Source organism: Macaca nemestrina, chromosome 16, assembly GCF_043159975.1.
Source record: "Macaca nemestrina isolate mMacNem1 chromosome 16, mMacNem.hap1, whole genome shotgun sequence".
NCBI lineage: Eukaryota > Metazoa > Chordata > Mammalia > Primates > Cercopithecidae > Macaca > Macaca nemestrina.
In genome coordinates, this window is record NC_092140.1 from 9,094,902 (window position 1) to 9,166,990 (window position 72,089).

The window sequence follows — 72,089 nt, forward strand, 5'->3', positions numbered from 1 at the left end:
AATGCTTTTGAATATAACTAGTGCTTAGTTTACTTAGCTATGCATTTAATTATCTTTTTTGTGGGCTTTAAGAAGCCGATCTATGCCTTACCTAAAACTAATTGTGATTTTGATAATCTAAAACACTACTTTTTAATTCACTGGTTTAATTCATTCACTCATGTAATTAATTAATGACTGAAAGTTTAAAGTGTAACCCTCCAAGAAAGGTGCAACATGAAGCACTAAGTGCCTGATACTACAAAGACAGCACTTGAAAAAACACACAAAATTTACATCAGTTTTCTGTTCACACCCAGGGACACAGAAATCTCTCCAGCCCTCCAAGCAATGATGGTGGTTGATTCTTTGCAGCAGACACAACATCTACAGGGGGCTCAAAGCACTTTGACCCAGAGGAGAGACTATCCACGTCTCTCATCATGATCTTCCACCCGTTTTCTGACCCCAGAAGTCCTAAACTTAATAATCTTTGTTTTTCTTTTTTAATTCATAGAGAAGGGGATCAAAATTACAGTTACCTATATCCATTAGGTTGAACATCAGTAATTAGACATTATGATAAGTTAGAAATTTTCACCTTGGTGATATTTATACATAAAACTTACGTAGTATTCTGTTCTCACACTGCTAATAAAGGCATACCTGAGACTGGGTAGTTTATAAAATAAAGAGGTTTAATTGTCACACAGATCTGCAGGGCTGGGGAGGCTTCAGAAAACTTATGATCATGGCGGAAGAGGAAGCAAACATGTCTTTCTTCACATGGCAGCAGGAAGGACAAGTGCAGAGCAAAAAGGGGAAAAAACCCTTATAAAACCATCAGATCTTGTGAGAACTCACTATCATGAGAACAGCATGGAGGTATCCACCCCCAGGATTTAATTACCTCCCACCGGCATCCTCCCAGAACACGTGGGGATTATGGGAACTACATTCAATTTGGGTGGAGACACAGTCAAATCATATCACTTGCTGAGCAAATTAATAATATGAGAAAAACTGTTGCACTGAGATTGTTTAAACTGTTCAATAGGTCCACGTGGTTTTGAATATGTTCCAGTAATTTCAGAATTTCTGGTTCCTCCAGACATAATTCATTGCTAGATGATTGCACATATACCTTCATTATGCATGCAAAATCACTAAGCCAAGAGAGGTTAACCAAAACATTGAACACTAATGTTCAACACATTGATACACTGAACACTAACTATTGTAACAGAGACAATTTAATCTACAGTGCTATGCTTTCCACTGAAGTCATTTGCTTAAAATTACATGTGAATTGCCAATATTTCTAACATTATCATTAAATTGGTAAAACAATTGTGTATGCCACAATTGAATATATTAAAATACATTTCACAATCACTTTTAATTTTGTATATTTACAATTGTATACATATTCTCCATGTCTTAGATTTACGACCTTATAAAAAGAAAAATGAATTATTTTATCAATAGTAATATTAACATTTTAAGTAAAAATTTATCTGTGAAATTATTTTATCATTGTCATATTAAATAATAACAAATAAATCTCCTTGAGAAATTAACTTGTACTTTTACCTGAGGTAAAAATAGTGGCCCTTATTATAATGAGTTTTTTATAAGATATCTAGATATCGCCCACTGTTTTCACTTTAGATGGGCATTTATTTCTTCATTAAAAATGTCTCATGCTTTGTGAATTAAACATTTACAAAGTTTCTAACATTGTTATTACAGTAGCAAAAGAGTCAGGCACAGTGGCTCACACCTGTAATCCCAGCACTGTGGAAGGCCAAGACGGGCAGATCACCTGAGGCCAGGAGTTCGAGACCAGCTTGGCCAACATGGTGAAACCGTGTCTCTAGTAAAATACAAAAAAATTAGCCAGGCATGGTGGCACGCACCTATAATCCCAGCTACTCAGGAGGTTCGCTTGAACCTGGGAAGTGGACGTTGCAATGAACCGAGATCATTGTGCCACCATTGCGCTCCAGCCTGGGTGACAGGGCAAGACTGTGTCTCAAAAAATACATAAACACATAAATAATACATTTTTAAAAAGACAGTATCAAAATAAAATCACGTGTTTTTATTCTGGAATTTCCATCTAGAATACATTACTTTCAGCCAAACAGTAACCAATTCTAGAAAAGTGACCTTTCAAATAGAAGTTTTGGCTCCTAATACTTTATTATGTACATTACTTGTTTAGTATGTACATGAATGATGTGTGTCTATTCAAAATACTTTGCTTTTATAAATGGCATTTCATTCAGATTTATGAGAACTTTTTGAGAACGTGCTATAAAAATATTTACATGTATTTCAATTAGATCTCACCATAAGCTGTACAGGCATTTCTTCCTCATAAGGCACAAAGCAACTTTGGCCCTGCACTGAATATCCCCTGAGAGCTGACTTCCCAACAGGCATTAGTTCAAAAGGCATTTGATGCTAACTACATAGTTTCCTATTATTTTTTTTTTCAAATAACACGACTAGAATAGACATAAAATAGTACTTTCTTATCATTATATTGTTACCTAATCATAGTAAATTTTCCTATTCTTTTTCTTATTAAAAAATACCAAGTAGTTTTTCCTACATTATCTTGACATATTCATTTAACAATCTTTTGGGAGGCTCGTGGTGTATGTCTTTAAGTTTTCTTTTTTTCTTTTTAGAAAATATCAAGAAAAAATTATTAAATATTTTAACATCTATTTAAGGAAGCAGATATATTCCTTACACTTCACAATTTCTTGGAGATTCTTTTTAAAATAGCTTAGAATACTACACTTTCCACTCCAGGGAAATCATTCCTTTTTCCCACTCAATCCATGAGTAATCAAAAATATGTGTTTATCATTTATTAAGCCAACCATCATTTGCAATACCCCATGGAATTCATGTTTTAGATCTTAATATATTGTTCCATAATTTTCCCCTCAGTTTTAATTTTTTTTATGTATGCAGCCTAAGTGCAGGTGAAAAATAGGATTTTTTTCTTCACCTTTTTAGGGAAAATGGTATTAGTTGAAGGCTTTGGGTATAAAAAAAATTCACATTAAATAGGCTTTGCATAGAATTTTGGTTTAAACTACCAATTTAGATAGAACTTCAATTTTAAACCATAATTCTTCCCAGACTTCCTTAAAACTCAGCCCAGGTGAAGAAAAAAGAAAGACATTTTGGCTAAGTTGCCTCATGACTGTTTTTAATGAACATTTTGCCAAGCTCTGCTCATGAATACCAAAAACACATGTGATCTAGCAAAAGATGGAACATAAAACCTTAAATATCCTGTCCATATCAAGAAGATTGGGAAATACTGATCCTTTAAAAATAATTTCTGATTTTATGTGGTATTTTTTGTCACAATGTGAGCACAATTTAAATGTCTCAATGGCCAAAGCTCCCGTATTAAAGGTCTCTGAAAGCAGAGACTCATGTCTGAGGTGTGACTCAGGGGGAATCACTTCCAGGAGAAAGACACAAATGCCAGTGCCATGCATGTAATGAAGCTAAGTGGCAGCTGAAAAAAATTCATCAAAAACGTGAACTCCCCAGGAGACGCTGACTCAATATGTCAGTTAATTGGATAAATTATGCGATCATCCAGTGAGTGACCTCTCAGCAGAGCAGGATTTAATGATGACAATTATTTGAGAAAAGAGGAAGACAGGGGAGGGTCTATGTTATAAAATAAGTTATTTAAAACATAAGATAAAACCTTAAACCTGAGTCCTTTTCAAACACTTTCTTTTTCATGGTGTTAAAGAAATAAATATTAAAATCTTACCTGTTGGAATGTCCTCTGGCATTTAAAAGAGAGAATAATGAAAAGTAAAGGACAGACTTCAAAGTAACTGGCACTTTATATGTGCATTTAATCTAAAAAATCCTAAGGCATCGCCTAGTAACATAGAAACAAAAGAGCTAATATCCCATATATCTCGAGGAGGGAAAAAATGTTGTATAAACATAACTTGAACAGATAATTCCTACAGTTAGGTTTCCAATTATATGTTGATGTGGCCCAGTTCTTGTGACACACATTATTAAAAAACCTTTTAGGATGCTTGTTGTACATACCATTCTTTATATATACATATATATAATTCAGAAATAAGAACTTTAAAAAGTCAGTGTGTAATTAAATATTTAGTGCATTTGTAAAATAAGGTCTACATGTTTTGAATAACAGAGTATGTAATATAATGATAAAATAATATTTTACTGACTTTTTAAATTATATGTAATTGTGAATTATAAGCATCTAAAACTGAGGTTATCCCAGGTTAATATGAGCCCTCTCCCAGTAGAATAATCATGCATATCATCTTTTGAAAGACTAGAAAATAAAAGCCATTGACATTGCTTCAGCTATATATGGTAATTGGAACCATGGTATAATAAACATCAGCACTTGTCTTATATAAACACAGAGGAGAAACACAATTCCAGGGGAAGTCACAGCTTTTAAAGTTATTACTTAACTTTCTTGTCCAGTTATAAAGATGTACTTTCACATTTTCTTTATTCATTTTGTTTGTTTCAGTTTTTTTTTTTTTTAATTTTTGTTACTGAGTAAGCAAAATTTATGTAGTTTTTCTTTTAACTACATAATTCTGTCTAGTGGGCAAATCACGAAACAATAACTAAATTAATTCATTTTAGGTAGGATAATCATGTATCTGTCCTGGTAATTACCATGATAGTTTTTTATCCAATCAAAAAATTTAAATTTATTTGCAACTTTTTCATCAAAGACTTTTTAAAAAATTATTTATTTTTTAGAAAGGGTCGTGCTCTGTGCAGTGGCGTGCTTCTGCCTCACTTCAACCTCTACCTCCCAGGTTCAAGGGATTCTTGTGTCTTAACCTCCAAAGTAGCTGGGATTACAGGTATGTGCCACCATGCCCAGCTAATTTTTATATTTTTAGTAGAGACAGGTTTTTGCCATGTTGCCCAGGCTGGTCTCAAACTCCCAACTTAGAGTGATCTGCCCGCCTAGGCCTCCCATAGTGCTGGGATTACAGGCTTCAGCCACCATGCACAGCTGGCTTTGTTTCTTCAAACTTAAACTATCTGTTACTAGAATTTTTAGGAAAAGATGTAGGCAGAGTATTTAAATGAATATACTATCACTATTATAATTTAGAATATCAAGTAATCTTTAAAATTAGCCTTTTAGAAAGCATGCTTACTTTGCAAAATGTTTGGTAAAACTATTTTAATAAATACATGAGCCCCATATTTTAATAAATACATGAGCTCCACATTTAATAAATACATGACACTAAACTTTGGTGCCAGGCTTGTGGAACGAGCCCTGATGCACGCCTTTCCTACCTGTGCAATCTTCAATTGAATGGGCCTTCCTCATACTGGTAACAAACATGGGGACTAAGTGGAAGTTGGGAGGACTGGCCTTCAATTTCCAGTTTCTTAGCAATATGAATGATCAACCTCAGATCCCTCAATTCTTAAAGAATGGTGACATCTATATTAAGATGCTGAATTATCGACAAGAATTTTAAATAACCAAACATAACCTAAAATGTTTGTATATAAATTCATGGGCACAAATGAATATAGTGTATATTTATATACTATTTATATATGTGTATAAATAGTATGCTGTCTTCAAATTAAGGCAGATTTATCTGGTGTTGATAATTAAAAATAAAAATATTATACTTTTTGTCAAAAATGTATCATTTTTACTTACTTTACCTTTCTTGAAAGTGATAAAATATAAAGAAGAAAATTTTTCCCTCCTTATAAATATTGATATTTTTACAAAATTAATTAAAATAACTCCATAAGTGTTATTACTGCTACTATAAAAATGCTATAAAGTATGCTTTTAAAATAATAAAACATGTGTTCATCTATATTTTACAAGTAATGGTTTTACATAATATATTAATGATTCTGGAACCTACTGGATAGCATAAAAAAAGCATAACCATATTTTCTTGCTAGCAATCAGCATTGAGTCTCAAGAGTTAAACTAATAGGATTGTTGATGCTTTCATTTCTTCATGAATCTTATATAATCATTTGTTATTATGAACTTTTTGCTACTATCAAAATGTCTAATATAAAAATATCAGTAATAGTCTCTGTTATGTGAGATATTTCATTTTTTAATATACATATATATACACACACACCAATGAAGGAATTCTTTGGAAATATGTATACACACACACACATAGGCACACGAATAAAGGAAATCTTTAAATTGGAAAATAAAAAGGTCAAGGGATGGATGGTAAACGGGGAAGAGAAAGAGAAATCCAACTCAGAGAGGTTGTGGCTTGTCAGAGGTTTCTTCTCCACAATTTTGTCAGCTGATAATTTCTCCCAATTTCCTGTGCCCTGTAAAATATCCCTACCATCGCTACCATTGCCCATGCCAAAAATCATCACATATTTTATCATTTATTTGTTGTTTTCCTGCATTTTCTGTGACATGTAGTCATCAGTGTGACATCAATTATTAAGTTTCTCTGAAGAAAGGCTGTAAAAACTTGCCACATTTTTTTCAAAATTAGATTTTCTTAACTCCATTTGATATGAGAACAAACTAACAGAGAAACAATTGAAGCACTTCTCCCCCTACTTAATCAATATACACTTCACATTTCAGAAAGACTCAACCTTTGTTCCCATCTATTCCTACAAATTCCTAAAATGTATTTTTATGCAAAAAAGGACTTATTTTTTTAAATGTCTCCTGGCTACACTCACCCTGCTATGACTGCAACATTTCAGGTGTCTTTAGCATTGATGCATTTTCCTAGGTCTAATATTAATCTAGAATATGTTTGTTAAACTCTACCTTTTCTACTTGATCAAGTTTCTCTAAAGCGGGGCTTTTTTCTATTCTATTTACTATTCAAAACACTTGAAGCCGTAGTAGGATAATACTGGATGACAATAATTCATAGTGGAAAAGGAATGAGTAATATTCAAAGGTTGATTTGCAATGGGTTGGTAGAGAACATATACTATTACATATATAATACTGTATATTTTTCAGATTAAAATAATAGTGTATATCTTTCATCTCCACGAGATAGAAAACAAATAATGCTATATAAGTGAATTGTGTTATATTATCACACATATATTACATTATGCTCCTTGAGTATTATATACAATTCCTCTATTATTAGTATACTTCATGAAGACTCGTTAATTAAATGAAAAGAGATCAATTAATATTGCATGTCTCAGCAAAAATATGTTCTAGGAGTTTGAACATACTCCCCATCTCCTTCGCATCATTAACCTTTCCTTTTTCACTTGTGTGACATTTTTCCTAGCGACTGTGTAGCATGAAGCCCTGTCCCAGCAAGCACAGCATCTGTTTGAAGGACATCCAGGGAGGAACAGCCAATTGTGCCGCGGCCAGATTTGTACTCCACTCCCTCCCAAGGGAATTGAGGAGGGAGACAGGCATGTGTGCGACTGCCCACGTGCCAGCCTCGCTAGGTGTCTGCCCGTGGTGTCATGCTGAAGGTTCCTTGAACCAGTGCTCAGAAGATAAATGCTGTTTCTTTTTTTTTTTTTCTCCTCTTCAAAAAGACAAATGCCTTAATAACTTTAACGCAGCTGATATTAACCAGCGTGGCTCTACTGCAATATGTTTTATTATGAAGCAAATAGATAGGTACTATCAACCTCCAGAAGAGCTCAATTCTAATAAAAAGAGAAAACTTTCCAAAGATGAATGATGATCAAAATAGCCAAGAATCCCTGGAGGTGTGAAACCACTCAATTCCATGCCACTAACTTGTTTACTAGTTCAAGCAAATGGACATTCTTATTAGCTGATGATATTTACCAAAATCAGCTTTCAGCTAGTTGAAAAATCATGGGTGAAAATAAATGAATACAAGTAAACAAAGATAAGAAAAGGAGTAGACAGAGGCTTCAGAGATTAAAAGCTTGAACATTTCTAACATCAGTGAGCACTTCTAGTCTTTGTGGGAATTAAAATGTCACAATGGAGGTAAACACAAGGAAAAGCACCGCAAATCTGTCATACTTATTGTAAGGGCAAATATCCTTGCTCTCATTAGAATTTCCTCAAGTTGCAGTGTTCGAGAGCAGCTGCAAAGTAGCTGCAAAGAAACTATATATTACTTTCTTTATGAATAGCACTTGTATAAAAGAGGGGTGATGTGCAATATATTTTGGAGATATATATATACACACACACACACACACATAAACGTAAGTATTATAAAAGTGCACCCCTAGTGCACTTGTATAAAAAAGGGGTGATGTGCCATATACTTTGAATACATATATATACACACACACACAACACAAAATAAGTATATATATATATAGTGTGTATATATAGTGTGTGTGTATATATATATACACTCTATATATAGTGTGTATATATATACTCTATGTATACTATGTATACATGTATACTATATATAGTGTATATATACTCTATATATACTCTAGATATACTATGTACTATATATAGTGTATATATACACTCTATATATACTCTCTATATACTACATACTATATATAGTGTATATATACACACTATGTATATTTTATATATACTATATATACTACATATAATATGCTATATATTTTATATATACACAACAAAATAAGTATTATAAAAGAATAGGTAGCTCACCCAACTGGGAGAGATAGCTCATGCCTGTAGTTCCAGCACTTTGGGAAGCCAAGGCAAACGGATTGCTTGAGCCCAGGAGTTTGAGGCTACAGTGAGCTGTGGTGGCACCACTGCACTCCAGTCTGGGCAACAGAAGGAGACCCTGTCTCCAAAAAGAAAATTTAAAAAGAAAAAAAAAGAAAAAGAAAATTAAAGAAAGAAAGAACAGGTATCTCAAAGTTCCAGGTTCAGCTGTATGGAGAGATGATGAATCTAGAACTACATTTTTTTGGCAGCTCTAGATGGGTAATAATAGCGTCACCATGTTTATTTAAATGATATTATTTAAATCTAGTTTCTCTTCTGTTTACTATCTACTATATTTTTCTCAAAATATATCATATCAGTTTTTAAAGCTGTTATTAGAAATTAGGAAACTAGATACCAGTGGTCGATACAATGCCAATTTTTAAAAATCACTGGATTATCATATTCACTATTATATCTACTCCTAACTATATAAACTTACTATTTTTTTGATGGCGACCAATATTTTATTATGTTTGGACATAACCAGATAACACCTGGTTTCTGGATAACTTCACCCTGGTCATCCTAGCCCCAAAAATCAGTACAACATTGGCCAGTTAGAATACAATTACTAATCTAGCCTTGCGCAGGGATCCCCAACCCTCAGGCCCGTGAAAAAGTATTGGTCCGTGGCCTGTTAGGAACAGGGTCACACAGCAGGAGGGAAGTGATGGGCCAGTGAGTGAAGCTTCATTTGTATTTACAGGCGTTCCCCATTGCTTACTCTGAGCTCTGCCTCCTGTCAGATCAGCACCGGCATTAGATTCTCATAGGAGCACAAACCTTACTGTGAACTGTGCATGTGAGTGATCTAGGTTGTGTGTTCCTTATGAGACTCTAACTAATGCCTGATGATCTGAAGTGGAACAGTTTCATCCCGAAACCATTCCCCAACTTGAGGTCGACGTCCGTGGAAAAATCAGCTTCCATGAAACTGGTGGTCCCTAATGCCAAAAAAGAATTTTAAAAAATCGAATAAAAACAGAAAATTCTCCAAATATGAATGATGATCAAAACAGCCAAGAGTCCTTGTAAGTGTGAAACCACTCAATTCCATGTCACTAACTTGTTTACTGTTCAAACAAATGGACATTCTTATTAGCTGACAGTGTCTATCAAAATCAACTTTCAGCTGATTTTGATTTTTCAGGTCAGTGGGAACCACTGCCTTACAACATTTGTTTTTAAATTCTAGGGGAAAGGTCTCAGTGTGTGTGTGTCTCTAGGGGTGTGTGTGTGTGTGTGTGTGTGTTTCATTGTAACATAATTATGAGAGCACTTTATTGGAAGGATTTTTAATACACAGCTTGACCCATTTCTTCCCTTTGACTGAATGCCTTGAAAGAATGGTATAGTCGAAGAGAGCAATACTGCATAGCCATGGCCTGCCACAGCAAAGAATTAATTAGATGTGATCACTAATTGAGCTTATTTTCTTAGAACTGTTAGAAACTGACCAGCAGAAGCACTTGCCTTAGAGCTTCTGATAGATTCCATTGAGATCAATGAAACGACAGCTAGAAAGTTAAATGGAAGCCTTAGGTCAGTTGATGGCTTTTCTTCTGCTGTTAAAGATGCATTACCGCAATCTCTGCTTGTGGATGACTTTAACACCTCGTCACACCCAACAAGTGTGGATTATGTCCTATAAGGATGATATTTACAGCATTGAGAAAGGATGTAGTTTGGAATGTTCATAAGTGACTCATAGAGAATAAAACAGGTCTGGACAACATCTTCTCAACACAGAACGGCTACAGCCTTGCTGTAGAGTGAGTCCAGCTGCTACGTGGGAAGGGAGTTGGATTCTTAATAACAAGGTCAGCATAACACAAGTATTTGGTGAGCAAGAAGGAGGTAGTAATGAGGAAGGAGAAAATGCTTCACAATTTAAACAAAAGACACCATCAAAAGGCACTTCTTTTTATTGAGTACCTTAATATTTTAATAATAATTTTAACTGTTACATGAAAGGTTCTCTAATTTTTTTTTTTTTTCGTATTTGGCATTAGTTTATGGCTTTCTACCATGCATGTAATGGAAAGCCAACTTTAAACCCGGAGTAATTGAGAGTATGGGCTTGCCAGAATAGAATATCCTAAAATGCTTTCATAATATCTAGTAAAAAGGGATTGCAGATAAGAAGAATGATATGCAAACAAGGGAAATGAGCAGGATAAGGAGAGGCTGGGAACTGCAAGCCAGCTCTGCAGTGTTCAGTTTTTTCTGGTAGGAGCTGCGCATTTACCAGCTCCATGACATGGCGATGGCTGCTTGGTCCACCAGTGGGAAGTGGGGATTACAGCAGAACCATCTTTTGTGTAGTTTGCAAGCACTATGCTCAGTTTTCTGACATTTCTGTTGACTTCGTTCTAGGATATTATTTAGAAAGTGGTTTCAGAAAACATATTAGGCAACAAAATATTCATAAGTACTTGAAGTTCAGGCATTTGTCTTTGGGTGCACAGTACTCGTTTTTCTGGAGTTCAGTATAAACCACTAGTTTTGATCTAAGGCTCCAGCTTCTGAAGAAGCAGATACAACCAATCAAGCCCTATGTGTTGAGATGGCAGTAGCATATTATTAACCAAAAAGAGTCATTGGTTATTATTCTATGGAGACCTTAATGGAATATAATTCTAAAGATTAAGTCTTAAATATTTGTTTATAAAACATAATTTATTGGGGGAACTGCCCTAAAGATGCTCTTCTTTCACTTCCATTTTACCAAATGTATTTCAACAAAATGCAAATAAATGTAAGCAACCACAATTGGGCATAGAAAATTTGCTACCCTTCTTCTGATTTATTTTTTCAGATTACATAATAATAATATAAATTGGAAGCATTTTGAAATGTCATTACCTCCATGTTATCTGCAAGTAATTTAGATAATCGTATCTGTTTTATAATTCTTTGTTTTCTTCTATTTCTCATTAGCTTTTACACTCATAATTTTTATCTTTTTATTTGATTTTAAGCATATTGAGAAGATTCTGGCATTTTCTAGAAATTTTCATAAATTGACACTACTTTTATAACCATGTTAATACTGTGTTTTGCTGGAGATGCTTGAAAGACATGTTTTGTTACATAAAATACAATGTACTATTTAGAGGCACATTTGCTTTGATTTAATAGCACTGGTTTAAAAATAGATAAAATTATATTGTGTCATAATTAATATTAGTTGAAAATTGATAATTATTAAATCTATGGAAGAAACTTTCAACATTGTAAAATTTGTTTTCACATTTTTAAAAAGCTAATATTTTATTAAAAGTCCTTGTAATATTGGTTATTTTTAATTTGTCTTAATAATAAGATTTTTTTGTCATTACTCCATCAGTGACTAAATGTCATGTACCAATCAAATAGCAAGCCAAATTTAGTGTTTAGGAAACACTACATATCTCCACACATATAACTCTTTTTGGTGAATGAAAATAAAACTTCACTGAAAAAATGAACATCAGTTTGACAAATCTCTTCAAAATATTTTATCCAGTTGCAAACCATATTATGTTAAATAATTTCCTAGCTTTGTCTTCTCCATATAAATAATCACCATCCTTTGACCCTTTCATCATCATCTATTGCCATTATCTGAACTAATACAAATTCTTTCTTTCCATTCATTGCTGATTGGGTCACTATAAGTTTGTTTCCTGTCTAACATTAAACGATGGGGCCCAAGCTTAATGAATATGACTTTTACAATATGGTGCAAGCCCCGACTGATGTCCTTGAATTGTATCATTGAAATAACAGTTATTCCTTCTTAAATGCACATATTAAAATTGCACAGTGACATTTTGGACCCCACACTAGTGTTGTTTGCTTAACTTTCCTGCTTCAATTCACACATGACAGACACATTAATCAGCTCTACCACTAAGCTGTTGTCCTGAAGTTCAGTGATGTTAAGAAAAAAAAAAAGCATAGCATATTTGCTATTTAAATAAAGTATTATTTATGTTTACTTTCATGCAATCAAAAATGGCCAATATACAGATTCTATTAAACAACATAAACTTCAAAATATCATTTTATTTGATGTTGGTATGACTTCATTTAAAGTTAGTATAAAGTGTCATTAGATACAGCAAAGTATTATATAAATGTTAAGTTTCACTTTAAGTATTTTGAAGACTACTTTCTCTTCAAGAATTCTGAAAATATTTTATATTATATGGCTTTAAGAAAAATATATCAAAATATCAGCCCATAATAGATAAAAATTAATGGCTAATGACTGATTCTTTGTATTTATAAATGAAGGGTTTTTGATGCTAATTCTTCTGAAAATGTCTCAATTCTACTTGAAAAGCATTGGCAAATCATTTAAGATGACATTATGAATACGGATTTAATAAAGAAAATCCTCTAAATTCAGAATAAGAAGCCGCCTAGTTTGAAGTTCCAAGACTGAGACTTTAAGGGTTCATATTATATCCAATGTGACATCTGCGGCAGCCGCGGTCTTTATTTTCCTTGCACAAACAGCAAGGGGAGAAAACTCCACCTAAGGTTCCTGAGTATATTCCTCCAACAGACAATGCTGCGTGACTGACAGAAAGCTAATAGGTACGATTCACAGCTTACTTACCACTTGAACTGACTAATCCAAGATCTATAACAACTTTACTATAATTAAATAAACTAATGAGAAACTAAATAGATAATACATTAGATTGTAAGTCTGAAGTTTAAATGATGCACTACAGAGATAGATTACATAGCAACTTTGTATTTAATATAGAAAAGTGATGGTAATAACACTCATTTAAGCCATAGGAAATTACTGTTTTATAGGTGAAAATCATTGAATATTGGCAATTTCCTATGACTTAATCTACAAAAGACATTTAGTGTTTCAATCAATAAACCAAATGTCAATTTGTCTAGTTGAAATCTTGCTCTCCTTCTTTACTGGCTGTGAGATCACAGGCAAATTACCAAGCTCTCTTTTCCTCAATTGCCTTGACTATTAAAGGTAGATAATAATACCACTTATTTCAGATAATTGTGAAGACTCATAAATGTACTAAATATGAAAAAATGTAGAATAGTGTCTATTATTATTATTTAAGCTTGTCACCCAGGCTATCATTATTTTTACAATAAATCAACAATAGTGCATGAATATATTTAGCAATAAGAACTGTGAGAATGTCAGGAAGATTTTCAAGAAAATTTCCAAAAATTCCTTCACTAATTAATTTGCAATCGGATCTTTTCCACATCGATCTAGGCTCTTTAATGCATATTTCCTGATATATCTGTAAGTGTAAACGTTTTTCCAGTTTCTTTTCTATTAATTAGTATTGCAATACTTTGAAAATGACTAATTACTTGGCTCAAATACATTCCTTACTCCTGACTTCACAGATAAAATCATGAGCAGTACTGTCTTTACATTTTAACTGAGATGAAACTAATAATTTAATTTTATATTTATCTTTCCATACTTTCTATATGATGGCTAGTCATTTCACTATGCTGAGTTTTAGTTTTCTAATCTGTACAGTTACAATCTGTAAAGTTTTCTAATCTGTAAAGCTATAACCGTATGCGAAAGGAATACACAAATATGACGTGGCATTCAGCACGCTCTCTGGAAATAAAAGAACAGCAAGCAACAAAAAACTGTGTAAGAATGTTGTACGAGAAAAGGGAAAAAGTTGTATAAGAATGTGTCCGTGGAAAGAAAACTTAAATTTACATTTAAAAAATCACAATTCATAGGAATAAATACAGCTCTATTGGTTAAAGCAGACAGTCTACAGTATGACAACTGCTTTTTCAATGTTTTCTAAACACAGAACACAATATAGGATTTGGGCTACAATCCTCGCCTGAGGTCCTTATTTAAACAATTTATCTGTTATCTTCATACAAGTGCTAAGGTATCTGAAAATAATCTTATCAAGACTCTAAACTTGTTTCCAAAAGGCTTGGGATGTGGAGGTTTACTTTTGAAGCTTCTCAACTGGGAAAACGCTTTCCCCTGAGAGAATTAAACAGCTCAGAATGTCAAACTTTGATCTAAGCTGCTCAAAACATTCAGAAGTAATGTCAAGACAGCAATTTACTTCTGTTTTCATCCACAGGTGTGAGCCTCAATAGCAAAACACAGAAAACCCAAAACATAAAATTGTTGCAGAAAATATTCTCTGGGGTGCTTTTCAGTAATTATCTCATTTAGTCATGAAATATATTGGAAGGATAGTGAAGGGTAAGTCAAGAATTCACAATTCAGTTGGAATATTTTATGTTTATTGGATAACACAGATAGCAATTCAAATATGTGGCTTTGTTTATTTTTAATAGCTACGTATAAGATATGCCTAATTACAAAGTAAGGAATGGGACCACAGTTTCTAAAATCCATTTCAAGCTCAACTAGCTCCAAATAGTTCAGTGCTCCCTGGTTGCATATTTCTTCTGTGTAATTTTATCTCTGTGATGCAGATGTCACTCTGAGGTTTCTAATATTGACACAATAGCCTTAGAAAACTTCTACCCTTCAAGGTAGTAGAAATAAAAATAATTTAGTCAATACATCTGAAACTTTCAAATTCATGTTTCACGTTTTTCACTTGTTTGGTTCTTTTTGTCTTTTCTCTTCTTTTCCTCTATTCCAGCCTCTCCTGACACAGGGTCCACCTCCTGTGGCTGCCACTCGCCAATGGCAATTCCTTTTTATGGGGATTTGGTGGCACTGTGACACTCACACATCCAAGATGTCTTCCCGTCCCTTCTCTCGTAGCTCGAGTCCCTTCAACTTTTGAATATGAATGCAAATACAAGGACAAATCAAGGATTTAAGTAGACCTGCAATGTATTTTCCAATCCAAACATTAGTATCAATATGTGAAAATCAAAAGCTTCCTTGACTTGCACAAAAAGATGTCCATGCTGAGTGACATTTACTTGATAAAAGGTAGGTAAGCATTGCATTAGTCTGTTTGCACACTTCTATGAAGAAGTACCTGAGACTGGGTAACTTACAAAGAAAAGAGGTTTAATTCATGGTTCCACATGCTGTGCAGGAAGCATGGCTAGGGAGGACTAAAGAAACTTACAATTACGGCAGAAGGTGAAGGGGAAGAAGGCACACCTTCCATGACTGGAGCCGGAGAAAGAGAGGAAAAGGGGAGGTGCTGCAGACTTTTAAACAACCAGATCTTCTAAGAACTCACTCAGTATCACAATAACAGCAAAGGGAAATCTTCCCTCATGATCCACTCACCTCCCACCAGACTTCTCTTCCAACACTGGGAATTACAATTTGACGTGAGATTTGGGCTTAGTCACAAATCCAAATCATGTCAAGAATCTAAAGCGTCTCCCTATGCCTGTCAATTTTCTAGACACTATATGTACTTTTTAGAGGAAGAAAGAAAAGAAGAAAAAGAGGAAGGGAGGAAGTGAGACAGGGGATGAACATCGCTAGACTCATTTGCTATTGCTGAATGACAAATTCTTTAATATAGAAGCTCTAAACAAGAAGAAATTAGTATGCACATTCTTGAATGAGGAATATGGGCAGGGGTCAATGAAAAGTTCTGCTCTGTATTTCAACAAATGGACATCCTAAAATCAAGATGCTGATGGAGCTCGGACCCCTTCGGTGGCTTAAGACCCTCTTCCAAGCTTTTGTCACAGAACTCAATTCCTACGGTTGCAGAGTGGAGGTTCCACTTGTCTCTTAAGTGTTATGTCACTGTCACCTTTTGAAAGACACTCTTGGGTCCTATCCCTGTGGCTCTTCCAAAATGGGGCATCATAAGCCGTCAAAGCCAACAGGACAACCTCACTCCAGCCTTCTACGAAGGAATATTGTATAATGTAAAACATCACAGGAATGACTATTCCTTATCTTTGTCAAAAATGAAGTAGCCAGGAGGATGGCTGTTCTATTATTTTCACAGGTCCATCCCAGATTCAACGGGGAGAACATGCAGGGAATACACAGCAGGGACTGGAATCTTGAGGACTGTCTTCAATTGAAGGGGCAAATTATTTAGATATATAGCAATAGGGAGTAATACACATCTAAATAATCAAGCCAAGGGATCAGCAACTAAGCCTGATGAACAGAGATTAGAGAATGACTATGGGAACTAAAGAGACAAACACACTTGGGTTCAAGCCTAACAGTGAGTTGGACAAATTATTTTAAGTTCTGTAAATAATGACATTCACATTGCTAAGCTGCAATGACTACTTTGCAGATTTATAGAGGATATTTAATAAATAATATAATGCTACATTTTCCCAGGGGGGATACTACTAGATATTAGTGTGTAATATCTATTATTTACCAAATTTTCCTATATGTGATAGACGTGTCATGACAAGAATAAAATAAATCTGAAGCAAATAAGTAATATATGAACAGTTGCTGATAATTTACCCATATCTATCAGTATAATGTTTATTTTTGTCTTCCAGATTGATATAATACATAAGTTAGAGTTTCTTTGTCTTTTTGTTTCTTCTTGAAGGTCAAGAGATAGTTAAATCATTAGAAATAGGATCAACAAAGTTATATAAAATAAAGTCCTTAACTTTTCTATGAAATTGTTTCAGGTAACCTTGGCCATCAGAATGCTGTACAGGGAATAATGTTCCTCCTAGGAAAAGGGTCCCTGGCACTTATGTACCCAACTGGAGAGTGACTGAGATGATGAGGTTCCCAATTTTGGAACAAAATGTAGATGTAGGCAATTTCACATACATCCCAAAGATGCAGGAGGTCAGAACGGAATATATATCGTCAATCTCAAAGGAGAAAAGTGGACAAAATTGTTACCATTTGTCACCAACAGTGTTTCTACCTATTTCTTTGCCTGCTATAAATAAAAAGCTACTCTAGAAGTTGCTGAAGGGAACCTTAGTTTACTATCAATACTGCTTCAGAGGAAAGGGAAATGAAATGTCTTCACATTCTATGAGAAAGAAATATGGTACAAAAAAACTATGCAGCTCAAAGACTGGAGGCATCAGTTTTCTGGAGTCTAGTATAGCCAATCTCATCTGGAATCTACTTCAAAATGAGCAGGAGAATATACCTGGAGTTCTCTCACAGGAAAGTCAGGCATTTAAAAAAATACTATGTCTGCTTCTCTACGGGTGAGACTATGTTGAACACATTAATATCAGAAAAGCTAGTGAATATAAATATAATTGAGTGTAATTTTGTAAAAATCACAGAATAAGAAACATCTTTATAAAATTGCATGGGCTGGGTGCGGCGGCTCACGCCTGTAATCTCAACACTTTGGGAGGACGAGGTGGGTGGATCACGAGGTGAAGCATTTGAGACCAGCCTGGCCAACATGGTGAAATCCTGTCTCTGCTAAAAATACAAAATTAGCCAGGCGTGGTAGCATACGTCTGTAATCCCAGATACTCGGGAGGCTGAGGCACAAGAATTGCTTGAACCCGGGAGGCAGAGATTGCAGTGAACTGAGATTGCACCATTGCACTCTAGCCTGGGCAACAGAGCGAGACTCTGTCTCAAAACAACAAACAAATAAACATGCAAAACCAAAAAACAACAACAAAAAATAAATACTTCTATCCTTGCTCATTTTCTTCCTCTGTGATGAATGCTATGTGGAACAATTTTCATTCTTCCCTAATCTTTTCTGCTATGAAAATGATTCTTGAAACATGAGAACCATAATGGTACTTTTGTTACTTAACATGAAAAGACATTAAACCAAGGTTGTGCATATACTCTTTTGCTTGCATTTATAATAACCATTGCCTTAAGTTGGAACATATACTACAAGTTCTGCAGTATTTTCTTTGTTTTGGGTTATGTTCTGTTCATACAATATGCTACTTGTCTTAGGAAATACATTTTCATGTGATTTGTGTGCTATGTTATTGTTTGTTAATATTGATACCTTATTTTTTTACTATTATGTTGCATTCTACATCTGAGTTACAAAGATCGTGTGAGTGGCTCACAAAGGAATCATTGCTGCATAGAAATAATGATGAAAATTTTAGCATAAATACTACAACTTTGTAAAACATGAACATAAAAAGGACAAATTCCAGGCAAGATGATATATGAATCTATATGTGCATTGACAAGTGATAAACGTAAGGATTTGTCATAAGCAGCAGAACAGAAAAATTATTCACAAAAAAAACATTAACATGAGAAGAAAATGATTTTATTGAATTCATGATCCATTTACTCCTATTCCCCAATATGTGCTCTGTTATTAAGCTTTACCAAATTGTATACTGATGTCATTGATACATTGATCTCTTTTTTTTTAATACACTGTCCTTTTTGCTAAACCAATTGTTTTTATATTCTTTCATAACAAGTGCAAAACATGCTTTAGAGGACAAAGTTGTTTATTTTTCCATGAAGTGTAGGGAAGGGAGAACAGGATCATTCAGGCATCATTCAAATTAACACTTCCCCCAACAGTAAGTACCAGACACTGCATTATCTGGAAGCTTGTAAAGTCAGCCATTAAGTTAACACAAACATTATGCTCAGAGGGAAATCAAAAGGAGCTATTGACAAAAATTGCTCTATTAAATGACGCTGCTGCAAGTGGCATAATATCAATGCAACACAACACCAAAAAGCAGGTCCTGTCACATATGTGGAAACAAGGATTTTAATTTAAAGGTGAACAAAATCAATTTGCATCATAATATGCATTAAGAATCAGCATTTAATATATGTGAATAATATGTCTGAGGGAGAATATCTTGACAATTTTTTTCTACATAACACTAAAAAAATGTGGTAGGAAAGTATACACTATTTTTTAATGATTATTTATGAGTTGTGACGTTAGCAAGAAAGGACCTGAGTTATATACTGATAGGGCATCAGCTATATGCAAAGGCAATATTTAAATATTTATTAAAATATTTAATACCTGGTATGGTATGGGTAGCACCCTATCAGAACAAAACAACAAGCCCATGAATCACCTAATGGAGGCAACAGTGCATAGCAGCTGAATTTAGCCAGGCAATACGTAAAACATAAATTACAAATGAAGCCACTCTACTTTTTCTCTTTTGGTCAACACTCTGCCTTTTGATTCTCAATCTTAACTTGATCAAGAATGGTTTCAGCAGTCTCATCTATAAACTTGAGTTTCCACAGCATCTAGAGCATAAAACCCATGGGCTGAAACATAATTCTTTAACTTTCAGGATATGTATTTCTTCTGATGTTTCCGAAATCTTCTGCTGGTAAACCCTTCCTTAGGGATTTCCTTGCCTTCTCTTCGTATGCTCCTTTCTAGTTATTCTTAAAACCAACCCTCCTCAAAATGGTCAGAGCAAACTACCTTGAGGGATACACCTCATGCTGGGCCTCTAATCTTCAAAGAACATATTTGTTCTGGATTTTTCTAGAAACTTCTACTCAGCATCCCATTCTTAATTTTTCTTCTATGAAATAATAAAGAATGTGTACTTTCCTCCAATCACCTGAATGCAAAACATTCTTTAACAATACAACTTGATGTCTTAATTGATAAAGTTTTCCTCCATTACTCCATTACTTCAGTCCTCACTGAGTTCTTACTTCCTTGGATTCTAATGTCTGATTAAGTAGAACCAACCAATATAGTACTGTGTGTGTGAGTGTGTGTGTGTGTGAGTGTGTGTATGTGTGTGTGTGTGTATTCTTTTTCTTTAGAGTGGCTATAGATTTCTCTCAAACAAAATTAAATATACCTTGAAGCAATTTTTATATGCATTAAACTCTGTTGAGTATTGCTTAGATTACCATGTTCTGAAACAGTTGCCTACTATCACATCATTTTAAATATAGTGGATGATTCTTTTCTTGACTTCTTTTTCAATTAGTTTGTTGTTTATGTATAAAAATGTTCCTAATTGTTGTCCCAATTTGGTATCCTGAAATGTTAATGAACTTGTTTATTACTTCTGACATTTGTTGGTGGAGTCTTTAGGGTTTTATATACATAGATCTATGATGTTGTTATCTGCAAATAGAGATAATTTTACATCTTTTTTTCCTGTTTTGATACTGTTTATTTTGTCTCCTTGCCTAATTAATAGGACTTTCAGGACTATATTTAATTATTATATATTTGAGATATTAATCCCTACCATATCTATGGTTTGCATGTTGAGTTCTTATGTTTAAGTCTTTAATTCACTTTGAGTTGGCAAGTGGCAACAGGAGGACAGCCTTGTCTTGGTTCCCATCTTAGAGGAAAAGCTTTCAGTTTCTCACCATCTTGTATGCTGTTAATGGTAGGCTTGTCATATGTGGCCTTTATTCAGTTGGGGTATATCCCTTATATACCTAATTTGCTGAGATTTCTTATCATAAAATGATGTTAAATTTTGTCAAGTGCTTTTCCTGCATCTACTAAGATAAGCATATATTTTTAAATTCTTTATTTTAATATCATTTATATATGTTGAACCAGCTAGAAAGTCTTACTTACAATAGCATAGAAAATAAAATACTTAAAATGCTTAAAAATAATTTTAACCAAGGAGGCAAAATATTGATAAACTGAAAACAATAGAACATTAATTAAAGAAGTTGAAGACACAAATAAACTGAAGGATATCCCATGTTCATGGGCTGAAATAAATGTCCGTACTACATAAGTGAACTATAAATTCAATGCGATTGCTATCAAAATCCCAATGGCATGTTTCACAGAAGTAAAAAAAAAATCTAAAATTAATAAGGAACCAGAAAATACCCTAAATAGCTAAAGCAATCTTAAGCAAAAAAGAATCAAGCTGGAGTTATCATACTACTGGATTTCAAAATATACTACAAAGTTATAGTAATCAAAACAACATGGTATTGACACAAAAGCAGACCCGTAGACAATTGAAACAGAATTAAAAGCCTAGAAAAAAATCTAGACCTTTATTGCCAATTAATCTTCAGCTAGGATAACAAAACCCACAATTAGAAAAGAAGAGTCTCCACCATAAATGGTGTTGGGAAAACTGGATATCCACATGCAGAGGAATATAATTAGAGCCTTATCTCACATTATATACAAAAATGAACTCACAGTGGATTAAAGACTTAAATGTAAGAACTAAAAATGTAAAAGTACTAGAAGTTAACATAGGAAAAAGCTTCTTCATATTGGTCTGGACAATGATTGTTTGGCTATGGCCCCAAAAGCACAGGCAACAAAGGCGAAAAATTGGTAAGTTGAATTGCATCAAACTAAAAGGCTTCTGCAAAGCAAGGAAAACAATCAACAGAGTGAAGAGATAACCTATAGAATTCTTCTCTTAGAAATTCCCAAGAGACTAGATCATAAATATTCTTACCACACAAAAAAATAATACCTATCTTGGATGATGAATATATTAATTAGCTTGATTTGAAAATTATTTCACAACATATACATATATCAAAACATAATTGTGCACCAGAAATACATACAACATTCATTTTTAAATTCTACTTCCATAAAGGAAAAGAGAAATGAACAGACAACTTACAGAAAATAAAATACAATTAGCTAATAAGCACATTTTTAGGATTCAACTTTAGTAAGAATCAGCTTCAGTGTTTTACTACAAAATAAAACAATGCAACTAAAAAATATCTAGTTAGGAACTTACCACAGAAACAAAAAGAATATATTATTATAGAGTTCTATTTTAGTGAGACACAGTTGGCCAAGAAGGTAAGTGAAGACTGGGATAGCCAGAAGGGTATCCCACAAGGCTAATCTCAGACTTTGTCCCAGTCTTAAGGATTTGTGAAATTTGCACAGGGACAAGGAAGACTGCTAGGATATAAGGGAAGACGAACATCAGGAATAAAAAAGCAGTGGTAGAAATGAGCATGGAGGGTGTTGAAACAACAAGGAGCCTGGAGAATTTAGTAATAGAATGCCACTTCCTAAGATGGATCTTCAAACAAAGAATGGTGTGAATATGTAAATTTATGATTATTAGCACTGAGAGATCTAAGTTAATGAGAAAATATTTGGCTATAGGAAAAGGGTAAAGTGGTCTCCTCTTATGGCTGGAGTTTCCAAGGACAATTATAATTTTGGCTGCATAGTGTTGTAATTGCTTGTGAATAATGTAATCAATGTGCTGATTTTTGTGGGTGTGTTGTGATACATGATTGGACTGTTAAGTGACTTTAGTGTAATAGTTCTTCTGAATCATTTTCCATTATAAAATTATGGATTAATTATTACTAAGAAAATTGTAAATATTCTATTTTTCTGATATTTTAAAAGTTGAAGTTCCTAATAGTAATGTAACTTTTAGGAATACTCCTTGATGTACTTCGAAGCAGTATTTACTAAAGTGTCTAGGAGGTGGTCATGTCTGTTTTTTTAAATATGTATTTCAAATGTGCTTAGTCATGAAGCCTGCAAATGGCTAGGAACCCAAGACATTTATTCTGAATATGTCAAGTTCTTGGGAGTGTTTGTCATAAGAAGCCCCGTTGAAAAGGAGTTTTTGTCATCTCAACTGTTGTTGCCTGATTAATGCTTTAACAATGAAAGTCTTTTGCTATGTTAACCTACTTCTAAGAGTGCGGAGGCAACTTTGGGATTGCTTCTTCTGAAAGAAGCAATTGAATTGGGTCACTATAGAAATTAAGTACATCATTAGAAATGCTAATTGTCAATGGCCAGGAAATGGACCTTTTTAAACAAATCTAAAAAAAATTAGAGATCTCTTCATCTAAACTATTGGTGGGAAGATTAAATTTTAAAATAGATTCATAATAGGGTGATGGCTAGCTTCAGTAACTCTCTTGACAAAATTAAAATGAAAAAGTCTAACCTAAATCAAAGTTAAAATTTGTGTGCTCGAATTGCCTAATTTTGATTCCATGAGGCATTTATAATGAAGTCCGTCTATAATTATGTGCGTTCACCACTGCAAGCTTGGGTTCAATACTTAATCAGGAAGCCAGTCTTTTTGGTTTGATGTTTGTGTGACTTTGGTTTGATATTTGTGTGACTTTTGATTTTTGAGGGACACCCGTATACTGATTCTTTTCCTTTCCATGGCCAGATTTTTATTTCTTTTCTTCTTCTATCTGTGGAGAAATATGGAACTTTTTATCCTCTCTATGTAGATGGTCAGCTGAGAAGCTGAGACCCTAGAGAAGATGGCTGGACAGAATGTGAGTTGTACTCCCTTTGCAGCTAGCAAAATTTACCATTATTTAAACTGTCCTTGTGATGGTTCTGCACCTCGTGTGGACTGCCTTGTACCTCTTTGGAGAGGATTTGTGTATCTTTGGTTAAGTCCAAAACTTAAGCCTTGGTTAAGGCTTTTGTATTTCACTTGGGAGAGTATCTTTGTTAAAAAAAAAAAAAAAAAAAAATCAACAACAAAAAAAACAAGATATTTGAAAGATTTTTTCTTTTAAGAAGCTATATGGCCAGAAGTCAGCTGAATTAAAGGCTGATATCCAATCTGTATTGTTGTATTGTCAAAAAGAAAAAGACAAGGTTCAGTTTTTTTTGTAAGTTTAATGACTGGCAAATTGTTGGAGGAAGGCAGTTGTTTACAGTAAATAGTCCTTACCACAGAGGCTTACTCTTTGCATATTTACATAGAAAATGGCACAGTTCAAACACCTACTGAAATACCTTTCTAACAACGTGCACCATGAAAGCATTATATGGCCTGATTCCGTCTCATTTTAGGAATCTGGGATTCAGTGTAAGCTCGTCCTGAGCCCAGTAATCAAATTAAAAAGCCAGCTATACAGCTAGATTGGTCTTCATAATATAATTCTGATATTTAGCTAGCTGTTTTTTAAAAAACAGTTCTGAATTCCCTCTAGGCTTATCTGTATATCTCCATTTTTAATGTTCCTCTAACACACCCAAACTCTTTCTTAAAAAACGTTAAACCCTCTCTCTGTGATCTGAGATAAAAATTTGCTACATTGTTTTCTCCAAAAATCAGTGAGGGCATCAGCTATGTAAGAAAGAGAAATGTTAACCATTCCCATTAGCAAAGGCATAAATCAATCCAACTACATTTTTAAACTAGTGAGTTTTATGTGTCTCATGGCTCAAATTTTAAAATAAAATTATCAAGTCTTTGTGTCTGTCTGTATTTTTACATGCATGTTTGTGTGTGTCTGTGTATTATCTACATGGGTATCAAATTGACGTAAATAAATGAGGTCTCATAATTTAGGTTACAAACCCTAAATGCTTTCTAAGTTTATGTGATTTTAGTAATCTTTGATAAATAATGCTAGTTTGAAAATTATTGGTAAAATAAAATAGAAACATTCAAAATTTAATGTAGACTTTTTTTTTCCCCTGGGTCTACTAGTCAGACTGGTTTACACTGTCTGCAACATCCTGTAAGGTCATAAAACTGTTGTTTTGTGATATTTTTGATACTTGCTTAATTTGTCTGTTATGAAGAAATGAAAATGTGTGTTTTTTTTTTAAAGGGAAAGTAGTTTTGTCTAGTTTAGAGTTTTGAAAGTTATAAATTCATAGAAAAGAATTATAGATAAAACTGAATAGATATAAAAAACGGGGCAAGAAAATGGGAAAATTATTAAAGGTTATAAAACATTTGTAGAAATCATATTTTGTGTGGTCAAAGATAATTGAGATTGAATAGCTCTACCTGAGATTTTATTAAAATTAGCTTTAGTATTGATAATACACTCATAAAAGTAAAATTTGGTTTTCTCTTTTAAACAAGATTTTTAGGTTGTTATAGTAAGAGATAGCAAACAATGTTGTACACCTTTTGAATAAGCTACAAAAATAAAAAGGACGTGAGAAAGGGAGAGGTGAATTCAGTCTGCCTCATGCCATCTTTTTTTTTTTTTTTTTTTTTTTGAGACGGAGTCTCGCTCTGTCTCCCAGGCTGGAGCGCAGTGGCGTGATCTTGGCCCACTGCAAGTTCTGCCTCCCGGGTTCACGCCATTCTCCTGCCTCAGCCTCCTGAGTAGCTGGGACTACAGGCACCCACCACCACGCCCGGCTAATTTTTTGTATTTTTAGTAGAGACGGGGTTTCACCGTGTTAGCCAAGATGGTCTCGAGCTCCTGACCTCATGAACCGCCTGCCTCAGCCTCCCAAAGTGCTGGGATTACAGGCTTGAGCCACCGGGCCCGGCCCTCATGCTATCTTTATTAGATATTTTAATTGTTTGGAAAACTGAGTCTCCTCTCTATTAAAGAGTAAGGTTTCTGTTTTTTAAAGTCTTTGAGTTATCACTTGGTATAAATGAACAACTTATTTTACATTAAACTGTGATCCTATTTTGTGTTATCAAGTGTTTTAAAACCTCTGATATTTGATAAACGTTTCAAAATCATAATTTTGAATTCTAAATTCCATTTTTTTTACCTCAAATTAACATTTGTATATGAGGGCACCCTGAAGTCCAAGAGAGACACATCAGTTATATTTAGTATGGGAATATAGAAAGCATTGTCAAATATGAAATAATGTTTAGCTTTTTGGGTTATATTTGTATAAATGTGTTACGAATATATCTTTCAAAATTGTATGAGATTTCTGAAACTGTAATGTGCCTTTGTGGTGTTATCGTTAATAACTGATATTATTAGGTTAAATTGTCATAAACGACAGAAATAACCATGTTTCCCTGTAAATTTCACCTCTCTATGATTATTCTAAGACTTTTATCTCACCCAGATAATTGTTATTTTGGTTCTTCTTATAAAGGAACTTATAATTGGCTACATCCCAAAATTTGCCTTTTAAAGATTCTGACAGTGCTCTTGCATATAGGTTTCTGATAATTTTGGAAATCATACCGTAGGAGCAGATAGAATATTTCTGAACTATAATAAAAACCACATACATTCATAAATATGTGTAAATCATAGTGAAGCTGAACAAGAGTTAATTACATGAGAATTTTTTTTGACTTTTTTGTTTGAAATATTGCTGATTCTTTTTATGTTCCGTTTTTGGAAGTCAAGAAAATGTTATTTTGTATTTTGTTTTTTCCTTTTGAGCTATGTATAGCTTACAACAAATTGGGTAAAGTATATATTTGTTCATGAAAACTTGAATTATTTATATTTGTTCTACCTGATTTCTTCAGAAAATAGAAACTATTTGTGAATATTCTTAATTTATGGCCATATAGTTATTTGCATAAGTTCAATAAGACAATGTTTTCTTTGGTAATAGGACACAATTGGTGACACTGTATGTATTTTCTGATACGACCATACTGCTTTGAGGAATTAAAGTTGCCTTACAGAGCCAATAAAAAGCCAGTTGGAAATATTGGCTTAGTACCTTCTCTGTGTAGTTTCTTTATGAGGTTTCTGACCTGTGGTAAGAAAAGAGTGTTATTTTCTGGTGAGTCCAGGAACCATAGTTATTTTTGGACCTAGAGAAGAGAGAAAATCACCCAATTGATACAGAGACTACAGACAGTCTAATGGCAAAACTTTGGTTTTAGCCTTGAGACTTTTAAAAGTCTAATGAGATTCCTTATTAAAAAGTTCCAACAAAGCCAATTTTAAGACAGCCTGTATGTCCAATAACATTTCTTGCTGTATTTTATGCAAATAATCAGGCCAAGTATAATAAAGCTAATTTTTTAAAATAAATTGTTCTTACCATGATTTATTCATGCATAAAATGGAAAACTGGGGAGAGAAAAAATATGTTTTAGAAGAAAACTATAATATACCTGTTATTAGATTCTAACCTTATTCATCATTTTTGAGGTTTTATCATTAATATTTTCCTACACTTTGGACTGAATAGTCAATTCTATCCTTGCTACATGTCTCCAAACTAATCTTACCAAATTCTTCTTCCATGTTTTCTGACTTGAACTCAATGAAATTCCTACCACCATTTCCTGAGGCTATGCAAGCATACCTTGTGATACACAAACTACAGTCAAGAAAAATCTGTCAGATTGCCACCTCCTACTTTCATTTTAACTGAAGAAGTCTAACATCCAGACACCTCAAAGACTTCCCTGCCCACTCTAAGGAAACTGGTTTATAAGTTGCTCCAAACATTGACATTTGTTTTATTTCTGTTTGAAAGCTTGTCTGCAATGCCATCTCCTTAAATGAGATGTAGCTGTTTAATGGAACTGACTTATGCCCAGGAATGGGAGACTGGTTTACTGGGATTCTTCACCACTCAGCTATTAACTTAATTTATCCACCAATGGAGACTTCAGTGTATAAAACTTCAAAAAATATTTCAGACAGGGAGAAATTGGGGCTCATGAAGCTATACCCCAAAATATGGAACATTAAACTGCTGAACTGAAGAAATCTGCTAGCAGAATGATTTAAACTCTCTGGTCCTGGTAGTTCTGAATAATCCTATTGCATTATATTTTCTCCTACCAAAACAAACAGTCATCTTTGCAATTGCTAATACTGCTGATTGTGAACAGGATAAATTTCCAAACAAGCTAAATGGTTAAAAGACATGCGTGCCACTGATCCCCTTAATGATCCTTTTACTTGGTTTCCAGGGGAATGGGAAACTGGTTTTGGTTCCCCTTATAAACTATCGCAATTCTCAATGTTCTAATTTTGCACATTTTTCTATTGCCAACAGATAACAGGGACTAGTAACACAAGCACTGACATTTTTGTCGTGCTGAGTTGGCACCCTAGACACCTGACACACAGAAGCATTTATAGACCGATGCAAAGTAATTTTATTCTTCAAATGCTGATCGTGGTGCAAAGTAATTTTATTCTTCAAATGCTGATCGTGGTCTTCCTATCTGCATCCCTTGTGAACACGAAGCAACCAGATCAGTCATTATCTGATTCCTTCCTTATTGATTACACCTCAGATTTGAGGATGAACAAGACAAGGGGGAACTGAAGCAGTCCTCACCCCAAGAACTGTGGACAGAAATGTAGTTATATTTAAGTATTAATCAAGCTTTACTTTGGTCTAATTCCTTATAACCAAAAGTGATGTGGACAAAGTCATTGCATATGAATTTAGAAAATACTGAGAAGCAAAAGGAAGAAAAGGATCCAACTCACCTGAAATCCCCCTAAACAGGGACAGCTATTGTTGATATTTGATAGTGTGTTCTTTGAGGATTTTTTCAATGTGAAGATACATACTCATTATATATTACAATATATCACATATATTGTATGTTATAAACACACACACACGTACACATGACCGCTGTACTTATCTGCCTGATCATTTGTTTCCCCATTATTTGTATAGAAAAGATTTTTGACATTAGAACAATAAAGTTCTTATTTAAGACTTGCTTAAACAAACCCTGAATTCCTGTGGAAGAGCTGATGCCAACCAGTTTGAAGACACCCAAAGAGGAACCAAATTGGTATGAGAATACAGTTTCTTTATTTCTTTGTCCCAGGACTTCACCCCGCATCCTTCAACCAGTTGACAGTCTTCACATTTCAGCCTGCTTGAAAACCCTTAAAAACCTGAGTCTCAAACTATTCTAGGAGACAGATTTTAAGTTTCCTCCTAGCTACTCTTTTCATGGCCCTACGATTCAGCCCCCTTCTCTGCTACAACCTGGCATCTCAGTGTATTGACTTGCCACATGCCGAGGCAACAAACCTACTATAATTACATTTTTCTCGATTTTGGGTTTTAGAACAATGACTATTCTTTTATTATCATTTGTTAGGGCTCAAAAAATGATATGCCAATATGTAACCACCCAACAGGTTCTCCTTGCCTGCTGCCCAGGCAGAGCTGATTTATCAAGATAGAGGAATTGAAAGAGAGAAATATTTTAATTCAAACAGAGCCAACTGTATGGAAGACTGGAGTTTTATTATTACTCAAACCAGTCTCCCCTGAAGCTAATAGGGGTTAGGGGATTTTCAAAAGCAGTTTGGGGGAGGCAGGAGGGGTAGCCAGGTAACAAGTGCTTGCTGCTAATTGGTTGGGCCGGAGATGAAACCATACTAGGTTAAAGCTGCCCTCCTGCAGGTTGAATCCCTCTGGGTGAGGCCACAGAAGCAGGGTTGGCAGGTCCATGGGAAGCCATCGGGTCCTGGTGGAGCCATGGGTGACAGACACCTAAAAACATCAGAAGGGATCTCAAAGGGCCAACCTGAGTTTCTACAATAGTGATGTTATTTACAGGAGCAATTACAGAAGTTTCATATCCCATTACCTCCAGAATAATGACTGACAATCGTTTGTCTGCATCTTAGCGGGATTCAGGTTCTTCTGCTCCTTCTAGCCTGGCAACCTCTTGTTAGCTCTACAAAGGTGGTTGAGTTTGGGGGAGAGGCTGCTATCCTTTAAACTGTGAACAAAATGTCTCCCAAAGCTAGCCCAGGAATAATCAAAGACAGCTCGGGGGCTAAAGTCAGGAGGGGGTTGGGGCTAGATCAGATCTCTCTCACTGCCATAAACTTCTTGCTGATAATAATTTTGCAAAGGCAGTTTCAAAAAGATGGCACTTAGAAAGGCTAATCTAAGGAAGCAGCCTTAAAATCTCTCTAAATTCTCCCTCTCTACTCCACCTACTACTGCCCTCAAGCCTGCCTCTCCCAAAGCATAGAGACTTTTCTCTGAGATTTCCTATCTCAACAAGAACTAGAACTTCTTTCTCCTCATTATGCATCTCACAAAAGAAGACTGAGGAAGGCAACCAAACCCAGACAAACTTTTCCACAAGATAGTATCTGCCTTTTAAGCTCATTCAGATTCCCAGGAGGATCATTTACAAGTTAATTTCTGTCTCCCATTGTTCATTCATTCTCCCTGATAATCATTTACTCTTCAAAAGAATGTCCCACATTTTCCTTCTCTTCCCTCTCCCCTATGAATAGGGTATATAAGCATCTCTACTTCATTGGGTTATTGGGTAGTCAGTTGCCTGTAGTTCTCCTGTGCTATGCACGCTAAATAAATCTGTATGCCTTTTCTTCTATTAATCTGCATATTGTCAGTTCATTTTCAGTAAACCTACAGAGGATGGAGGAAAAGTTTTCCCTGGGCCACTACACGTGTTTATAAATTTCTCTGAGACTTCCATAAAAAACGTATCTGAAAAATATGTAAAGAAAACTGAAGTAATTCTCAAATACTCTAGGGGACATCTGGCAATATCTGAAGACATTTCTCATTGTCATAAATAGAGTGAAGAAGATGCTGCTGGCATCTAGAAGTAGAGGCCGGGGAAGCTGCTAAACATTCTAGAGTGCATGGGATCACCCCCTTATTACAGATAAGTATGCACTCCCAAATGCCCATAGTGCCAAAGCTGAGATTCCTGCCCTCCCCAAACTAAAGAGAGAATTGTGCATTATCACATAATGAGTTTGCACATCTTAGGGAGTAAAGATTAGACAAATGGAAGATTTTCACCAAGAAATCATTAAATATATTAGATCAATGTATCATGGAAATACAAAGTATAATACAAAATAAAGAGGGAAAGTTTACAGACATGAATAGTTCAGCAATAATTGTCTTTTTTGCATACTAAAATCATTATAAAAGAGAGATCTAAAACTGTGCTCCAAATGTTAATGTATTCTAATGACTGCTCTGATAAGTAGCAAGCTTTTGTGTTTCAATTCACGAATGAAAGGACACACACAGTAAGGTTAGAGGGTCATTGAATAAATGTATAACAGAGCCCAAACCAGACTTTGAGCATTTAATTTTCTATTATGGTGAAATAATATTGCCTCTCAGATATTTTTTTAATGTAGTCGGTCATGATTAAATTTATCTCTTAACATAAAATTTTGCTCTTTTAGTGATATAAATATGCAACAAGGCAGTAGGTGGTTTGGGATGTGTCACGTTTGTTTATCATTTATGGGTTTGATTTTTTGCTTAAAAGGAAAGTGAGCTTATTACAATCCACAGATTCCAATTACAAAGAATTTCTAAATTGGTGGCCTTTAGGGAATATAAAGTTAATTAATCCTTAATACACCCGAAATAATGAATATCTTTCTATATGTATAATTGCAGAAACAGAATACTGGCTATTTGGTTTGGTTGTACAATAACAATAAGTAATCCCTTTACATAATGCAAAAAAATCTCATTGAAAATATATAATCAAAGAATTATAAATAATCTCTATAGACTGTGAGAGGATATAATGTAAGACAAAATATAGCTATGTACTGCTAAATTAGTTTGTATACAGGAACACATTTATACAGTTTTTTTTAATCCTTGGAGTAATTTTAAAATCACTTATAACAGTAAATAAATATTGGATACCTATTAAGTGTCAAAGGCTGTGAAATACGGACTTCACATATAAAATCTGTGACTTACTTTATATGTAAGGAGTTTATAATCTTATGGGCCCCTTCACATGTTTATTTAGATAACTTTTCACATGAATTGATACAAAATTGTCTGAAATGCTTGTTCCCTGGTGTCCTAAAGAAATAGTATTTGAACATAAATTTAATTCCTCAGCAAGGTCATTTTTATACCTTTTGCAGAAAGGGTACACTTGCCAGCAGTTTTGCCAGGAGAGTACACCGAACAAAGCAGACAGGGTCATTTATAACCTGATGCGTCCACGCTACTGCTGTGTCCAGTTTCCATTGGCTGGAACGGGACCTCATATTTTGTATTTGTCCTGATTGGCTAGCAACTTAGAACTTTTTAAAAGAGGCAAAGGTAGAGGAGAACAAAGGAAGGAGGAAGTAACTTGTGGAATGCTGAAAAAGGTAAAAACACCTTTACATAAGGTAGAGGAACAGGCTATGGCCTAATGCTTGCTTGGACCAGTATAAGCCTCCAGGGCAAATATTTAGGCTACATTATAGGAGCTAAGAACATAAAGAACATTGATTTCTTTATTACGGCTAGCAGATATTTAAGAATGTTAGCACAGGTCTTTGAATACATTTTGCTCCTAAGATACATTACTATTTATTCCTAATTAGATGGGGAGGAAAGCCTTTGAAAAGGAACGTCTACTTTACATTTACAGAACTACAAAGTTAAGTACAAGTATGTTTCCAGATGAATCAGCCTTTTGTGGAATTAACAGAAAGAATACAAGAAGGAGAAAAAGTAAATGTGGAAAAGAATGAACGGCCGGTAATATGGTTTGGATGTTTGTCTCCCCTCCAAATCTCATGTTGAAATGTGACTCCCAATGTTGGAGGTGGGGCCTGGTGGGAGGTGTTTGGGTCTTGGGAGTGGATCCCTCATGAATGGCTTGGGGCTCTTCTCAGGATAATGAGTGAGTTCTTGCTCTGAGTTTACAGGAGACCTGGTTGTTTGAAAGCGTGTGGCACCTCCCTCTCTGTCTTTCTCCCTCTCTCTTTTCCTTCCACTCTCATCATGTGACACCCCTGCTGCCCCTTTACATTCCCCCATGATTGGAAGCTTCCTGAGACCCTCACCAGAAGCTGAACAGATGCTGGGGCCATGCTTCTTGTGCAGCCTGCAGATCTGTAAGCCAATTTAACCTTGATTCTTTATCAATTACCCAGCTTCAGGTATTTCCTTACAGCAATACAAAAACAGACTAATATGAAAAATTGGTACTAAGGAGCAGGGTGTTGCTATAAAAATTGGTACTGAGGAGCGGGGTGTTGCTATAAAAGTTGGTACTGAGGAGCGGGGTGTTGCTATAAAAGTTGGTACTGAGGAGCGGGGTGTTGCTATAAAAGTTGGTACTGAGGAGCGGGGTGTTGCTATAAAAGTTGGTACTGAGGAGCAGGGTGTTGCTATAAAACTTGGTACTGAGGAGCGGGGTGTTGCTATAAAACTTGGTACTGAGGAGCGGGGTGTTGCTATAAAAGTTGGTACTGAGGAGCGGGGTGTTGCTATAAAACTTGGTACTGAGGAGCGGGGTGTTGCTATAAAACTTGGTACTGAGGAGCGGGGTGTTGCTATAAAACTTGGTACTGAGGAGCGGGGTGTTGCTATAAAAATTGGTACTGAGGAGCGGGGTGTTGCTATAAAAATTGGTACTGAGGAGCGGGGTGTTGCTATAAAAATTGGTACTGAGGAGCGGGGTGTTGCTATAAAAATTGGTACTGAGGAGCGGGGTGTTGCTATAAAAATTGGTACTGAGGAGCGGGGTGTTGCTATAAAAATTGGTACTGAGGAGCGGGGTGTTGCTATAAAAATTGGTACTGAGGAGCAGGGTGTTGCTATAAAGATACCTGAAGATGTGGAAGTGGTTTTGCAGCTGAGTAAAAGGCAGAGATTGGAAGAGTCTGAAGGGCTCAGAAGAAGACGGGAAGATGAGGGAAAGTTGGAACTTCTTATAGGCTGTTTAAATGGCTGTGACCAAAATGCTGACAGAAATATGGACAGTGAAGGCCAGGTCGAGCAGGTCTCATCTAGAAATTAGGATGTTATGGAAACTGGAGCAAAAGATACTTGTGTCATGCCTTAGCAAAATTTTGGCTGTGTTGTGTCAATGTTCTAGGGATCTATGAAAGCTTGAACTTAAAATTGATTTCCTAGGGTACCTAGCAGAAGAAATTTCTAAGCAACAAAGCACTCAAGAGGAAGCCTGGCTGATTCTGAACACCTATGGCAAGACAGGAACAAAGGAATTACTTAAATTTGGAATGTATCATTAACATGAATACAAACAGAAGTTTGGAAAATAAAAGTTTTGTAAAATTTGCAGCCCAACCATGTGGTAGAGAAGAAAAAATATATATATTTTTCAGGAGAGGAGTTCAAGCAGGCTATAGAGCGATCACTTGCTAGAGAGATTTGTGTAACTAAATGGAGCCAAGTGCAAATATCCAAGACCATCAAAAAAGTCCTCAAAGGTATTTCAGAAACCTCCTAGAAAACTCCTCCTGTTGAAAGAGAATGTTCTCTTGTCCCCCTCGCAGGGGTGTGGCTGGCTTTTTCAGTGCTCCCGGCTGAAACCCCTAGGGGGAGCATGCAGACAGGCAGGTCATGGGGAGTGTTTGGGGGGTCTGACCCCACTGCAGTATCTAGGGTTGTTTACAGCTCCCAAAGTCCCAGTGGGCATGTGTTACAGTGTGCTCTTTCAGTTTAGCTGTCTGCAGGCGACCTGTGTTAATCAGCTCAACTAGACCCTCTACCTTATCACAAGGGCAGAGGGCTTTCCGTATCCCGGGTTCTTGCACTAGTGTATCAGAAAAATTGGATCACATATGGGCTTGGAGGATGGGTGCAAGGTTTTATAGAGTGGTGGAGGTAGCTCTCAATGAGGTGGATGGGGAGCCAGAAGGAGGATGGAATGGGAAGGTGGTCTTCCCCTGGAGTCAGGCTGCCCAGAGGAGTCAGCAGCTGAACTCTCTTCTGACCACCCTCGGCTGAATTCCACATCTCCCCGCCATTGATGCCATGCTGGTATCTGTCCGTGTGTTCTGCTCCATTCCACATCTCCCCGCCATTGATGCCATGCTGGTATCTGTCCGTGTGTTCTGCTCCTCTTGATGTCCAGTCACTTGTGTGTGTGCCCGCTACAGGATGGGGGTGTGGCGGGCCAGAGTGGTCTTGGAAAACGCAACATTCGTGAATGAAAACAGGAGTGCCTGTTCTCACTTAGGTCCATGGGCACAGGCCCGAGGGTGGAGCCCTCGCCAGGAACCCCGACCTTCTCTACCCAGCACTTCCTTGCCCTGCTCCCACATCACCATCACAGGCCCACAGGCCTCGGGGGAAAGAATAATGTTGGGGCCACGCCCAGGGCACTCCTGCCTGCTGAGCATCAGGACACTGCTCCCTGCATCTCAGCTGCGCCAGCTCCAGCTGTGGCTCAAAGGGTCCCAGGTGAAGCTCAGGATGCCACTTTGGAGAATACAACCTGTAAGCCTTGGCAGTTTCCACATGGTGTTAAGCCTGTAGGCACACAGAACGTAAAAGCAAAGGAGTCTTGGCAGCTTTCTCCTAGGTTTCAGAGGATGTATTGGCATGCCTGGGTTCCCAGGCAGGAGCCTGATGCAGCAGCAGAACCCCCACAGAGCACCTCTACTAGGCCAATAATGAGGGGAAATGTAGGGTTGGAGTTCCCACACAGAGTCCCCACCAGGGCACTGTCTGGCACAGTTATAGGAACGGAGCTGCCACCCTCCAGACCTGAGAATGGTAGAGTCACTGAAAGCTTGAACACTGACCCTGGAAAAGCCACAGACACCCAACTCCAACCTGTGAAAGCTGCCATGGGCACTTCACTATGCAAAGCTACAGAGGCAGAGCTACCCAAGGTCTAGGGAGCCCACTCTTCACACCAGTATGTCCAGCATGCAAAGCATGGGGCCAAGCATTATTTTGGAGCTTTAAGGTTTAATGTCTACCCTGCTGGGTTTTGGACTTCTGTGGGGTCTATTGTCCTTTTATTTTGGCCTGTGTCTCCATTTTGGAATGGGAATATCTACCCAATGTCTGTAGCACCATTGTATCTTGGGAGCAAATAACTTGTTTGATTTTACAGACTCATAGGTGGAAGGAACAAGGCCTTGAGTCTTAGATGAGACTTTGGACTTTAGACTTTGAGTTACTGCTAGAATAAGGTAAGACTTTGGAGGACTATTAAGAAGGGAATATTATATTTTGCAACGTGAGAAGGACATAAGATCTGAGGGACCAGGTGTGGAATGATATGGTTTAGATGTTTGTTCTCTCCAAATGTCATGTTGAAATGTGATTCCCAATGTTGGAGGTGGGGTCTGGCCTGGTCATGAATGGCTTGGTGCTCTGCTAATGGTAATGAGCGAGTTCTTGCTCTGAGTTCATGTAAGACGTGGTTGTTTCAAAGAGTGTGGCACCTCCCCCCTCCCTCTCTCTTTCTTGCTCCCTGTCTCTTCCTCCCATTTCCCCCATGTGGTGCTCCCATCCCACCTTCACCTTCCACCATAACTGAAGCTTCCTGAGGCCCTCACCAGAAGCCAAGCAGATGCTGGCATTTGCTTCGTGTACAGCCTGCAGAACTGGGAGCCAATGAAAAATCTTTTCTTCATAAATTACCCAGCCTCAGGTATTTCTTTATAGCAATGGAAGAATGGACCAATAAAATATACAAACATAATTTTATGTTATCTCTTATTACAGGTCTCAGGGCCGTTCTAGTACAAATTGCATATGTGTTATCATTACTCGTATAGTGGCAGAGAGAAAGCTTCCTTTCTGCCCACTAAAGATTCATTAAAAATGAACTGATAAAAGGCAGATTAATAGGAGAAAAAGGCATACAAAAGTTATCTAATGTGCATAAGTAGAGGAGAGTCACAGGAGAATAATTAACCAGTAATCCAGGTAACACCTCCCAGGTAATCTCTCAGATTTGTCCTCTCAGGAGTCAACAGTCTGTCTGGGTGTGGTGAGAACTCCACTTTTGTCCTATCCTTGGTGGTTAATCTATGCTGGTATTTGATGAGGTTCCTAGGGATGGAATCTTAAAATAATTGCATTTGTTTTGGAAAGAAGCTTCCTTAGTTCAGCAAATTCCAGAGAGACTCCCTCCTGATGCTGCAGGAAATAATCGGAGAGACAGAGATGGGAGTTGGTAAAGGGGAAGGTCAGAGAAGGAGCTTAGCTCTGAGGCTCATTTCTGAAGCCTTTCTATTTTCTTCAATTCAAGCACACAGAGCACCAAAGCATCATATTTTGAGTATCGTTTTCAGTGCCTCAGCACTGCAGTAAGCATCCTTTTCAGTGGCAGCTCAGTGTGCTTCTTCTACAGTCAATGTAACCTGGAGCATCCCAGAAATAAATGCCTGCTCAGAAACCACTCGGTGTGATGCCGCTTTTCTAATTCAACCTCTCCAACAAAATAATGTAATTTACATCTTCATGTCTTCTCAATCTCAATTAACTATTTATGAGCTCCTGAAGATAATATATTTATTAAATTTATGCAAGAAAGTTGAGACCCTGATATGTGCCAAGTGCTTTGCTGGGTGCTGAGAATGCAAAAGAATATATATATACACACACACACACACACATATATATGAGACTTATAGGTTAGGCATAATAAACATATATGTATCATAAAAAGAAAGTGTTTCGAAATATGTTTTGCTGTAACATTACTTATAAAGGAAGAAGTAAAAAAACTTTAGATAAACAGAAGATACTTCATAGAGAAAAGCATGATATTCATAGCTTAGCCTTGAGGGACAGCTGTGCACAGGAAAGGAGGCCATTTCAAGCAGAGGGAAATGCTTCACCAAAAGCCACACCATGGATAGTCACTGATCCAAGCATGTTGATGGGAATGAATGGGGATGCATGTACTTCAGTATTATACAACCACAAGTTGGGATAAGAGAAGTAAGAAAATGGAGACGGAAAGCTCTGCAGAAGCCACTTGACAAGTAGTTTTAATTTGCTTTAGGTGATAATATTTCGTCTTTTAAAAAATTTTCAGTAGCTTTAGGGGTACCATGGTTTTGGTTAGATGGATGAATTGTTAGTGGTGAAGTCTGAAGTTTTAGTGTGCCCCCATCACCCAAGTAGTGTACATTGTACCCAATATGTAGTTTTTAACCCTCACCCTCCTCCCACCTGCCTCACATTTTGGTCTCCAGTATTCACTATACCACTCCGTAATGCATTTGTGTACCCATAGCTTAGCTCCTACTTGTAAATCAGAACATACAGTCTTTGATTTTCCATTCCTGAATTACTTCACTTAGAATAATGATCTCTAGTTCCATCTACATTGCTGCAAAAGATGTTGTTTTGTTCTTTGTCACGGCTGAGCAGTATTCCATGTTGTACATATACCACATTCACTTTACCAACTTATCAGTTGATGGGCACTTAGGTAGATTCCATGGCTTTGCAATTGTGAACACACATAAACACATGTGTTCAGGTGTCTTTTTGATATAATGACTTATTCTCCTTTGGGTAGATACCTAGTAGTGGGATTGCTAAATATTTTTCTAATGTTTTAATGTTTTATTCTGGAAAATGAAATGCAACAATATGGAGGACAGTTAGGAATGAGAAAAATATGAATAGAATAAAAGAGACATTGTGGTTTGAACAAGAAGTGCTAAAGGACTAAATTCTGGAGTAGCAGGAAGTGGAGAGGAGATATTGGGCATAATAAATGTGCAAGTCTAATGAAGAATACAATGATTAAGAATAACTAAAACCAAACTATAAATTGAGAATTGTATGCATTCTATGACATAAATAACAATAGGTATATGTGCAAGGTATAACAATTTACTGTGTGTTTCTGATATCAACTTCTGATTTCTTCTCTTTAGGGGAAGTATATGTCTAAGAGAATAATTGTAGTAGTCACATCTCAGTTTCCTTGTTTGTATTGTTCAGGTCCTGTTCATCTTCTGAATGGCTGACTCTAGTCTACTCTGGGAGGTGGCACTATTGTATGTGTCAAAGAGTCTCAGTCTTTATTGAGCAGCTGCTCCGTTCATTTTAAGTATGCTTATAAAAAGATCTTCTTCCTCGGTTGAGTTTGACAAAATGTCTTCTGGAAATCACGTTTTAATGCAAGAACTCTAATTAAGAGGACATTGAATCAAACCTATATCTGGTAGAAAGAGAAGACTGATAAAGAAAACAATCAGAGTTCAGATACAGTCACTTATATATCAAATTGGAGAATCTGGAACAAAGTTTTACAGTTTGGAGTTTGATGTGCTGTGAGCAATTATCTAATCCAAAATTCTCATTTTACAGAGAAGGAAACTAAAAGTAAATTAAAGGGATTCAATTAGTTCATTAAGGAGATTTTAGTGAACTTATGGACATTCAACTAATTAAGAGTAGGTCTAGAAATAGGATTGAAGCTTTCTGATCTGAAGTGTGGTGCTATTACCTTTTATTGAACTAGCGAATTCAAGAATAGTTCAGGTAAAATTTTTGAAAAGTAATACTAAGAAAGATTTGGATTAGAATCAGAAAGAACTCCCAAGTCACATATGAGGTACCAAAAAAATTAATATGGTTTATGTCCTACATTGAATGAATTTGGGTTCCTCATTTACAAACCTCTAATCCCCTACAGGTATATGGTTTTTATATGACTTTTATATGCCTGTGGTAAAGAGGCTTTAATTTTGTTTTATGTAACTGACCTGATAGGAAGCTCATAGGTGTTACTATATAATTTCTTACAGCTGTGTCCATAGCCTTCATTAACAGAAGTATTTCACCATATTCATTAAAAAGGATTATTAGACTGACCTATTACAGCATATAGAGCCTTGTAATAGAAGCACTTTCGGAGTGAGGGGAGAGTAACTTAAAGTTATATTAAAAACAAATATTCATTGAGTCCTTAAGCCAGTAACAAATATATTAGTAGTAAGATGTTATTAAGTAATGGGACAAAAACATTGTTCTATATTAATCTAAAATCATGAAAACCAAGGATTCACTTTGTGTATGTGAGTGTGTGTGGGGGGGTGTGTGTGTGTGTGTGTAGTGAAAGATAAATTATATGTTGATTCTCTGTATTACAGCAATATTCTAAGTTTAAACAATATGCTATAGCTGAAAATATAAATATATGCTTTATTATTTATAGAGTTTTACACTTACAAATTCTAAAACATTTAAGTTGCTTGAAACGTGCATGTTGCCTTCCCAGTGTCAATGACTTTATGCTGAGTAGAGAGAAAATAATTCAACTACAACACAAGATTCTGACTTCAAAAGGCAGAGGGCTGATGGCTGGGGTGCAGGTATGTTTTCAGTTATGTTTACATATGTTAACTTCCTGAGTCTCTGAATTCTTGCATTACTTTGCACAATTTATTTTCCTTAAAATTCAGTAAAAACTCTGTGAAAGCTTAGTTTATATATTTGTCCCCAAACTCATACTGCTACACATTTATGCTTTTCAAATGAGCAATGGCAATGTAAATGAATGTGGTCTTTTAAAGCATAACGCACAGATTGTAGCTTTCATCTGTGCTGAAGCAACTTTTAGCACTGCTTCCTTATGATGAGAACTATTTTTTTTTGTTGTTGTAACAAATGATACATTTGTGAAACGTATCATTCAGATTAGGCTAGGTTTGGCTCTGTTGAACAATTCAATCTGTCAGGTGATAGTTCAGTCAAGAGAGTTGCTTAGGATGCCAAAAGAAACTACAAACTTCATTAGTTCCCTGTTTCTTGAGCAAACTGGCAGGAGGACCTATTTGTTGCAGTCATTCAGGATACCAGGCAAATTAAGAAGTTGCTTAGCAGACTGCAGAAAAAAAAATGATATTTTATTGACAATTGTTAAAATCCAGTGCCTTCCCAGCAGCTCATTGGCCAGAATTGATCATGTTTTCCTCCTGTCCCTGCAAAGCTGGTCAGAAAGTGGAGTCCCAGAATGTACCTAAAAGGCTGAGAGTCACAGATGTGTGGCCAAAACACTGAAACTTACCTCAAGTTCTTATTAAATTCATATTGTTATTGGACTTATTTTCTTCTACTTATCACAAAAGAGAAGTAGGAATGAATACGTAAGTAAAAGAATGCAAAAACAGCACTATAGGTAATTAGTGATGGATGTTGATTGCATTATACACACTAGGCTGTTCTAAGTGGTTCTTGATACACATATTAACTCATCTAATTCCCGCAGCAGCTCTGTTAATTTGGTACCCGTTCTTATACTGCTTTGTAGATGAGGAAACTATGCCTGGAGACAGCGAGCAAGGTGCAGAGCTGGGAGGCACACCCACCTGTCTCTCTTCAGAATCCCTTCTCAATGATTCATCTATACTACCTCAGACCGCAAACATTTTTTGAGCACTTATTATGTGTTTATGAAATTAAGAGCACCAGCTCTGGAATCCAAGTGCAATGAATGGAATCTGAAGGCGTTTTATTTGTTGGTTTTCCTGAATGTCCTGTTCTCAAACCTCAGGCAAGTTATAAAGTTCTCTGACCTTCACTATCCTCCTTTGGTATATGTGGGTACCAAGGATAGCATCTATCACTGAGGGTTGTGGTGAAAATTAAATACCGAAATATATGTAAAGTGCTGACCACCCTGGCACCTAGTGAGCACTCCACAAATGCTGTCAAGAGTACGCAAGAAAATAAGAGCTCTTACAGTATCTCATTTAATGCTGACAATCAAGCCCCTTTCAGAATAGTCTTACTACTTAAGGCTTAAGACAGCTAAAAGCCAAGGCTCTTATAGATGGTGTAATTTGCCTGATATTTGGAGATTTCGAGTGACATTGCCTAGGACCAATCCAGGTCCCTCCAGTTCTTAACACATTTTCCTGCCTGTCTCTTAGAAAACAGCTAGCTACCATGGATTAAGTGTCAGAACTTTAAAATTTAGGAGCATGTAAATGATCCCATTTTCAGAGGAATAGGTAATATCTGCTAAGTTTCTCCACTGTAAGTTTTCCTTTTCCTCTCTCTTTTTTTCTTAATGTAATACACATTTGGGGGAAGATATTTCGGAAAAACAAAGTGATTTGCGAGTGGAAGCCACCCCTTAAAGGTGGCTTATGTATGGTGACTTCCTTTCAATGAGTATAGTGTAAAGAAAGGAAAAAAAGGAGTGATTTGAGAGTGGAGAAACCTGATCAAAACTATCTCAGACAGATGATCAAGGTCAACATCAATAATGATGTCATTAAAAAGTCAGGAAACAACAGCTGCTGGAGAGGACGTGGAGAAATAGGAACACTTTTACACTGTTGTTAGGACTGTAAACTAGTTCAACCATTGTGGAAGACAGTGTGGCGATTCCTCAAGGATCTAGAACTAGAAATACCATTTCACCCAGCCATCCCATTACTGGGTATATACCCAAAGGATTATAAACCATGCTGCTATAAAGACATATGCACATGTATGTTTATTGCGGAACTATTCACAATAGCAAAAACTTGGAACCAACCCAAATATCCATCAATCACAGACTGGGTTAAGAAAATGTGGCACATATACACCATGGAATCCTATGCAGCCATAAAAAAGGATGAGTTCATGTCCTTTGTAGGGACATGGATGCAGCTGCAAACCATCATTCTCAGCAACCTATCACAAGAACAGAAAACCAAACACCGCATGTTCCCACTCATAGGTGGGAAATGAACAATGAGAACACTTGGACACTGGAAGGGGAACATCACACACCAGGGCCTGTAGTGGGGTGGGGAAAGGGGGAAGGGATAGCATTAGGAGATATACCTAAGGTAAATGACGAGTTAATGGGTGCAGCATACCAACATGGAACATGTATACATATGTAACAAACCTGCATGTTGCACACATGTACCCTAGAACTTAATAATTTAAAAAAAAAAAAAGAAAGAAAGAAAAAACAAACCGAGAGCAGGTCTTTTTGCAGAAAGCACAGCTTGTGCAAAGGGGGAAAAAAGCATGTTGATCACAATGTAAATAAATATAAAATACGGGGGAGAAAGAAGCTCAGAAAAAGCATAAGAAAGACATTTTGGGGAGAGACAGATATCCCTTTCATAGAAACCAGAGAAAGCGAAATTGCAGAAAAGAGAGAGGATATGAAGTAGAAATGTCACCAAATAGAAAGAAAAATGAATGGAAAATCAAGTTCAGGTGAAGAGAATATCAGATTATAAGAATTGGCCATCTGGACAAAAAGTTTCCTGGGAAATGACAATACAGAAGTACAAGCTGCAGGGGTCTGGGAAATCCTGTCACAGAGCCAAAAAAGTGAAGAAGGGAAAGGGTGGAGACCTCCATCTTCCCTAGGAGCTCCCAACGTGAGCTCATGCCCTCAAACTCTTTACTACTTGTATCTTGTCACAATTATCCAAGTCTCTGGCTTGCTTTCCTCCATCCCTTCAATGTTTTATTACCTGGATCATTGTCTCTTTTTTTTTAAAAATTGTTCTTACTATAAATTTGGATGAGTTTAAAATCTGCATAGACAATCTTTCCAATATTTGCTCCCATAGTTCTTTAATGGCTTCTCTGTTTCACTAAACCTTGCTTTAGTCCAGGAAACCATCATTCCTTCCAGGTGTTATTGAAATAACATCCTACTTCTTTTCCCTGATTTTCCCTTTAGTTCCCAATATTCAATTCTCAACAATGCACCCAGAGTTATTATTTCAAGATAAGAAGACTGTGTCACTCCTCGCTCATAACCTTCTAGTAGCTTCCCAGCTTATTCAGCATAAAAGTCATCACAATGACCTTTCATAGCTTTATGATTGCATCTCCTCCACTCTTGAAATTGTGCACAGTTTTCCACCCATTGTCTCTTTATGCTGTTCTGCAAACACACATCCTGCACTCAATCAAAGGTGGCTCCTTTCTCACCTCTTTGCATGAACAAAGGTTCATTGTCTTATCAACTCAATAACAGGTGTTATTGAATAGCATACTTTTTCTTTTCTTTAACTTACACACACACCCCAATGCTTAGAACCCATCCCCCCTTCTTTATTTATTTTGTCCTAGCACTTTCACAATCTAATGTATTATGTCTTTACTTATGTGTTTTATTTGTCTCCCATTAGGAAAATTTAAATTATATGAAGGTAGATATATGCTTATTTTCTAACTGTATATTACCTAAAACATGTTTGGCATATAGTCAGAACATATTTGATGTATTTTTAGGCCGGGTGCGGTGGCTCACATCTGTAATCCCAGTGCTTTGGGAGGCTGAGGCCGGCAGATCACAAAGTCAGGAGTTCGAGACCAGCCTGGCCAACATGGTGAAGCCCCATCTCTACTAAAAATACAAAAAATTAGCCAGACGTTGTGGCTGGCATCTGTAATGCTGGCTACTTGGGAGGCTGAAGCAGGAGAATTGCTTGAACCCAGGAGGTGGAGGCTGCAGTGAGCTGAGACAGCACCACTACACTCCAGCCTGGGCAACAGAACAAGACTCCATCTCAAAAAAAGAAGTATTTTTTAGTCGATCATTATTACTTTTGAATTAACAATTTGTCAATAATTTATAATTAACTTTTCTTTAAAAAAATTATTATTTGTAAAAAGTAAAATGAGACAAAACAAAGACATATTTGTTTCTGCCAAACTAAATCTGTATATTTGCTCTAATATTTACAGACTTTGGAAGATTTCTTGTATTCTCTGGTTCCTCATCTAGAAAATGGGTCTACGTATATGTTATACATTGGAGTATTATGAAAAACTAAATAATGTTTGAAAATTTTTTATCCAACCACCCATCTATACCTAGTGATATGAAAGTCACTTATGATTTATCACCTAATAGATAGAGACTGCCCAGTACAAAGCAATCATGTTTCATGTGCAAATATATGAATGGTGGCATTATATTACATAAACATTTAAATTGATTCAATGCTCTTACCTAAAGAAAGCAGGCTAGAATGCGAATAAAATGAAAGGCAAGCAAAAGAACAAGGGAGGAAGAAAGGAAAACAACAATTTAAACAGTCTGGCTAATATCATGAAACATTTCCCTTGGTGCATGGATGTCCCCGGGTTACCCATCACGACAGCAGGCGTGACTCTGTGAGTCCCCTGTCACGCTCAGTTACTGCCTTACTCTCACAGGTGACTAGATAACAGGGCCAAATGGGATTCTACTTTTAAAGATGGATATTTCTTGGTAATGGGGGCCATAAATGCAAGCCACTATTAAATAAGGTGCTTATGTAATACACACAAAAAAAGATCTGCCCATTCCTGAAGAAAAAAAAAAAGACAAAACGTTAACAAAGCAAAACAACCACCACAAAAACACTGCTTTGAGAGGCTGCATGTAGGGTTCCAACATCGCTACTTCTGAGGAATTATGAAGTTTCATAATGAATATGTTTGTTGTATAAATCATGCATGACACATCAACAATGTGTGTTTATGTGACTACTGTAGGAAAAGTACCTCAATACACCCCATATGAAAAGGGTCCTCAAGTGTTGAATCACATAGGAGAAATTAAAACGTGATCCTGATATTGCTTCACCAAGAGCTTTGTATTTATTGTTTCCATGTTTTAGTATCTCTATGAGTGAAATTTAGAGTTTGGGAGCCCATGCATGAAATTATGTAAAAGCAATATGAGTCTAATATCTGGGGAGTAGTTTTATCTTGCTCTTAGTGAAAATAAAGAAGAAGGAGAACCACGTCTCTTTTGTGAATGTCCTGAGAGCTCTTTGAACACAGTAAATCATTGAGACATGAAGTAGGGAAGCAGAGTTGCTTCCTCTTGCTTCATCAACAGTGAGGTAAGGGGTCTGTCCAGGAAGCAGATGGGGATGCCCTAGGCTCCTGCGCCCACACACTACGCTCTGTCCCTTGCTCCAGGTGCTCTAGTGCTTCTGCAACAATTGGAGGCAACAGAGGCATAGGCAGAAGGACGCCTCACCTTTGCACAGTGTCTGAGCAGGACTGGTCATGGCCCAGGCCATTGTCATTTGGGTAAGAAACAGTGGGCACCACAAGGGAAGATGTGGCAATGTAGACACCAATTCTAAGACAGTGCCTTTCCTAGTTAAAACAGAGGGTTATAATAATGTTGTGAGGACTTCAATATATGTGATTTCTTGTATCCACTTATCCCTTGATCTACAGCATTTATTTGAAATCAAATATAATCAACGCAAGAGTGAAATGCCACAAAAAGGCCAAACTGCTAAGTGCTCTTAGATACTACAAAGAAATTGTTTAGAAAACCACGCAGTGACAAAGTATAGATGCAGTACACACACACACACACACACACACACACACACACACACACAGAGACACACACAGGCAGGAGGTCAAAGGTAAAGAGGTGTGAGAAATTGGATACACTGACTTGCTTGCAAAGTTACAATCTTCTGTTTGAAGTAATGAAAAACATCCTCTGTCTTAATAATTTTTTTCCTGGATGATGTTCATTACTGTGTGATGTGACATAATATTTTTCTGGGTTGGGATTAGCCATGGAATCCACAGCTCTCCTTTAGGGACGTGGGGATATCCTAAGATCATATCCAGGCTACAATACAGTGTTCCTCACAGAGAAGGTCTAACACAGCCTTATGGTGATTACAGGAATAGCTTAATGACACGGTCATCACTCAGCCTCTCATAAAACTAATTAATCTTCCAGCAATGTTAGAATCAAAGAGAAATATTTTTAAAATATTAAAATACATTTTATTAAACCCTAGTCATATTATCTTTCATATTTGATATACAAAACAGATATGGACTTATAGTTTTCATTTATCCTTTGATTTAATAAAGTATTCACATTAGAAATCTTCATTGTAATAAGAAAGGTCACTTTTGCTAATTGGAGTAAGTCAGTATAATAGCCGGAAAAAAAAAAAAAACAACTTTTCTGTGCCAATATGATTAATGAAATTGCTCTTGAAAAGGTGCATTTTACATCTGATTTCATATTTCAGTGAAATCTCCCTCTGAAATTGGCCTCAGGGTCCAGACCACAGGACAATGCTATAATTATGTCTTTCTAGTGCTTTCAATAATACCATTTTTGAATTGACTTTGAGGTGAATCTGCTTTATACTAAATTCAGTCCCAGAAGAACTTTGTTCCATTGAAACTTGAACACACTTTTATTTCATCTGTGTTGGAAATCTTCCTCCCTTTTTTTTTTCCTTAAGTATATGTGTTAAAGAATAAGAGACAATGAAGCACAGAAATGATACAACTAAGAGCTTTGGGGAGAAACTCTAAAGTCATGACCGTATTTTTCTGCTAATCAAAAGACTTCCCAGTATGGATAATTCAACTTTCATTACTGCTTAATATCTTCACAAATCCCAAATCAATATTACTTATGTTTTAGAAAATGGCATCACAGTGAATTAAAAGTGTTTCTTTATTATTGACTTCTAATCATTTCACAGAACATACTATTTAGAAACCTAAGAAACAGCAAGTTTAGAGACAGCTTGATTGCAAATCATTGCTCATGTGAGTGGGTAAACATGGTCTCAGCTGCTTGTCATCTATTTGTAATATGAACAAGAAGTATAAAAGAGTTTTGATTAAAAAAAAATCTATGGCATGAAATTTCTACTGCTGAAAAGTTTTCAGTCATGCACAAATTCTGACTATTTTCACATGGAAACCAGCAAAGCACACACATTGAAACAACTATAACGAGATGATCAGGAAACCAAATATTCCTTTTCTTTTTCTTTTGTTACCTGTAAACTAAATATTGGACGTGTTTTAGAAGATTAAGATAAATTTACATCATGATGCAAATGTGCTTTATTACACAATGATATATTTTCAAATTAGAACTAGTTTTTTTTGTAACCAGAATCTTTTATTCTAACACACTATCATGTCTTCAATTAATAACAGCTTCTTTAGGCTTTGGGAGTAGATGTACATAGCTATTGATAAGTTTCCTCTTGTTAACATAAAAGTTTCAGAGCTCTTTAAGTACTTATATGAAAACTCATTTTTCTCAACCCCAGCAGTGGCTTTCAAAAGAAAGTACTGCATTTTGCATCACGGAAATTCCCAGAGATTATATAGGCCATGGGAGATCACAACCAGACACAAACCAATGTGTTTCCTACATTTCAAAGACATTTCACTAGTATTCTTAGCATGGATGAAGAATGTATCTTCAGTTAACAATGCGAGATGGTCTATTCTCACTATCTACATTTCAAAGACATTTCACTAGTATTCTTAGCAGGGATAAAGAATGTATCTTCAGTTAACAGTGCGAGATGGTCTATTCTCACTATGCCATGTTTGTGTAGTGCTCATTTTGCCAATATAAGATTTTCTTCAAGAAGAGTAATAATATTAGATACAAGCAATTATATGACAGCATTGCCTTAATTTTTAAACCAATAAAATAAATTTAATTCATTAATGCTTATTAATTATATAATTAAGTTTAGTAATGAATAAATAAATCACAAGATCTGGAGTTTAAAAGTAGTTATAATAGGCCGGGTGCAGTGGCTCATGCCTATAATCTCAGCACTTTGGGAGGCCAAGGTGGGAGGTTCACCTGAGAGGTCAGGAGTTCAAGAGCAGCCTGGCCAACGTGGTGAAACCTCATCTCTATTAAAAATACAAAAAAAAAAAAAAATTAGCTGAGTGAGGTGGTGAGTGCCTGTAATCCCAGCTACTTGGGAGGCTGAGGCAGGAGAATTGCTTGATTCCAGGAGGCAGAAGTTGCAGTGAGTCAAGATCGTGCCACTGGACTCCAGCCTGGACGACAGACACTCAGTCTCAAAATAATAATAATCATCATCATCACACATTTATTTCTAAAAGTGTTAAATTGTACAATCCTCAATTCAGGTTGCTTCCACTACCACGGACACCACTGTCTCGTTTCTCTGAATTCTCCTTGTTGTGATTGTCATCCTCATCATCAGTGATTAATCACAAACTGTATTCTGGTAAATCTAATCTGTTCAGTTTTAAATTTTAAGTTATTTTATTTTGCTTCCTTTTCTTGAAAAAAAAAATGAAGTGTTATTGTTAGCATTTGAATATAATGATGCTGCAAAGCATTTCCCAGAAACACTTTCCTTAGTTAAAATCCCGTCTTTGTATTGGTTCCCCTTTCCTTTTTCTATTCAAAATAATCATTGAATTTAAAATGGTGATTGTATTTTGGAACTGGTTTGACATGAAAATCTGTCAAAATACCATAGTGATGATTCATATTATGTTGCCATTATAAATATCTACAATGTATTAGCATTCTTTAATATCCTCATCACTTCACTCTTTAGCCCTCTTTATAATTCATAGTTTAAATGCTTAGTTTTTCAAATTAAATTTTCTTTTCTGTTTTCACTATCTATTTCATGCGGAAAAGTTATATTGTCATTATTTTTAAAAATATGTTCTAGCTTTAAAGACGATGTCCATACTTCAAACCCAGCTTCTAAAATGTATACCTATTAGTTATTCAATCTGTTCGAATATAGCTGAATATAACACAGTTGTTTTTCACCCATAACACTCAGGAAGCTGGAAACTATGGGTACCCAAATAGATCAATAGATTTTCAAGGATTAGTTCACACGTGGTCTCTATTCCCAGAACTCTGTTCTTAAACTGCTGTGAAAATATGTTTGCTCTACCTTAATCTCCATTTAGCACCTCACACCATGTAGTGGCTTCTGATGATATTGGCATGGTAAAGTCCAAGGGGAATATCACATTCAGGCAGATCTCACCACTCACTTCCCTTTGTCATTTTAAATTACAGTGTCAGACCCTTCCTACTGTATAACACTCAAATTTGTGTCAGAAATAGTAAAAGTAAACCTTCCATTACACTAAAGTTCTTTTAGTTCTAAGTGTCAGACAGAGAATTTTAGGGCAAATGATTATCACCTTTGTTTCTACCACTGCACGCAAGATGTGTACCTATTGCATTATGTTCTTAGCCATTAGCGCGTTCCAGTTGCCAAAGTTCAGTTACAGTTCTGCACATTCATCTCACGGTGCTGTCTGCTAATCTGAAGATCCACAGTCGGAGAAACAGTCTTGGTAAGTGATGTTGTTATAAGAAGTGAGGTCTAATGATCATCTACACCCAAATTGATTTGAGGAATGGTTGCTTTTTCATTTTTTAGAAAAACGTTAAGACCTCTGTTTTCATCACTGAGTGACTTAACTTTACATAGTTCAAGTTGCTTCTGCCCATAGAGTCTCCACTAGACCCACTTGGCCACAGTTATTCTTGGCTTTGCCATACGCCCTCTGATCTGCAAGCCTTCCAAATCCTGTTGGAAGCCTTTGCCTCTCTCTCTCTCTCTCTCTTTTTTTTTTTTACAGTGTCTGCCAACCTTTATTCTTACTTCCAGATATCTCACACCTGGATCTCTGTAGAAATTTCCCATTAACTACATCTTCAAATACAATCAAATGTCTGGGAATTTCTTCAGAAAAATATAGGGGTGGGAGGTGGGTAGGGATTGGCCATGATTTGATAGATATTGAAGTTGGCTGAACACTAGATAGGTTTTTTCAGACTTTTGTCACTTCTTTTAAATATCTGCACTTTTAATTAAAAAGTTAAAAAAGATGATCAGAGCTTAATATAACTTTTAGTTATAGCATACATATGAGCATTCATAAAAAGTCAATGTCTACTATTGTCCATTTTATGGATTTTATTTTATTTTTCATCATCAGTTAAAAATATTTAGAAGTGGGAAAATAAGGTAAAATAAGTAACTGTGTGGAGCTAGTTTGGTATGTTTAAATGCCCAGCTTAGTGACTTACTGGCTATTGGGTTATGTACAAGTTACTTTAGCTATTCTTGTCTCATTTTCTTCATACGAAAACTTGGGGAGAGTAATAGTGTATATCTTACAGAGGATTCGAAGGCTTACCACATGTAACAAATGTAGTCATGTCCTGTTACACTGCAAACAATCCTTGCAGGTTGACCACCACCATGGTTAATTCCTCTGCATAAATTTTGTGGCAACAGATAAATCACTCCCAGTTAAAGTCAATGCCTGTAGACTTTTCCTTGTGTTTTATTAATAGAGATACAAATATGTCACAACAAATTCTAGTATTAATGGGATATTTTAAAGTTTTCATTATTCTGTGTTATTTAGAAATGGAATACTGATAATCTGTAGAAAAAGTAAATCTATGTTAATTAGTATGGAATCTGAATATCATTTTACAATATTTTCATAGCATTCCCAGACGGAATTCTCTAAGAGCTAGTTCTGTTCAACTGGACTTTTTACTAGAAAGCCGAGTTCTACCCTTCAGTTGTAACCAAGAAGTTTCTTCTTTATGATCCCAAATGCCTGGCTCAGCCACAGCCACTCCCTCCACTCTCTGCTCTTCCTCTCATGTTCTGCTCCACATTTCAGTCTTTTCAGGTCAAAGAGCAACTGATGAGGCCCACAGCGGTTGGGGCTCTTGGAGCCCTTTCTAAGCTTGACAAGATTCTAACTGAGGGAGCTGTTTTCCCAAAAACATTTTTTGTCTTGGAGGGTCCCAGTGGTGCTGTGCTCTGCGTGGAAATGAGAAGAACGGTCTTCTCCAGAATTCTGTGAATCCCTGTGTTATCTACTCCTTTAAATAACACCATTTGTCTCAGAGTTCCGTAAATAATCTCAAGTAAACATTTTCATCAGATATTGAGGGTGATCCTCTATCCATCAGGGCTCGATATCAATCTGAACTGGATTTAGCTGATAAGCCAGACCACTCAGCTCCTATTCGCACAGGTTTATTTCCTCTCATCTTGAGAATTCATCACAAACATTATCTTCCAGGCAGTAATCAAAATTTCAAATTCATATTACATCATGCACATGGCTGCCTTACGAAGCCACTGTCTGTCAATTCTGATTTTATCTACCTGTCTATCTATCCAGTGTGTAGGAAAATTTCCAGTAAACTCCTAAGGGTAACATACTGAAATTGGGCTACAGAGAGCCTATTCCTGGTACAATTAGATGTTTTAAGCTTCCATTTTTCCATTGTGACATCTTTTTTTTTTTTTTTTTTTTTTTTTTTTTTTTTTTTTTTTTTTTTTTTTAGCACTTTTAGCTCTGTAACAATTGTGGAATTTCCTCTCCACATGCCTCTCTCTCATTCTTGGAAATGAATGGATTTCTCTAAGACTAGGTGTTCCCAAACGCAAGAAAGTTCTAAAAACTTTACTCCCCTCTTCCTTTTCTTTCAATACTAATAATACCTATTATATCTCTTTACTAGTTAGAACTAACACAAACGTTTTCAATTTAATAGTAGTGATTTCTCAATGTTTGTGTTTCTGAAGAATAATCCACTGACTGACAATACTGAGAAGGTTGAGTAGAAGAATGTTATTGGTAGGAAAATAGCGGTAGGAGAGATAATTATCCCACCTCTGTGTTCTTTTTAAAATACAAATAATATTATATTATTATAGTTGCCTGCCTCCTTTCAAAATGCAGGTGGGAGTGAGAATGGAAAAATAATTGCTAGAGAAAACAGACAAGACGTTCTGATGCATCTGTAATACATTATGCCCAAAGGAAGGACACAGAATTGCATATTCCCAAAATATTTTAGCAGCTGCACTAAAATGTTTCACAGCTAGGAGAATAAACTTGGGCAACCATTAAATGAGTCTGCCTGGTTTTAAAATAATTCAGAGTCCAGGATTGCTTCATGATGGAGAAATGAGGAATTCGTGCCAATGGTGTCTCTTTCAACCGTTTTCCATCAAGATGATGTAAAACAGATCTGCACTCTCTGTTTCCCTATGTAGTTCTGCCAACATGAGGCAGCTGTGCCATAGATATCAAGTCAGGTTTTCAGAGATGGGTCCTGCACGCTGGCAATAGAAATGGTGGGAAAGCTATGGTGTTTGGATGCTGAACAACCAGCTGTGTGATCTCAAGCAGGTCAGTAAACTTATCTCAGCCCCAGTCATTGTAATCATTGCCTAAGAGAATGTAAATTAAAAACCTGGAATAACACAACAGGAAATTGTGCTATATGTGGCATCAGACCAACTTAGATGGGTACCCATTCTCCCCATCACTGGCTTTATCACCTAACTTTCTTAATGTTGACAAATGACCAAAGCTTTCTAAGCAATAGTATTCTTATCTTTAAAGTGGTAACAATATCTACTTGGTTGGGTTGCAAAGATGAAATGAGGGACAAGTGAAAGCATCTAGAAAAGTAACAGGCATGTGCTATCATTTCTGTATGCATATTTTTCTCACCTTAGAGGGACAGATGTTAATTTTACAGGGTAATAGTCCCTTATTATTTTTATAACGAATTGCCACAAACTTAGTGTCTTAAAAAACACATACAAATTTATCTTACATTTCTGAAGGTCAGAAATGTGTATCACTGGACTAAATCCAGACAAAACAAAAAGGTGTCAGCACCTTCTGGAGCCTTTGGGGGCTTGAATTGATTTCTGCCCTTTCCAGCTTCAAAGGTTCTTCCGTATGGTTCCCTTCATGGCCTCCTTGCTCCATCTTCAAAGCCAGCAATGTCTGGCCAAGACCCCTTCATGCTGTGCTCTCTTTGACTCCCCTTCTGCCTTCCTTTTCCACCTATAAGGACACTTGTCATTAGGTTGGCTGCCCTGGGATAATGAAGGAGAACCTTCCTATCTCAAGGTCAACTAATTAGCCACCTTAATTTTATCTGCAATCTTAATTCTCCTTTGTCGTAACTTGGCATTTTTATGTGTTTAGGGGTAAGTACTTGGATACTATGATGAGTCCATTATTCTGTGGACTGCATACTAGAAAAAAAAAATGAAAAGTTTAAATGGAGGATGACTTTTGAGTTTCCTTGTGTAGGATCATTTTACAAGGTCGAAGAGGAAGGAGTGTGTAAGCCAACTACAAGAAAATGTGTGTTGAAGGCACGGCGACGTGAGAAGCATCACAATATGCTCAGGGAGTGGCCGAGATGTGATATAATTAGACAGAGCTCACAATCCCTGCATCCACTGGAAAGGATACTGTTGACAGATGGAGAATGGACCTTTAGGTCTCAAAGTTTTCATGCAGGGAAATGAGATAATTAAATGTGAGTTAAAGGAGGGAAAAGAGGATTCTTAGCAACAATGTCAGGAATGAAAGGCAGCTGGAGGTGATTGGAACAGGTTTACACATTTGGACTTGATTACAATAGACCAAGAAGAACAGAATGATACTATAAGAATAGGAAATCTATATGGATTGAAGAGATGGAATGGATAAGGTCTCTGAATTTTATTGGAAGCAAGACATGGAGGAGAGGGAGAAACTAGGACACAATTGATTTTTTTTTTTTTTAGTTGCGACATCCCACAAAACATATGAGATCAATAGGAATAGAGAAGGAGGAATACCTTCAGAAAGTAGGAATAAAGAAAGTTTTAAAATGCAACATATAGAATTTGAAAATGTCTGAATCCAGGGTGATATATTATTAATACTATAGTATGTAGGTATAATTTTGGAATTTTCTTTTTAATCATTTTATTCAGGGTATCCTGCTGTATTCTTTTACCCAAGTTAAACCCATCCTTTATGATGCCACCAGAAGGATTTGACACCCAAATCTGACCAGTGATTCCTCCACTTAAATCTTTTTAGTGGTTTTTCAGGATTCATATGATTAACTCCAAGCTTTTTAACCTGACATGAAAGCTACTTCTTGATTTTTTATTTTCAGCATCATACTGTACCCCAGCCCCACCACAATAAACCAAAAAAGTTGGTTCCTGTCAATTAAGAAATGGTTGGGTTTAGAAACATGGATTTGTATACTTAAAATCCATATCTCTAGACTTCTCTGTGATACAGGATTCTATTGATAAAATAAAAAATTTAAACTAAAAGATTGTGCCATTGTGTTTCTTCAGCAAACACTTTGATGTGACTCTGATTTCAAGTCTTCTCACACTTCTAAAGGATCTGGAATGAATGAGTTACTTAAAATAAATTGCCAGATTTACTTTCATAATGTGAAGGTGTGAGATGGTGGTATCACCTGATTCTGCTCAGTCCACAATGAGATGTAATATGCTTATGCTGAAAGCTGAGCTTTCCACTGGGTATCCTTGGTCTCTAGCAACCCTGAAAAACCACAAAACTATCCTCTCAAAGTATTTATGCATGCATTGTTCGGGCTACTTTGGTTTGGTTTTAAAGAAAAGATATGATGTTTGATGATCCTGAAAAAAAGAATCCCTAGAAACGATTTTTCTCCTTTTTTATATTTTAATTTTTGATAAAACATTGCTTATGGCCTAAAGACCCTGTAATGTATTTCCCTCTTAGAGTAAGAAGAGAGGAAAAGAGAGAGAGAAATTGAAGAACTTCACCCTGATAAGATCTCACCATCGGGCAGGGCAGAAGTACAGCAATATCTGATATGTAATCTTTTCCTTCTTGACAGCTATATACAGTTAAGAAATGGTAGTACATAGAAATATTGAGCCAGTTTGATCAAATATTTTTAAAATATTAGAAAAGGATATTTAAACCCTTTTCTTCTCTAGTGTTACTTTAGTAACCTAGTTTAGTTTTAGACTTAGCACATGTATTTGGAAGACTAAAATAGTACAGGCTAAAAGCACTGACACAAAGTGGTTTGTTAATAGTCAAACTCATGTTAATGCAAGTGGTTAGGGAATAGCTAATTAGCTAATTTCTATGCATTTCAAAATGCATATGTGCACTATTCATTGACAAATTAATTCTTCAGAATATGTTTCCTGGCTTATATCTTGATTTGTATTTAACATATTCTTTGATCATTTAATATTTAATGACAATATACAGTAATGCAAAGTTATAATAAAATTGTAATTTGCAGTTATCAGGAGAATGTGTTTGCATCTTGTGTTTGAATTGCTCTAAAATACTGTATCTACAATAAACTTCTAAAGCATAATTATATAAAATATATTATAAGAAATATACCTAGGGGCATATGGAAATAAAATATTTTCTTTATTGTTCTACCATAGCTTAACACCTTGGCTACTAATACTAATTTTGAAACTCCAATATCTAATAGATTTTAAGAGTATAAATAACATGCTTGTTATTTTCCTTTCATTACATTGATTTATCTTCAGCCTTCATCCACTTGAAAAGTGGTGAAATCTTTGAAAAGTAAGAGGTATCTATGCACAATATTTATTAATTAAAGAAAAGAGGATGCAGAGATCTTGTACAGAAAGCAACTATATTGTGAAGTGCCCACGTTTGATCAAAGATTTAGTTACCAAGAGGCAGCGGCAGATAGTGAAGGAACTTTCATAATTCAAATGTAGAGAACAAATATGTTATTATTGTATTAGTTTATAGGGCTGCCATGACAGGGTGCAACAAATTGGTGGCTTAAATAACAGAAATTTATTGTCTTATAGTTCTGGAGACCATGAAAGGTCCAGGCGTCTGCAGGGCTGGTTCCTTCTGAGGCCCTGAAGGAAACTCTCTTCCATGTCTCCCTCCTGATTTCTGGGGGTCACTGGGCGTCTTTGGTGTTCATTGCTCAAAGATGCATCACTGAAATCTCTGCCCTGATCTCCACATGGCATTCTCTCTGGGTGTCTAAATTTGTCCTTTTATAAGGACATAGGTTCTGTTGGATTAGGGCCACTCTAGTGACCTCATATTATCTGATTATCAGCAAAAAACCTAGTTCCAAATAAGATCCCATTGGAGGTACTAGGGTTTACGATACTAACATCTTTTGTGGAACCACAGTTTAACCCATAATAATGATCCTAAATTTTTTAGATAATTACATACAAACAAAGTCCATGCTTTGTGTGTGTGTGAAAGTGTTGCTATTCCTGGGGCATAAAGTATTGGTTTTATTATGCAGTTCTTGTTTTCTTTGGAAAATGTTCTCCATTCCTTTGAGTAAAACTGAAGTTGTTCCTGTTTTATAACCCCCACCCGCATACTCCGCACCAAGCTCTAGTTAGAGTTTGGATATTAAAGTAATTAACTTGACCTCTAGGACATCATAATTTCTTGAGGGATTTTTTTTTTAACTAAAGCTTAACAAATCTGTCATAAACACAAAGTAAAATATTACAGTTCTCAGAAAATAAATTTTCATCAAAATTATAATTTGCCAACTACATTAGAAAATATACATTACAAAACATCAAAAATAAGAATGGGAAGTTGTTATAAGATGTTCTTATAAATAAATTGGAGGTGATATTATATGTTAGACAATAGCACCAGGAAAATTCAATAACTGTCTCAAAACAAATGTCTCTGCTTATTTAGAAATTCCTGGGGTAGGCTGGGTGCGGTGGTGCATGGCTCTAATTCCAGCACCTTGGGAGGCTGAGGTGGGTGGATCACGAGGTCAAGAGATCAAGACCATCCTGACCAACATGGTGAAAACCCATCTCTACTAAAATTACAAAAATGAGCTGGGTGTGGTGGCATGCACCTATAGTCCCAGCTACTTGGGAGACTGAGGCAGAAGAATTTCTTGAACCTGGGAGGCGAAAGTTGCAGTGAGCTGAGGTTGCACCACTGCACTCCAGCCTGGTGACAGAGTAAGACTCCATCAAAAAAAAAAAGAAAATAAAAGAGAGAGAGAAAGAGAGAAAGAGAGAAAGAGAGAAAGAGAGAAAGAGAGAAAGAGAGAAAGAGAGAAAGAGAGAAAGAAAGAAAGAAAGAAAGAAAGAAAGAAAGAAAGAAAGAAAGAAAGAAAGAAAGAAAGAAAGAAAGAAAGAAAGAAAGAGAGAGACAGAAAGGAAGGAAGGAAAGAAGGGAGGGAGGGAGGGAGGGAGGGAGGGAAGGAAGGAAGGAAGGAAGGAAAGAAATTAGTTAACTCCTGGGGAAAGTCCAATTAGGTGGAAAAGGTGAATGAAGGCAAAGCAGCATCACTATCAGCTGGGATTCTCCTCAAGGTCCCAATAATACTACAGAACCCAAGGATAACATAAAATACTGTGAAAAATCATGGCAATAAGGTCAAAACTCCTGTTTCTTATAACAAAGGTAAACAACACAATAAGCAAACACACAAATCAACACACAAAATCTCTCCTTCATTCCTCCACATACTTATTCAGGATAACAAGTTTTCTGTAAAACTCTGAGTCTTTAAAAGGATTGGTATGTGAAAGTAAAATAAATATATATCTTACTATATATTTTAAAATATATCAGTATAAAGTAGTTATATTATTATTATTATTATTTTTAATTATTATTATTATACTTTAAGTTGTAGGGTACATGTGCATAACGTGCAGGTTTGTTACATATGTATACTTGTGCCTTATTGGTGTGCTGCACCCATCAACTCATCATTTTTTATGCTTGTATTGTAAATATGTAACATTAATATTTTATATTTACATTGTGCTTTCCCTAGCAACGTCTGAAGAAGCTGAGACATTTGTTTTGAGGCAGCTTTATTGGGTTTTCCTGGTACCATTGTCTAATATACAATATTAGTTAATATATAATACTTTATACTTATATATAAAATATAAATAGAAAATAAATATGCTATTTTTATATTTATAGTTTATATTAGAATTAATATATTATGTTTACATTTGTTTATACATATATTTAATTTATTTTATATTTATATTTGTTTGTAGAGATTATTATTTATCTCTATAAATACCATATTTATTTTTACATATCCATATTATTGATTCTGTTTCCCTGGAAAACCCTGCCTAATACAACCACCATGGAAAGTCTGAGAATAGCTCAATAACTCCTGCTCTTCCACTACACCCACACATTTGGGCACTTTGGAAGCACCTAATAAATTGCTCTTAGAAGGTAAGTCACTGTTGAATTTCTCCCTCAGAAATGTAGGCTCCACAGAGCTTCTAAGAATATCCTCTCACAGGGTGGTGAGCAAGCTAGAGGGATTTTTAGAGGAAGAGGGTAATAAGCTCTTAGTGGTTTGAGGCTTCAAAGGAGATGTTACCTTCTAGACGCCTGGTGTTATTCAAAGAGGAGGGAAGAGGATTACGCTTCTAGGTATGCAAGAGACAAATCCCTGGAACCAGCAGTGACTCAGTCAACCTCAGTGGCTTGGTCCCCTGAAAGATCGGGGAGGGTCATTGAACCAGGGCAACGAAGGACCAAGAGGTCTGATTTTCAAATCCACTTCAGAAGAGGTTGTCCTAAAGGACTTCCCTGAGGAATCAGAATTTTACCTGTCCAGGAATCACAGCAAAAGTTGCAAGGCAAGAGCCACCAGAACAGCAGGGGCCTGGTTCAACCCCAGCTGCATGTGCACCTGGGTGGGGAAACCCATAATCTACTTTACCATTCTCTTCTATTTGATGTCATGAGGACTCAGTGTTCTTAGAAAGCTAGAGGAAGGAGAGGGATTGCTCAAGATCATTCTTATTTCTTTGCTAATAAGGCAGGCAGTGTCTCAGCCATCTCAGATAAATAATAAATTCTTAGTCCTATATAAATTAATATTTTGTTACATGAACTGAGAAGATGTGCATGCATACAACAGAATCTCATGCTTAAGATTCGTTTAAGAAATGTCCAAAAAGTGAATTCATATTAATAATATAAAACCAAATTTCCAAAGAAGGGAAAGGGAGAATAAAAGACTTAAAATACAGCAGGACAGCACCTCCCCTCCCTGACTCCCACTTTAGAACACATCTGAAAGTGGGTACACCATTTACATTTTCATGCCATTGGCCAGAACATTCTCAAGGCCTGTCCACTTATAAAGGAGCCAAAACCCACAAATATAATTGCAAGTTTCCAGGTACACAGGTTGTATCTAGACCTATCATATGAAGAAGGAGAGGCCTGAAACTGGGGGACAGATAACAATCTATCCCGAGCCCATAAATCAACATGCGTGTGTGAATGCACCTCCAAAATAAAGCCTTGAATATGGCTTGCAAATGTTGGAACACTCATTAAGAGTGATGGCTTCCAGGCATAACCGTACTTCACCAGGGGCTCTATCTTCAGACGCTGCCATTTGTGCATTGTACTAGATACATCAATGTTAAATATATACTGTATTCAATTTAACACAAAATGCAGTTCTAAAAAAATTGTTCTGGGAGGGGAACTGAGCATATTCTGAAAGGGAAAGGTTGAACATATTGCAAAGGAAAAGAATTCCCTTTAGCAGAGGGTTTCGATAGTGGGAGCTTCATTTACACATCCTTAGAGGGACTGTAATGGACAGCTTTCCAAGTGAAACAGATACTGTCAAGAATGAGACTGCAATTGCAAAACATAAATTGCAAAGACAGAGAGGAGAGATAGAGAAGCCTTTTTCATTTTTCATATTAAAGCATTAGAGACAAAGTTATCATTGGTAAATCTCTAGGGAGTAATTTGATCAATGCTCAGCTGTGACCTTTTCTATCTGAAATAGATGGTATGTTTGCTTTATGATTTCTTATACTCTGTTAGTGATGAAGTCACATGCACACTACAGTCATAACATGATGAGACCTCTTTAAGGTTATTTCCTCAACATCAAATATAATGCATCTTTCATTATTTATCCATTCTTATCCATTAAAATGCTATTTTACATGATGTATCAGCAAATGTAATCAGAATGATTTTATTCTAGTAGAAGGTGATTTATCGCACTAAGTAGTATAGGCCTAAATAGCTAGCACTATAAAAGGGGACTCATGGGAAATATGTCAAAACTTCTACACAGCATTATTACTCAAATAGGAAAGTACATTATTCAATTAGTGACTTTAACATAATTTTGGCAACATCAGTAAAATTTGCTTCCTAGTAAGTCTAGGAATATGAAAACTGCATTTAATATAGATAAATCTGTGAATAAAATATAATATTTATTTTGGGAATTTTGTTTTCCCAAATATTTAAATGGATTTTTTTTAAATTTTGTCTGTGGTTACTAGAGCAACAAGATAAAAGACAAATAACATTTTAGAACTTTACATCTTTTCCTTCATATCCTGACATTTCAGTCATATGATATGATTGGCAATGGTTGAAACCTCATTATCAGTCAAACCAGTGAGAAATGAATAAGCCATTTGCTTTGCATGCAAAATAGCAAACAAGTCTTTTTTTGCTTGATGTGTAATTGTCTATCTTAGCTATACTGGAACATAATCAAAATCTATACTACAATATGACATATTGTACAAGTTTTTCTCCACATAAATTTTCTTGAATATTGTTTCTGGTAAATCTTATTTCCTAAATCAGTGTATATCAAATTAAACTTAATTTACAAATGTGTAGCCTGATGTTTGTTGACATACTCTACAAAAATGTGAGTTATATTGGAAATGAACATAAAAAAGTTAAAAGCAATAAACAAATTAATTATAGAGACCGTTATCTATATAGTATAAATTAATCTGAAGTGCAAGAAATTCCAAAAGCAAAATGTGAAATAATGTAAATTTTGTCTACTATTGGAATTATTAATAATCAGCAAAAAGGAGAGGGAATGCAACTAATGAAGCAGAAAAACTTCCAAGTCTTTGCTAGAAAAATAGAGTCAATTGTAGATGTTTGTCTATGCCATATTAATTTAGGACAAGGCTCATATTTTGCTGAAAACTCATATATTGTGCACAGCAAAAGTGCTGGATGATGTTTTTATTTGTTTTGTTTTTCTTTTCACATAAAAACTGTCATTTTACTTTATGCAAGGGCCTTTCAGATCTTGAAAGGACAACATGGATGATGACAAATCTACAAAGTTGTAATATCATTGGGAAAATAAACAGAGTTTGTGTCATCAAAAGATTTTCAACATAGAACAATCTGGTCAAAATTCTATACCGAATGAAGATGCTTAATGGAAGCAAAGAAAGAATAATCTTGGTTTACATATTTTGAAGGACTGACTGGCATGCTTAAAGAAAAGCATATGCAACAATGTGCCTAAACTCCTCATAGTTGTAAGTGATTTAGCAACCAGTGAAATAGATGAACTGCCTTTGGGAACCTCATTTATTTCTAAATGGAAGAGGTGCCCTTATATTCAACAGTTTTTTTACACATATTGTACAGATTCCATATTTTATTGTGATCATCTTTGGAAAGTAATAAGTGTATTTTTTTCTGGGTAAATTGCATCACTACAATGAGGAGACATTACTTCCTAGTTGCTTTTTTGAATATAGTCACTGATTCTGAACCCAAGTAGTGGGTCTTAAGGCCAATAATGACAAAGGAAACTACATTATTGAATTAAAACCAGAGATTGCTAATAGTAAGACACCATTGCCTATATTAATTTGAGAAGTACGTTCCTTAATGGCTATTTAATAAGTATTTCCATATATATGCAGTTTTATTGAAAAATAAACAATAATCTCTTCCCCTGCCCCAACCTGCTTTCAGTTGTCATTTAATTAAACTGAGTGAGTATACATTAATTAACTAAAAGAAGTATTGTACTGTCTGAAAAAATAATATGTAAAAATCATTTTATGAAAACATATGTCACAGCAACCTAGTTACATTTAACATATTTCTGTATATTCAGTGTATCAGTATTTTGGCAATATTACAAACACTTATACTTTTTAAAATGCATAAAGGAAAGCTAGCCTGTATCTCTTTCTGAAGCACAAAATTAGTTTAATTAATAATTTATTTAATAGTATTTGCTATTTAACAATAAGAAAAATGATAAGTTATTTAATATAGCATTGAAGAAGTAAAAGCTCCATAACGAAAAAAAACTAAAAACAAATTACTTTTTAGAAACCTCTCATTGATAGAGGTAGGACAGGTATATTTTAGTTTTGAATATCAATGCCAAGAAAGAAGCACATTTATGAGACAGCTGGCTAGTTCCATTTCTTCAACTTGTCATGTAATTAATTGGATGAGTTTATAAATGGAAATTGTAACAAGGCAACACCCATATCATAGCAGATGGTACATACTTCCTTAGATCTGAGAATATCTGTATTTAATTTATTTTATTTAGTTTGATATATCTACTAAAAGTAGTGTACAAAAATGGTTATGAACAGGAGCACTGCAGTGAAATTGACCTGGGTTTGAATATCCAGTTCTTCTAATTTGTTCATTCAATAAATGTTTATCCAGTACCTACGATGAGGGAGGCGCTCTCCAAGGTACTGGAAAACCAGCCAAGATTAAATTGTTCCTTGTTCCTGGGTATTTACAATCTAGTGGGAGGAAGAAAGAACTAGCAATGACATACATTAGATTAGAATGCATCGTCGGATAGCAAAAACCACTATTAAGGGGAAAAAGAGTAAAAGAATAAAAATGTAGACAGCAGAAGTATATGTTTTGTCCTCAATGGGATGCTCAGGTTTAATTAAAAGACTATTTTTAGAACAGTCTAGAATGCCATGTCCACAGTACAAGGAAACCAGTGAGGCTGAGGTGGTGGGAATCAGGGACAGGAGAGTTAGTGAGGAGACTTGCTTTCAATTCTTTAGTACAAAATTAAGATTGACGTTTTTTGCTCAGTGTAAGATGAAGTCATTGGAAATTTCAAGTAGGGTTGCAAGGCTGTCAGTTTTATTTTAAAAAATCCCTTTGGCTGCTGCAGGGAATAAGGTTTGGGCATAAGGCAGATGGGGGTGATGTGAGGGAGTTAATGTGGGATATATTTTGAGGATACAGCTTATAAGATTTGGATTAAATTTTGTTTATATATATATATAACTAAATATATTCATATATGTATATATGAGTCAAGGTTGAGTGCTTGTCTTTTGATTGCAGCAGCCAAATGAATGAAGGTGCCTTTTACTGATATTTGCATGTTTTCTTATGAAATGCATAACCTTTAACCTCTCTAAAACCTGTTTTCCTCATTTGAACAAAACAGTAACAAAGATATCTACTCCACAGATAAAACGATTTCCTTTCTCAAACTCCAGCTTCACTTTCTACTTACTGCTATGAATAATAACTAACTTTCATTTTGTGCTTTAAACTGCTTTAGAATATATTTCTCCCAGGATTGCTATGAGGTGCATTTGATTATAATAACAATAAACTCACAAACAAAAGACAAAACAATCAAACTGAGGCTGAGAAAAGAACAGTACCCACAGGCTTATAGGCTTTACAGAGACTAAAGTGCAGTTAATTCCACAGCTCACAAGTGGAAATGCTGGCTTGAAATCTGTCTTTCACTTCAAGCCATGTGCTCCCTCCACTATCTGCTTTCTCCTCCAGGAATGACATCACTGCTATTTATGTGGGTGAATAGAAAACAAAAAGAGCCTAAAAAATTAGGAGCCTATTTGACTTTCCTAGATTTCTATTGATTGATTGATTAGGCTTAAAAATAGGGATGGGGTCTTGCTATGTTGCCCAGGTCTTGAGCTCCTAGGCTCAAGTGATCCTCCTCCCTCAGCCTCCCAAAGTGCTGAGATTATATGTATGAGCCACTGTGCCAGGCCAGTTCCCTAGATTTGAAATTATTTTGGGGTACAATTAACTTGAGTTACATCAGTAACTTGAGTTACATCAACTGTAAAGAGTAAAGCAGGCAAAATTTCCCTTCATTACTTTCATTATTTTGTTTTAGCCTGAACACTTTTCTTTCTGTCCGATGCAAATCCTCTCTTTTTCTCAGGTACTCAGGTATCTCTTATTTGTTTCCTTTTACTTGGGTAAACAAATAGATGGCTATATGGGACTAGCCTTAGCATCGAAACATACCTGAAATTATAAATAGTTGATTGGAATGAAATTATAGTATATTTTCGCTGTGCCAGGCAGTAAGTTGGTCATTCCAAATAAGCTAAATATAATAGGATAAATTATCACAATATATTATTATACGTGTTGACTCCAGTGCTAATGAAAAACTATAAAATAAGATCCATTTCTGCCCTCAAGGAGCCCCTGGTTTATAATAGACAATATTGTTCACGTCAACAGGGGAGCCCATCTTTGTTTAAATTCTAGCCAATGTTGGAGTTTAATATGGAAGTCTTGACTTGATCAGAAATCCTTAGTATTCAAGAATTTTACATCTTTCCCTTAATCTTGTCTGGATTCATATGGCAAAGCCAGATGTCCTGGAAATGCCCAAAGGGCAGAGGCTGCCTTTCCACCATCTGGAGATGGCCCTTTGTAATATTGCAACAACACTGTCTCCCCTTTCCCTATACCCATATCAAACGCCTAACTCAACAGCTGGATGTTCAATTATTCAGGCCTCATAAGTACTCTTTAATTACCACTCTACACTCTCTTTTAAACTAATAAACACAGAATTAGGCTGTGCAGTTATAGTTACAACTGAACCAAATATGGGAAATATTTGCATTAAATATTTATTATTGTCTTCAGGACTTTTCAATGTATATTTTAAAATAATTTAAAGACCATTTTTTAAATATTTAACTTGAAATTTGTTCTTACTTATTAATTTATAATTTGAATTTAAATGTTTAATTATCTTTATGGTTCGAATCAAATATCTTTCATTTTACTGTCTTTTGCACTAAGTTCATGGTACAATATCGACTGTAGGATGTAGAAAATAAATAAATATGTAATATGTAGAAAATAAAGGGAGTATAATGCTTGGAAAAATCTGTAAGAACCTGAACACTGACAATTTAAGACAAGTGCAACTTAAGTGCTAACAATTTATGTGGATTTTTGCACACTTACTCACTGAAAAAGTAACCCTGTCATCACAATCACAGTGATACCTAATATTATCTACGTGCAGATAAAAAGTACCTTCATAAAGAAACACATTGGCAAAATATATCACATGCAGTTTAAGTAGAACAGAGAAATAGGAATTTGAAAATAATATTCTTCTGATTACAAATAACTTTTTTAAGCAGAATTTTTTCTTTCCTTAAAAGTGGGTTTCAAAGAAGAATAAGAAGTATGAAATTACCATCAGTATTAGTTCATTTTGAATATCTCTGTCATTAAATACTAGGAAACATTCCTTCATCGTTTGTTTTTTATTTTTTGAGTATAACTTTGCATTCAGGTTTATGCAATAATTTTACTGTATGAATATGTAACTACTCATGGTGAACCATCTAATAGAATTTTACCAAGTTAAAAAGTCTACCATAGGCTATAATCATAGAGTATTTTTTATTGTAGTTGGTTCAATATATATAGTGTAGTTGGTTCAATATATATAGTGTAGTTGGTTCAATACATATAGTGTATTCTTAGAATTTCTTTATTCCCCTAATTGGTCATTTGTAATTGAATGGGGGAATGAAATTTCTGTCTCATGACAACTTTATTCACCTAACATCATCTCATGCTAAGAATAATACTTACATCCTCTTAGTTGGTTTTATAAAGGGCAAGTATAAATTCTAGAAATAGGAACACTTTGATATATTTCCTTTTAAAACCTTGTGAATAACAAATACCAAAATAAATTAAATTTAATTTCTATAATGGAATGAGCATTTGGAGTAGAATATATCTACATTTTACTCAAATCTCAAATTAGGCCCTGGCAATTGCTTCTGAATAGACAATGTAGTAGGTTACAGAAATGACTCTCAAAATATCAGGTTCTAATCCTTGGAAACATTACTTTATATGAGAAAAGTGTGATTGTGGTTATAATTAAGCTAACGATCTTGAAATGGGGAGATTTTCCTGAGTTCACCTGGTGGGCCCTAAACGTAATCACATTTACCCTTGGAAGAGGGAAGTGGAAGGATATTTGTTCTCTCTAGCTCATGCACACACACACACACAGACACACACACACACAACACACACAGACACACACACACAGTATCAATGGGAAGGTAAAGCTCAGGCTTGAAGATGCTGGCCTTGAAGACTGGACTGATTTGGCCAGGAACCCGGGAATGCTGGCAGTCACTCCAGGAAGAAGGATGGAGGAACGGAATCTCCCTGGAGCTCCAGAGGGAGTTCAGGCCTCTCACCTTGATTTTGCCCCAGTGAGACTGATTGGCCTTCTGGATGAGAGAAGGATTCTTACTGATATAAGCCACAGACTTCATGGTCGTATGTTACAGCAGCCGCAGGACCCCAGTACAGGTGAGAAAATGAGACAGCATTGGTGTAGCACTGGGTTCATTTAAAGACAGCAGTATTCTGAAATATTTTTTCTGTTTTTGTGAGCCTAAAAATACTTTATCTCTTATCAGAGATTTTTCTCCTTCAACTGCATTCTGTTTAGCTAACCCTGTTCCTGACATTGCTGGAGCCCCTGGGGTCACAAGCATAAGTCTGTTCTGATGGAATCAGGGGCTGCTGCTGCAGCCTGGGAAGGCCCCACCTCAACGACATCTGCTGTCTTCTGCAGATCCTCCACCTGCAGGAGGGTCTCAGTTATTTTGACCCTTGTTCAAACCTAGAAGTCAGAAGGTTTGTGGACCCTGGCTGGGACACTCCTTCACCAAGAACCGGTATATAAATTCTCTGCTTTTCCACTTTTAGGGTGAAAAATTCTGGGTATACATTGTTCCTTGGAGGATCCCTGTGGGTCTGAGATCTAGATGCCTAGAGCAGAAATCAGCTCAACAGCAGTTCTTTCCTTTGGCTACTTCTCTTTCCTCATTTTACTTTTTCAGTCTACTCTCCTGTTCCTTGAGATTATTTTCTAAAATCTTCACATAATCCCAGCCTTAGCTCTGGACCCGAATGGAAGCAAACATAAGACAGCTGGTACCTTCTAGAAGGCAGACTGGAAGAAGGTTTCTGGAAATAGATCACTCACTGATCTGACAGCATTTCAGGACCACTGCTGGTGGTAACAATAATGGGGGCAACTCCCAGATTGCAGTAACATCACAATTGCAAGATTCGTGTCCAATATGGCTTGAGGTGAGCTAACACAGTGGTTGAAGGATAAAGCTACTGAGGGAAGCAATGGTAAGTGTAAAGACAGTAGAGTGAACTGGCGTTTTAGAATGGCTTTTGACACCTTGACAATAGAAAATGACACGCTCAATGTAGCTATCAATTCAAAGTACATCATAAAGGTCAGGAATCCTTTATGCAACAACCAAAGGAACCCTTATGTCCGCCTTATCTCCTACACCTCCATGGCACATTGTGCTGAAAGTCAGGCCTAACACACACCCCAGTTAGTTGGCAGAGCTATAATTAGTCTAAATGCAGCACTTGTTAAGTACATTCACCAAATTCAGACCAATGATAAGGCAGACCCAGGGCCGTGAGACCTGCAATGGGGACATTACTTGGGTGGACAAGCTGAGAATCCTCAGCAATTGCTTCCAAGTATCACCTAGGGTACATAGTTCCCACTGGCTTGGTAGAAGAGAACATCCTCCCCTCTGATGGTGCCCATAAAAAGACATTTTCTGAGACAGATTTCTCACAAGATGATGTTTGTTCTTCCCTTCAAAAGTCTGTTCTAATTTCCCTCATTAGCACTAGGCCAAGGGTTGGCAAACTTTCTGAAAACAGAAAAATCATAAGTATTTTAGGCTTTGTGGATCTGGATCAAGGGCATGATGTGGGCATTTATATAACTGTTGAACAGATCACCATTTAAAAATAACAAAGCCATTTGTAGTTTGAAGGCCACACAAAAACAGGCAAGAGGTGGGAATTTGACCTTGGGTCATAGTTTGATGACCAGTGATCTCCACTTCACAGTTACCTAACTTTAAATTTCATCAGACTCACTTAGAGGATTTGATAGGATCATTTTTGGAGCCTAACTCCACTGCTTCTGATTCACTAGATCTTGGGTGGGCTGAGAATTTGCATTTCTATTAAGTTTCCAGGTGGTGCTGACACTGCTGAGTAGAAAAATCACGCCTCCAGACTGAGAGTATTACATTTTAGCCTGTGCAAGGAAATACAGTCTCAGTACTGAGAGGAAAAAGTGCAGTCAACTTCTGGCAAGAGCTGGTATGAACCAGGAGGACACAGGGGACACAGTTAGGAGTCACCCTTCCGGGTGCTGAAGCACAAAGGGTGGAACTTAAAGTTGGAAGGAGAATGTATTTGCACGGAGGCAAGAGTTGAGGACCAGGACACCTGGAGTAGCTCCTGATAAGAAGCTACTTTTTACTACTGTTTACGTTTCTTTTCTTGAAGCTCGAACATGACTGCAACCTACAGAAAATGAGGTAGGGATGTTGGACACATTTTAGCACATTTAGCATGGCTCAGGAGGCAAGAGAGGAGATAATAGTTTCGATATTTTATGTGAGACCAGAGAACCCATCGCTTGACTACATTACCTGAAGGTCCAGCAGTCACTCACTTTACTATGACAAGACAGAACGTACTAGTGAGGAGGCCAGTCAGATCATTGAACCCTGGCCAAAGTTCGTTTACAGCAAGCCCAATGGGAAGACAGACATTTCCTATTGTCATTTCTCTGACCCTGAAGTACACAATTGTGACAGACACTCTTAGCAACTGACTGGGGAGGCTCACTTTAAAATCCAGTGTGTTCCTATTGGCTCCCTGACCTGTGGAGTAACTTAATATGGAAGGCAGGCCAAGTGCTAATTCCTGAAGCTGTCTGCCCCTAGTCAAGATTGTAGAGTCTACTACATCTCGGGAAAAACTGCAGAGATGAGCACAACATTAAAGACTTAGAGTATAACAGGTGTGGTGGTTCCCATTGTAAATGGTTCAACTAACAAAACCCAACTGCATCATATGGATGATAAAGGAGTGCAGTAATGCAAATGCCCCCCGACCCCAACCGGCCTATGCTGGCTGTGGTATTAGCAAACCTTGACACTTGGTTATTTCCTACTGAACTGGAAAAAGCATTATTTTAATCTGCATTGTTAAGGAAAAATAATTTATTTTAGTCATGTCTTACACCTAAGCACAGTTTAAGTATTAGTGTGAAATTTTTCCTATCTCGCCATGAAACATACGTAGCCATCTTCTGAGATGGGTTACACAGGTGAGACAGAATTCCTAGTGAAGTACTTGACATTGTAGATCACAGAAAAATAAATCTGGGAAAGAGGGATCTATGAGGGGGGAGGGCAGATTTGATGAGATGGAGAACAGGGGAATTTCTGTCAACATTTTTCTCACCTAGTAGAGCAAGCCTCCCTTGGGTAAAATTTTCCTAAGTACTCTTAGTAATATAAAAGAAAAATACAAGACAGAGTGCTTAACATCTACCTGGGAGACCTGATAAATATTCATAAAACCGTGAGAGAACAACACATATCATTAACTCTCCTGATTGTGTGATGAAACTCTTTAGTATCATGGGCCTTAGGAGAAGAGAGAAGTCTGGGTTGGAGTAATTGAAGAGTTTTATGGAGGAACCAGGATTTGAGAAAAGATGGATGAATAGTATTCCAAAAAGGAAAGTAACTAATACACTTCCAGTAAAGAGGACAATGCCAAATGTACATGATGCAAGAAAAGATACTCTTAAGTTATAGGACAGGGAAAAAGCCAATAAAATTATTAAGAAAGCAGAGCAAAAAATGTCCATTGTCCTCAGATAGTGAAGAGCTTTTTGTTTTGTTTTGCTTTGAGACGCAGTCTCACTCTGTTGCCCAGGCTGGAGTGCAGTGGTGCGATCTTGGCTCACTGCAACCTCCTCCTCCCAGGTTCAAGCGATTCTCTTGCCTCAGCCTCCTGAGTAGCTGGGATTACAGGCGTGTGCCACCATACCTGGCTAATTTTTGCAATTTTAGTAGACATGGGATTTCACCGTGTTGGTCAGGCTGGTCTTGAACTCCTGACCTCGTGATCGGCCCTCCCTGGCCTCCCAATGAAGAGGCCTTTAAACCAGTCAGCTTCATTAAATTATGATACAATATAAAATTATGAGGGATCATAGACATTTACGTAGATGCATTGCATGGCATAAGAAACGCTTGACAGACCAATCAGGGAGAGGACTGTAGAAAGAGAACTACTGACTTTTTTAATTGTTTGGCTGTTAGTCTACTGTCATCTTTAAAATTATTTCTCCTCTAGCTGTCCAATAAATTTTGCAAACCAATAAATCATCCTTCATAGCCATTTCTCACTGTGCACTTTCTTCTTCTGTCTCCTTCTGCAGTCTCATCTATATTTGGGGATTTACTTACCACCTATTCATAGGTCTCAATTTTGTTGTTATTGTTGTTGTTGTTCTAGTCTGTAAGCCAGATCTGTCTTTTAAGATCCCAGAACCAAATATTTATCTTCTTCCTAAATACTTTTATTTGGAAGAGGCAAACTTAACAGGGCAACGGGAGTTAGGATGGCTGTCAGTCTCACGTAACAAAAATTAACAAAGTGTCTGCTAAACCAGTAAGTAAATTTTTTTCAGGCAATAATGAGCCCCAGGCTGATGTGTTCAGTGCTAAGCCATTGCTCAAGGCTCCAGTCTCTTCTTTTAGTCATGCTGCACTGTCCTTAATGTGTGGCTTTCCCCCACTCCATGATTATAAGAAGCTACCACTCTTTAAGGAATGCCTCATTTCAAGCAAGAACAAGTGAAAAAGAAAAAGGCAAAAGGCATGTGTAAATCAAGGTCATTATTTAGAATAATAGGTTTCCTGGAAGCCCAAGCCAGAAAGTTTCCATTTTAGTTTCCTTGTCTGGAAACGACTAAGTCACTCCTGGATGCAGGAGAATATGGAAAATTCAGTTCTTATCTACCTACAGCGTCACGACTTTACAAAAACAAAGTGGTATTAGTAAAACAAAGGACATACAATAACCAGTCAAAAGTCTCTGCTGCAGCATCCAAAATTCAATTCATGATGGCCCACACTTAATGAGGTGGTCCTGCAGTGCTGCCTGTATCAGTGAACAGTTCCGTAATTCTCTAGTGATTCAAGTCAGAGCAATAATATTCACTTTGCTACTCCTCCACACCCACTGTGTATCCTTGCACAACAATTTTTCTCCCCCAGCCTATCACTCGATTTCAAGGTAACATTTATCTCCAAAGCATTATTAAAGCATCATTCAAACTACTATGCCTGAATCTAAACTTGCCTTGAAGC

General features: G+C 36.2%; 1 long non-coding RNA gene across 1 annotated transcript; it reads left to right on the forward strand.

The window, feature by feature from the left end:
* The first annotated feature begins 35,113 nt into the window (after window positions 1–35,113).
* Window positions 35,114–44,755, forward strand: LOC105485345 (uncharacterized). Its single transcript, XR_989509.2, has 4 exons — window positions 35,114–36,718; window positions 40,316–40,409; window positions 41,348–41,590; window positions 44,296–44,755. It is a non-coding gene; the product is annotated as an uncharacterized lncRNA (long non-coding RNA).
* The last annotated feature ends 27,334 nt before the right edge of the window (window positions 44,756–72,089 follow it).